This window comes from Juglans regia, chromosome 4 (genome assembly GCF_001411555.2).
Source record: "Juglans regia cultivar Chandler chromosome 4, Walnut 2.0, whole genome shotgun sequence".
In the NCBI taxonomy this organism is placed as follows: Eukaryota; Viridiplantae; Streptophyta; class Magnoliopsida; order Fagales; family Juglandaceae; genus Juglans; species Juglans regia.
In genome coordinates, this window is record NC_049904.1 from 22,595,054 (window position 1) to 22,667,142 (window position 72,089).

Consider the following 72,089-nt stretch of genomic DNA (forward strand, 5'->3'; position numbering starts at 1 on the left):
TTTTTAATTTTATATAATTACCTTTCATTTTAATTAGAATTATAAAATGGTTGCAGACAATAGTAGGTGGCTTATCATTTTCCAATACGAATACGTACAAACAAACGCATTTACTTGGTGGTGGGTGGGCCTTTGCGGAGCTTCAGCTCCGCTACAAGATAAGGCGGCCAGCTTATGGACCCAAGCAATAAGCTGAGTGTCGACGACCATGATACGACAACCTCTCCAATTATTTTATGTGGTAACGACAAAATTCCCTGAATTCCCATCCCATGTTGTTTCCTAACCTATTTGAGGTTTGAGTTAAAACAACCAAAACGTTTTTTCATTTCAATGTTTGTTGTGGGAATTTTCATGGGGTTTAACAAAACTCTAATTTCATTAGAAAGTTAGGTATACAAAGAAAATTATAAAAAGTTATCTTATAGTGTGGTTCTAAAATAATTTTTGTAATTTTCTTTATAGATCAAACGTTTCTCTTTAGGGACCCATTATATTCTTAAAAAAAATCCAAGTATCATACATTTTTAAATAAACTGATGTGGTATATCACACAGGCTAGCGATGTCTTTGGTGTGTCAATGAAGAGGTTTATGTATGAATAGATTTACTCCTAAAAATTATTTAATATGTTCTATCCTGTGTTTATGTGAACCATCTGTCTTGACCAAGACCATGAAGAACAACCTCTCCCCTTACATAGACCTTATGTTTCCATTAGGTAAATGATAAAATATAACAAGCCCATGGTATTTTCTAGGTCAGCCCAATGGGAGGCCTCATCATGAGGGAAGAATGAGAAGAGAGAGTAGGGGTAGGCAGCGGAGCCCCACACTCCTCTGCCCCGACCCCATTCGCTGCCCACCCCGCACATGCGGGGGCGGGGCGCGGCATTGCCCCAGCAGGGCCTTACCCCATCCCACGCCTTGACCCAAATTTTTTTTTATATAAATGTATATTTATAAATATTTATTATTTTTACTATATATAAATATATAAATATATATTAAGTAGAACTTTTACTTAATACTTTATGTAAGTTGTAATGTAGTATGATGACCTTTTAATAGATTGCCTTGACAATATAAGTCTTGCACTTAAACAATACGGGACTCTTGTATTACACTACAACTTACACAAAATATGCGCTAACAAATTTAAAAACTACATAATTTTTAAATTATAATCATATTTACAAAATTAAATTTACAATTTGAGTCCAAAAATGTATTTTTGATCACTTTTGGACCCAGAAATAATTTTTAGGTCTAGTGGATTGTAATCCATTATTAAAGTGGGTAGGGGGTGGGGAGGGGGCTACCCCACACTGTATGGTGTATGTAGCACCCCTAAGAGAGAGAGAAATGGCAAAAAGCTAAGGGAGTGCAGAGTGTCAAGAGGAAGATGGGGGAAGTGATATAAAGTAAATGGGAAGTGACATAAAAAATGGGTGAAGGGACGTAAACCAAGGGAGTAGAGGATAAAAGAGGGAACCAAACGACATGGGGGGACTTTGGGGCAGGGCTTCTTGGGAACTTCACCTTCTTCAATCTCATCGCAGAGACTCTAACAAGATGATGAAAGCCGGAGGATAGAACTCAGATCTCTATTATATAGTGAGGATGAGAAATAATGAAAGATTGTAAACAAGCATAGTATAGTGGATTCTCCCCTCCTCGAACCCTGCGGACGTAAGCTCAGTGTCGAACGACATAAATTTGTGTGTATCTCTCTATTTATTTCCTCTGCATTTATTTTCTGTTCACCAACGTGGATGTACATACGGACACTGTATAGCTGCACCAGACAACTGTTGGGGGCTCCACACAACACCAATCGAGGCCCAGAACAACCTCAGTGGGGCCGAAAATGAATAGTTTTCCCCTTCGTGACTGTTGCGTTATTTTTAGGCGTTAACAGTTAGCGCTATCTGTGGGATCCGAGTTACTTTTTACATCGGAAGTGAGAGAAGGACAATTTGTTGATGCGTTAAATAATCTTGAATGAGCATATGAAAGTTTTCCATATAAGTATTCTCAATCCTCCAACTTTTATTTTTATGAGTATTTAACAAAAAATGGTGAGCAAACCTTTCTTGCCCGAGCAAAAAGCCAAATTCCTCAGTCACTTGAGTTGCAAAATACTCAATTTTGAGTGCACTTTACTAAAAGAGCAAAGGCGGGATACACCCATGGTACATGAAGAACACAATAGATTATGGAAGTGCACTGTATGCATTGTGCATTTATGGAAGTGCAAAATGCATGTGAAGCTTGTTGATGTGTGCACATGCACAATAGTGTGGGGGTGCAAGTTAAGTGTACCCTGGGACACTCGACAGCAGCTGGCCTCTTGTCGACCTTCACAAGCGGCCCAGTTGTCGTGCACCGCACTAGTGGATGGCCAAGTAGGACCGGCGGGACAACTCTGCCGCACAAGGCCCACAAGCTGGCAGGATCCATCTTGCTAGCCACCAGGGGGATCAAAGATAGCCACCAACACCCACCACTGGGGTTGCCGGTGGCTTCTGTCTTTGGTCAAGCCTCCCGCTTCCCAAAGCAATGACGGGGGCCAGAGCTCACGTCTAGGATGCACACTACATGGAGACCCACGAGCTGGCGGGATCATCTCACCAGCCACCAAGGGCACTTGAGACAACCATCGATGGCCACCACTGGGGTCGCCAGCAGTTTCTGTCTCAGAAGGAGCCTCACCCCTCCCAAAGCTGCGACGTTCACTGTGGTATACACATTAGGGATATGCAACCGTCGACGAGACCTTTACCACCAGCCATGAACTTCCCAGCCACGTGAGGTGGTGTGTTGCTCGGCCAAGGTACCTCCCGACTCAGCACCACTGCAAGTCCTAGCTCGACACTAGTAGATCTCGACTAGGACACCAGTGGCGGGGAGCTCGCATCTTGACTCGCTCAGCCACTGTGGAGTCGTCTGGCCAGTCACAGAGTCGCACAACTGGTCACGGACTTGCCTAGCTAGTCACGGAGTCACTCGGCGATGCAGGGCCATGCACAAGTAACAAACGTTCTGTCCAGGCACCTCAGACAAACTCTCTCCGGCCATGCAAGCACCTCAGACAGATGCTTCTCGAGTACCTCCAGACTCAGCACCATAGCAGGTCTTGGCTCGACACCACTACATCCCGACTTGGATACCAGTGGCAGGGAATTCCTATCTCAACTCGCCCAGAAGGCTAAAGGACTCGCCTAGACGCCGTGGAGTCGCCCAACCAATCACGAAGTCGCCCGGCCGTGTAGGGCCATGCACAAGCAATGGATGTCCCGTCAGGCACCTCAGACAGACTCTCTCCGGCCATGCAAGCACCTCAGATAGATGCTTCTCAACCACCTGCTCCTCAACCACGGACTCACAGTCCAAACCAGTGGGCATCAACCCCTCACTCACGCGGCTGAGTCACAAGAGGAGCTCGACCACATGCATGCCGAGCAGGAGTAGCTTGGCCACATCCATGGAGGGCACGTTGCCTGCCACCTCACTCAATGGACAACATCTCAATGAATTAACAGCCAGTGTTTATGTGTGTGTTGCGCATCATGCATGAGCCATGTACGGTACACGTGATGGAGAACAAGAAACAACCCAGTGTTCCACTCGCCCACAGTACACGACCCGAGGAGAAGATGAACAAGAAATTTTCTAAGACATGGTTAAGTCCACATCGCTTCGAAGATACTTAAGGATGAACAAATTCCCCAGCAGTAAATTAACTCAGTTGAAAAAAGGAAATAAAAACAAAGAGAGAAGAATAAGAAGAGCACGAAAGAGAAGAAATAGCAACTAGTAGTGGGCAATTTTGGTCAAGCAAAAATGGGTCACAGTGGCTAAACACCCCGGTTTGTCTCCCTTAAAACTTATGTGGATTTTGTTTTTACTAACATAATTTATTCCTGTAGCGCGGAATACCAGATGTACAGCCCCACTCAAATATCGTTCGAACATCTCGATATTTCTCCAATGAATAAACTCCTTGGCATTCACATACACGCAGACAAGCGTCTCTCCTACTTACCTCTCCGTGGGATCCAAAAGGGTGGGTTAAGCCTTAAGGCTGTTTTATCCTTCCCTAGGTGGAGAGCGGGATTAGCACCAGTCTGACCCGACATTTACCTTCCAGGTGGCATCAACAGGCGGGAGCAGGTCTAGTCTCAATTTGCCCAGTAACTTACCTCCCCATGAGGGTTAATGGGCAGATCCAATCCCTCTCCCCCCGGCGGTCCGACCTCCCTAATGGAAGAGAGCGGGTCCAGCCTCTCGGCTACCCAGCAATTTACCCCAGCGAAGAGTGAGATCAGCACTAGCATGACCAAACACTTACCTTCCCTGTGATATCAACTGGTGGGAGCAGGTCCAATTACAAACTACTAGACAACTTACCTCCCTGAGAGGATCAACAGGAGGGTCCAGCCCTCCCGGCGACTCGACCTCCCTCGCGAATGAGAGCGGACCCAACCTCTCGGCCGCTCGATAACTTACCCTAATCCCATCACGGCAAAGAGCGGACCAGCTCCTTAGTTGTCTAACAACTTACCTCACCTCGAGGCCCAAAGGGATGGGTTACGCTTAGGAGCTACTTTATCCCTCTCACGGTGGAGAGTAGGCCTAACCTTCGGCTGCCCAATACTTACCTTCCCCATGAGCGTTAACATACGAGAGCGGGTCCAGTCTCAAACTAACCTGGAACTTACCTCCTTGTGGGACACAAATGGATGAGTCATGCCTTAAGGCTGCTCTATCCCTCCCACGATGGAGAACGGGTCTAGCCTCTCGACTATCCAAAAACTTACCCCAACCTCCACCACTGCGAAGAGTGGGATCAGCGCCTGCCTACTCGACACTTACCTCCCATATGATGTCAACAGGCGGAAGCGAGTCCAGTCCCAAACTGCTCGACACTTACCTCCTAATGAGAGTCATGGGTCTAGCCCCCCTGGTGGCCCGAACTCTTTCACAGAGGAGAGCGGGTCCAGCCTCTCGGCTGCCCGACAACTTACTTTGACCCCTAATACGGTGAAGAGCGGACCAGCTCCTCAGCTGTCCAGCAACTTACGTGCCTAAGGGGACCAAATAGGCGGGCTTAGCCTGAGGCATCTCGACCTCTCCTCCGATGGAGAGCGGGTTTAGTCTTTCGACTGCCCGAACCCTGCAATGGAATGCCAATTAGATAACGCCTCAAACCCTTACCACACTCCATCTCCATCAAACAAGACGCCAAATGAGTAACGCTTCAAACCTTCATCGCACCCCAGCAAGACAGCTCAGGTTTGCAAATTTTGCACTCGCGATTAGAGATTATTTACACTAACCAGTTTGAATTTTGCAGCATGATCAAACATTTCCTACTTACTTTCCCATTGAGGGTTAACAGGTGGGTCCAGCCTTATGGTGGCCCTGACTGCCTCACAACCAAGTGGGGGTTCAGTCTTTCGATTGCCCGACGTTACTCCAGGGATCACATCTCCTCTAGCAAACACCGAGCCTCTGATCTTTGCAGCACTCCAGGATAATGATTCAAGTTTGCGAATTTCGCACTTGTGATTGGAGAATATTTACATTGACCGGTTTGACTTTTGCGGCATAGTCAAATATCTCTTACTTACCTTCCCATTGAGGGTCAATAGGTCGGTCCAGCCTTAAGGCGGCTCGACCTGCCTCATGGCGAAGTGCCAGTCTAATTTTTCGGGTGCTCGACATTACTCCTAAGACAACATGTCCTCCAACAAACGCAGAGTGTTTACACTCGAGCCATGACCTCCTTTCTTGGGTTATTTTCTACAATGAGTCAACAAACGAGAAGGGCCAGGGGCCGCTTGGACCCTCCGGTGCCCAACATGCGGGCAGGTCATTTGACTGCCAGACCTTCACACCTTATGCGGTCGAGCACATCTCTAGTCATAGCTGAGCTACGCACTCGTAACTTATGCGATGGAGTACATCTCCCACTATAGCTAAGCTACGCATTCGCAACTTACGCGTTGGAGTACATCTCTCGCCATAGTCGAGCCACGCACTCGCATCTTACGTGGTCGAGTCCATCTCCTGCTCACCTCATCAAGATGAGCCCCTAGCTCGCTCTCTATGTGGTCGAGTCTATCTCTTCCTTACCTCGTCAAGATGAGCCCCGAGCTCGAGCTCTATACAGTTGAGCCTATCTCCCGCTCACCTCGTCAAGCCGAGCCCTACGCTAGTGCTTTATACGATCGAGCCTATCTCTCGCTTATCTCATTTAGCTGAGCCTCACGCTCCTACTTCACACGATCAAGCCCATCTCCCACCTAATCTCGCACTCGGAAATCTTTATCGTTTAACGAAGTATAACGGATAACCAGAGACCAGCTCCCAAAATTTATTTCTCTACAGACTTGGGCGGATCAGTTCGATTGCATATTTTATATTTAAAGATTTCCAAGGTCTTCTTTTTGGAGCAAATTGCACTTAAAAATCGCGGGCAACTGTAAAGAATAAAATATAACAGGCCTATGGTATTTCCTAGGCCCAGCCCATTGGGGGGACTCATCAAGAGGGAAGAATGAGAAGAGAGAGAAATGACAGAAGGTTGAGGGAGTGCAGAGTGTTAAGAGGAAGATGGGGAATTGACATAAAGTAAATGAGAAGTGACATAAAGAATGGGTGAAAGGACGTAAAGCAAGGAAGCAGAGGATAAAAGAGGAGGGAACCAGACGACTTTGGGGGACTTTGGGGCCGGGCTTCTTAGGGATTTCACCTTCTTCAACGTCACCACAAAGACTCCAGTGAGAGGATGAAGACTGGAGGATAGAACTCAGATCTCCATTGTACAGTGAGGACAAGAGACCATGAGAGATTGTAAACAAGCATATTATAGTGGATTCACCCTTCTCCAAACCCTTGTGGACGTAGGCCCAGTGCTGAATCACATAAATCTGTGTCTCCCTATATTTATTCTCTTTACATTTATTTAATGTTCATCACCATGGATGTACACATGGATACCGTACAATCGTACCAAAAATTGATATTTCTCTCATTTCAGACTGTTGCGCTATTTTTAGGCGTTGACACATTAATAAATTGGTATTCCCATGCACGTCCATTGCTCCAAAATAATCGTGCATTTACTTGCATTTCAACCCTAGAAGAACAAGAACAACTTTTGGAGAGGTTTGTAGTAATTACCAACGTGCTAATAAATAATAGGCGAGATAAAGGAGTATGAAAATGCTCTTAATTAATTAGGGTAATTTTGAACATCTCCAACGTGGCTCTTATTAAAACTAAATCCATTTTCATATAATTGATAAATTGCTAAAATTTAAATTATCTTTATTTTTATTTATAAAAGCTCTTAAAAAATAAAATCTATTTATTTTTATAAACAATGTACAAAAAAACAAGTGGTCTAGTGTATAATAGTATCAGACAATCTACCAGCTTATTTCAACCTCTTAAAAATCTAAAATATATTTTGGTCCTATTAAATTATTTTGTTCTTATCGTTGAACATGTTTTTGTCCCCCTATTAAATTATTAAAAAGGTACGTAGGACATTATCCCCCTATTGTTTTTGTCTTTAAACTCGAGATTATGTGGTGATGTAATAATATACTTCCCAACTTCATTTGATTTTCATAACAACCACCCTGGTCCGGGGGTTAGTTAATATTATTCATAATTTTATATATATATATATATATAAATCATAGAAACCTAGTGATTGCTACTGTGATTATCATAATCATTTCAAGAAAAATTAGTATTTGTGACGATAATGAATACTATTTACGATGAAAATAAATACATTTTAACAGAAAATAATCAATTTTATAAGAAATATCTGACTGTAAATAATCATTTTTCTTGCAGTGAATTTTTTACTTGGTTTTGGTGGCGTGAGTCATGATAGGGACCCAGACCCAGAGAAACAAGACCATACATGTCCTTTGGGTTTCTAAACTTTAAAATACAAGACAAATCGGGCTATAATACTCCGGAAGTCATTCTAGATTAATTGGGTTAAATTTGATGATATTTTATTTATTAAATGAGTTGTCTGTGAATATAAAACTCCGCTCAGTGCGTATAAGTTCGTATAAAATCCAATAACTTCATATTTATTATTTTTTTATAGTATTATTTCTATATTTTTAATAGAAATATTTTTAATATTTTAAAAAAACAATTAGAGGATATCATGTTCATGATATTTAATATGTTACTTTATAAATATAATTATTAATATATGTATATATAAACTTTTATAAAGATATTAGCAAAATTCAAAATTTATAAATAAAGTTACAAAATATAATATAAATAATCTGTCTTATCAAAATGAGCATCTTATGGACAAGTTCGAACTTGTTTTGTTGTGTAAGTACCATGGTTACAGCCAAATTAGATAATTATATTACCGATTTTAGAAGTATTTCAAGATAATTTGTGGTGTTCTTCAAGTTAAAACTTTATTAATTAGTCAAAAGAAAATAGCTTCAAGCTTGAGAATCCGGTTCATCAGAACTTCAGAAAATCCCAATATTCGGATATACACTTTATCTTGAAGCACATGCATCAAACTTCATTTATTTATTCACAGGGACATGGGTCCCTCTCAAATATTCATTTTCTGGTACTGGGGGTTCCACTTAAAGTCTATCTATACCAACTTTTTTATCTGCAGATCCAGACCATTAGATTATTATATTAGGAGGCTTTCTCACCCATTTTCGAAAAAGAAGGAGAGGAAAGAAAAAGAAATGAAGTTTCCACGTCGATGGAAACCCCACAAAATAGGTAGACAAGTACGATCATCACTACCTATATATACAGGCCTTCTTGGGAGCCACTTGTGCACAAAGGTACAAAGGTGTATAGAGGAGAGAGAGTTAGTTTTCTGGACTGAAGTGATCAGTGGAGTTGAATATCATTCGAAGATGTTACCAAGTGGGCTGTCTTCTGTCTCTTCAGTTTGCAGTGATGCTGCTGGTATTGCTGGTATCCTTCTTCCTTCTTTCACTCTTTTCTGCTGCTTATACTTTTTTCTATTATATTCTTGAAAAGTATTATAACTAATTTCTAAGGTGTAGATGAAGCAAACCCATACTCTTGATTGGGTTTGTGGAAAAGTCCATCACCTTATGGCCTGAGATTTTGACATATATATATATTTATATATATATGTAAGACTTCCCCATCATCATGTTTGTAGTCTTGCTGTTTTTTTCCTTGTTCTTTCAGCTCTTTTTTCATTGCTGTCCAAAGTTTTATATGTGTGTGTGTGTATATATATATATATACACATATATCTTAGAAATTGCCAATAGGAGACTTGTAGTAATCAATATGGTATGTGACATGAGCTCGAGTAATTTGTTATATATGGTATGTTATGTTGGAATGTTTTCAATGTTTGGGCTTCCACAAACTTGTTAATTTAAGTTTCTAAACTGGATAAGAGATTTGATCCTTTGCTTTATTAGGCTGCTGAGAACCTAGTGTCAATAGGAAAAAACTGGCTCTGAATGGTTTAGATTTGAGAAGAATAAAGGAGGATACGGAAGGATAATTGCAGAAATCTGAAGATATCTTCATTTCTTAAGCGACTATAGCCCTTTTCTCCTTTGTTTCCCTGCTTCTTTCCAAGATCTAGAAGGAGCTTCATATGTAATTTAACATGCATAAATTATAACAATAGTAGGAATTGCTTGACTGCTTGATATGGATTAGTTTTTGTTGAATCTGGAGTTATACCAAGAGCCAAGGGCAGAAATTTTCATTTTAGCCATTTACATTCTCTGGATTAACTTTATTGCAACCAAGATTTCAATCCAGATGTTAAAATCAATTTAGATAAATCGACATATGAAAGAAAAAAGGTGAGCACCTCAACTTCAGCGTTCTATCCATAAAGAAAACTGTTATTTAGGGTCAGCAGTTTGGGATTGCTGTAGAAGGAAACAGTCCTGTACCTATGACACCTAACAACATTGTTGATTGTGAGAAACTTATAACCTGGTAATACTTGTCACGGTGGATCCTAAAATATTTGTGTCTTCACTGTACACTCGGATTTGTTTCTTTTTATTGCTTGGTTAGAACAACTCTGTTTGATAGATGTTCTAACTTCTAATACCCATTTGTTGTTACAGGAAACCTCTTTGCTATTGGGCTGTTTGTGTCACCCATGTAAGTTGTTAAAGATATTCTTCAGAGAAAAAGAAAATGAAAGAAATTTATGCAGTTCTAAACTCAGTAATGAAATTGACCTTTATGTTCTCCAGACCCACATTTAAGAGAATCATCAGAAACAAGTCGACAGAACAATTCTCAGGATTGCCTTATATATATGCTCTCTTGAACTGCTTGATATGTCTTTGGTATGGAATGCCCCTAGTGTCACCTAATATTATACTAGTAGCTACAGTCAATTCAATTGGGGCATTTTTCCAGTTAATCTACCTGAGCATCTATATTGCATTTGCCGGGAAAGCTATAAAGGTAAGCATCACCCTGCATCTGTTTTTACCAGGAAAATTGCAAGCCTTTTTCCCATAATCCAGCACGATTATCTTACCGTCCCTTTAATTTTTCTTGCAGCTGAAGATGTTAGGTTTGTTAATAGCAGTTGCTGCCATTTTTGGGACCACGGTATATGTAAGCATGAGATTTTTTGACTCTCATGATAGACAAACTTTTGTTGGATATTTGAGTGTTGCTTCACTCATTACCATGTTTGCTTCACCTTTGTTTATCATTGTAAGTTCTTGTGAAACAATTTCACCAAATTTTGATTTTATTTTGGACACCTTCTCCCCCCTCATATGGTTTCATATGTGATGCCAGAATTTGGTGATTAAGACAAGAAGCACTGAATTCATGCCGTTTTGTCTTTCCCTTTCAACCTTCTTGATGAGTCTATCTTTCTTTGCATATGGAGTGCTCAAGTATGATCCTTTCATTTATGTAAGTATTATTCTTCTTGCAGATCCAGCTAACTTCGTATACAAATTTTTCGTTACAATCTTCATATGCATATCAGTCAGGGGAAAGAGAAGGAAAATAAGGAACCTACAGTAATTGATAGTCAATATGTTTCTTATTCTCAGCAGTTACACACATGATTCTTTTACCAAATCAATGAAAGATAAGTCCAAAGACTGCCCAGGATTTTGTTGTTTATGCTAACTGTTATGTATGTTTTCTCTTTTCTAAATTTTTGGGTTTAGGTCCCAAATGGAATTGGAACAATTCTGGGGCTTGTTCAGTTGGCCTTGTACTCCTATTATAGCGGTGCATTTGGAGAAGACTCAAGGGAACCTCTAGTAAATCCATATGCTTGAATGAATCCATTGGGGTCAAGCTTCATGCCAAATTGTTTTCTTCTGTCTGTCTTTATGGAGAAGTCTACAACCAGATTTTGTAACATACGACAGAAATTGGTAAGATCAATGATGCAACGGTGAGGTTAACAAGATAATTGAAGACATGTAAGGCATGGCCCACTAGATTTGATGAACTTGGTCTTGGAAGTTGGAAGTTTTTTATTGGGCAGCTGAGAAAATGTTCAGTTCCTTGTGCTATAGAAAGCGAAAGTTACTATTTCTCATCTTTTTTACCACCATCCTCTCAACATTTCTTGATGTGGTATCAAATGGACGGTAGATAAGTGAATAGACAAATGACAATATTTTTCAAATTATTCATCATTTTAATCATCATCCTCTTAGTAAGTACGGTATTCACATGTAGACTTGCATAACACCTCAAATATATATATATATATGTATATATATATATATATATATATATATGGGACGCAATATTGACTTGAGCAGGTTTGGAGCATTGGATGAGATATAAAATTTTTATCTAATCTCATTTTTTCTAATCTCATCTTATTTCCAAACATAATTCAAATATAAAATTTTCAAACTAATCATTATAATTTTTTCAAAATTTTAAATAAAAAATAAAAAACAATTCTATTTTTTTCAAATTCTAAACAAAAATAATATTATAAAATTATATTTTTATAATATTTTAACTTTATAATATTTTTTATTCAACTTTTTCTGTCTCATTTTCTAAAATTCAAAAAATACTTAACTCAAATTATCTTATTAATATTCACAAACTATCTTAATACTTATAAAATTTACATATTATAAGTATGTAAAAAGGCGAAGCAACTCAAAACCGTTGGGAACTTGGGAGCCTAAAAGGCTAAAATATTGTTACCTTTTCAACAGATTTCATCTACCCACAACCAATACCATCAACTAAACCCCACTAAAATAAATGGAATTTTCATGTGAGACGTTACCAACAAAACCCCAAAAGGGTTGCTTTTGCTTTTTGGTCAAGGTATTTTTCCTATATATCACTGTTCATGGGAATCTAATGGGTGGTGGGAGCTGTAGTATTATTTAATATATATTTTGTTTAAATAATTATTTTTATAGATTTTTTAATATTTTAAAAAAATAAAATAAATTTAAAATATTATTAAGAAAATATTTTCTTAATTAAAAAGTAAAAAATATATATTAAAAAATACTTTCTTAATCACGAAGTAAAATAAAAAATTATAAAAATATTTTTTTATAATTTTTTATTTTATTTCGTGATTAAGAAAGTATATTTTCATAATAATATTATTATTTTTTTAAAATATTTAAAATGGTCATACTACAGCCCCGTTGGGGGCTCCCGTTGGGCTTAACATGTACTTTTCTATGTGTAATTTTTTAATTTATTTTTTATATAGATTTTTTTACACTTTTAAATATTTTTAAAAAATAAAATAAATTTAAAATATCATTAAAAAACACTTCCTTAATCAGAAAGTAAAAAAAAATCATTAAATATTAATTTTTATTCTACTTCGTAATTAAAAAAGTATTTTAAAATAATATTATAATTTTTATTTTATTTTTTTAAAATATTTAAAATTATTAAAAATATCTATATAAAAATAATAATAAAAACACATAAAAAAATGCTATAGCCCCGAGCGGGAGCCCCAGCGGGGCATGTAGCATTTTCCGAATCTAATTCTGCATTTTCATAAGATTTTGCTGATTTTTACATTCATATACAAACAATGATCAAACTAGACAAGACATGGGTTTCTTCCAATAAAGTTTGCCTTGTGATTTCCACATGACCCTTCCAATTTACCAAACCTCAAATTGATGTGTACATAAAAAGAATTTTGGAATCAATCCATATGGAAAAACAGGAGACTCAAAAGGTATTTATGCTCGTCTTCCTCCTTGTCAATACACTAGCAAAGCGTCAAATTCAATTATTTCTCTCATTTTGCTTATTCTGACAAATCATGAAGTTTCATCAGTTAAACTGCCGTCTTTCAATAAAATCATCTTGCGGCATCCACCTAGGTACTTCTTTTGATGATGAGTACTATTATACGCCACACTCTCATCTTATTTTGATCATATTAAATGGTATGTGGCACATTCATCACTATTAAATGATAAAGACGTATGTAATAAATGATCATTTAATGATGATAAATGTGCCACATCATACATAGTGGGATGAAAGTAGAATAGTAGTATGGTGTATAAAATTTTCCTTTCATGATATTATTACAAGTATTGCTAAATATAATTTTAAGTGTGCGACCCTAATATAATCTCTTTGAAAAAAAAATGGACCCATATTGAAAAAATATAGAATTTTTTCATGTGACACTTAAGTATGCCCCATTTTTATTTTCAAATGGATTGTGTGATGTAAAAATTGTTTTTCTATTATTATTATCATTATTATTAATGTAATGCCCTGGCATACAAAAATAAATAAAAAGAGTTGTCTCTTCCATAAGATGGCTTAAAAACAAAATAAATATGAAATATGGGAAAAAAAAAAAAAAACTACGATTTGTTTGTAATTGTGGTAGGAAATAGAATTTTTTTATAGTAGTGCCTTTAATATAGAGTTTTACTAAAACTCTTTTATATTAAAAAGTTGTTTACTATTTGATAAACATACACCTAAAGTGCTTTTAAAACAAAATAAATATGAAATATGAAAAAAAAAATACGGCCTGTTTGGGATTGCGGTAGGAAATATAATTTTTTTGGAAAATGATTTGGACACAACACTTTACACAACTATGTTTTAAACGAGAGATATTTTTATAAAATATCTTATAAAAGTAATATCATTTTATAAAAATATCCTCATCTTTTAATATTATTGTGAAATGTATTGTGTATATATTATTACTCAATTTTTTTTATAATAGTGCCTTCAATGTAGAGTTTTACTAAAAATTTGTCCCATTAAAAAATTATTTACTATTTGATAAACATAGGCCTAAAGTGCTTTTAAAGTTCGTTATGGTGGTTTTTCTGATAATCTAACATCATTTGCATTAGCTTTTCAACAAAAACTTCAATTTGGTGTTTTTTTAAAAAATGTATCTTCAATTTTTTTTTAGGCACTTAGAACATTTTTTTATAAAAGAGTAATGATTTGTACGAGGCCCAAATGTAAGTCCCGCATAATTCTTTTATAAAACAATAAACCTTGCCATAAAAAAAGTAGAAAAAAAATTATAATTTTTTAGTTGGAGCCACTTTTCACAGAGGGTCTTCACAAGACATCGATAACTTAGATTTGTATTTAGCATTACTCTTTTATAAATTTACTACATACTATTTTTTTAAAGGAAAATGTTAGTTTGCCCATTCACTTTGACCATTTGTGTATTTAATGTTTTTACTTAATGATTAAAAAAGTGATTTTTAGTGTACTGGTATATTTTTTATTTTTTTAAAATATTTAAATATATTAAAAATATGAAAAAAAAAATAAAAAAATAAAAACACACATTTAGCCTAGCGGTCAAATTAAGCAGGCTACGGCAAAGTAGTTCGACTCATTTTTAAAAGAGTTTTTAGATTGTTAAAACTTAAAAGTGCTATAATTTTTTGTAGGAAATGGGCATTAGTCATATCATTCTAGATGGTGATTCTCAATAGATGGTTCAAGATATAACAAAGGAAGAGGAATCTTAGACCAATGTAGGAATGATTATTTGTGACATGAAGAATAAGCTTCAAAACTATGTAGAGTGATTTATCCATCGAGTGAGAAGAGCCACTAATAATGTAGCACGTGCTTTATCACAAAATGCTCTACATGTAATTATGGATATGAAGGATTATCCTTCATGTATTCTGTCCTCAATTTAAAGAATGATGAATAAAATAGTTTTCATTTAACAAAAAAAAAAAGAAAAAAAACTTTTTTAGACTTCCAAACTTAAATCCAAACAGGCATTACATGCAATTCAGATAAAATGAGACGAGACGTTTTCTTAAAAGTTAAATAAAATATTATTTTAATATTGTTTTTATTTAAAATTTAAAAATATTAAATTATTTATTATATTTTATATGATAATTTAAAAAAATTATAATAATTATATAAAATGATATAAGATGAAATAATTTTATTTTATGTAACCAAATCAGCAATAAAAGTTGAAAAATTCGAAAATACAACACTACTCGGAGAAATGCTAAAATCTAGCTCAATAGACTTTTGATACTCATTTTATTAGGCTGACATGGCATTATCAATCATCCATTATTATACTTTTAAAATAAACTCTATTTCAAAGTATCACTCATAAACTAAATACAAAAATATTAAATTTTTTTAAAAAAATCCCATTATGTCGGTTCGGGAACAGGCCCGGTGGCCGGTTCATTACGGGACAAATTCGGGTTGACCTAAAAAGTCTCGACCTTTATTACATTGGCTTGTCTGTCACTCCTAAACGCTCTACTCCCTACTACATGCAGTGCAGTACGTTCGCCTCAGAGGTCTTCGAGCATCTGCGACGATCGATCAGAGGTAAGCTCTTCGAGTCCTCACGCTAATTTTCTTTCTTCTTTTGGTTGTTTTGCTGGTTCGATTTGCGTTTTTTCTGTTTTTTTGTTCTTGTTCATCATCATCTTCTTCTTCCTCTGGGAACGCTTCGCTTCCATTCTCCATCCGTCTCGTCTCGCTATCTCGAATTTCATCTGCTCCATCCTAGCTGACCCATCTCACAGTACCTTGGCTTTTCAATTATCGTTAAGGGTTAAGATTTGTATTAGGGTTAAGCTTAGTGCTTCAATTAGGATTAGGATTAGGATTCGAATTAGGATTAGCGTTAGGGTTTGAATTTGAGTTTTGGCTAAGGTTGAATTATGATGAGGGGTTGGGAAAAAAATTCATCATGCAATATAAACCTTTGGCGTGTTCAGGGTTTAAGGGAAAAATGTGGCTCGGTGATGCACAATCACAATCAGTTTTCCAGGATCCAGTATATACTAGATTCCCAATTCTTGTGATGCTCTGCATCAGTAAGGCGAAGATGTCACGTAAGCAGAGAAGCTGGGTCTCAACTACTTTAGTTATCAGACTTCACCTAAACGGTAAAGAAGCTATGTGAATGCCTATAAAAGCATCTCTTTGATCCAGTCTTGATGAAGAACTAACTGATTTTATTTCTTTCAATTATTCTTTTTCACTTTCCTCACTTATTAATATAAAAAATGTAGTGGGTTAAAAGGTTTATTCATCCTAGAATTAGGATCAATTTCTTGTAGCAAATAATCCCTTGTAGCGTACCATAGCTCATTGAATTACAATAAATTTCCCATTGTGGACATTTCTACCCGGAAGAATGGACAAATTTCTTTTACGTATAAAAAAAAGAATGGAAGAATTTGTTGGAATCTCACGATCTTTTGTTTCTCAATAAATTTAGGAAAAGAAGCCCCCTCCCCGGCACCCAAAAAAACTAATGTTAGATATACTCATGTATTATGCAAGCGCCATGTACTCATAAAAAAAAACAAAAAAAAAGTGGGGTTCCATATTTACTCACTTTTTTCCAAAATGAGTACACGACGCTTGCGCACTCTAACTGCAAATATCATTTCTCAAATAAAAGAAAAAAACTGTTGATTTCGGGGCAGTCCATTATTGCTTAAGAAAAAATTTTGGGGAACAAGAGACGAGAGATAATGTTTGACATTTCCCTCATTATTATTTTTCTCTGTAGTTTTTGTTTTGGTATTGGGAGAAATGCGTGTATGTTAGAAAAATTGAGTAAACTATGTTTGGTTCTTGAGGAAGCTGAGGAAAATAAACATAAGCAAATTAGCAACCATGTTTGGTTCCTGAGAAAGCTGAGAAAAGGAAACCTCAGCTCATTAACTATTTTCTCTATTCTTTTGTTCTATCTTTTTCCCGTAAAAAATATTCAATAGCTCACTAATATCACTAGAAATTTCTTACTGGTTCTTATCTGCTGGAAAATATTTTGCAGGGTCTGTTTCCATGCCAGGCTTGAGTTTTGCTCAGTGTAAGCTTATTGAAGAGGTCAACTCCTGAACTGACCTTGGCAAATTCTTGCAGTTTCTCAATATGACTGCAACTGAAGCCATGGTAGCCAACAAGAAGTTCAACATTAAATTCTCCATGAAAAGAATAGAAGCCACTCTTGCATGTGGGCTGGAGCAGCTGGAATCATTTGTTGATGAATGCAATCACAGTAGTTCACGGAATAAAAGTAATGGAGCTGAGATGAAAAAGACTCGCAGTATTCGTCCTTCTGATGGGGGAAAGAAATTGGATCCTGCACATTTGAAGGCAAAGCCCTCTATGCCAGGCTCTAGAAAGCGTGGACCTCCACAATTGGAAGTGTGCCAAAAGGATAAGAGGCTAAGGATGGATCGTAGTCTGACTTATCAGTGTTCCACCATTTTGAAAAAGCTGATGACTCATCCAACCGGTTGGGTTTTCAACCAACCAGTGGATCCTGTGGCATTGAACATTCCAGATTACTTATTGATTATAACCAACCCCATGGATCTGGGAACAATAAAGTCTAAACTGGAGAAAAATATGTATTTTGGCTCCGAAGAGTTTGCAGCTGATATCAGATTGACCTTTTCCAATGCCATGCTTTATAATCCTCCTGATAATAGCGTCCACAAAATGGCACAGGAATTAAACAATGTTTTTGAGACAAGATGGAAATCTCTTATGGAAAAGTGGAATTGTGAAAGCTCAAAGGTTGGGCAAGTGAAACTTTCAAGTGGACGAATGAAGGAGGCTGCTGATACGAGACAGGATGCTCATAAAGCTCCTCCTCTGCATAATAATTTATTGCATAAGAAGTCATTGCCATCCGTTGAAAAGATCAGGAGTTCTGATGGAGGAGATGTAGAAGTAAGTAATTTGTTAATTTTGATTATTTTGATAAGTAATATGTTTTTCTGTTCATGATCATATAGTGGTTTTTTTTTTTTTTAACCTGTATTAATATTAAATGAGCTATAAGTGAGCTTTTACTTGTTTAGCCAATTTGAGTTTCTTGGGCTTTATATGTAACCTTTTTGGAGGATAGGTTGTAGACATGAGATTGCAAGTTCTTCTTATTAATTTTTTATATGATGTATATTTATTTCATTGTTTTCCTGTCAGTATAGATGTTTTCTGCTCTTTCTGAGTCGTGTATTTTCTTTTCAACTTTACAGCTCACCAAAACAGTATGGGACCACCCAGCGAAGTTGTCAGGAAAAGATTTTTACAAAGGTATGTACAGACATGATGTACTTTCTAATTTCCAGATCTTTATGAGAGCTCATTGGTTATTTGTTTTGTAGGAATTGCCAATGGCAGCAGACATGGTTGTGGCTCTGTCAATGCTGAACCTCCATTGAGCTCAATTGCACGCACATGTGTTAGATGTGGTGTGAGTGCATGCCAGTGCAGCCTACCTTGTAATGCAACCAATGCATCCACAAGTGGTTAGTTGATATTTTCTTTGGCTGCTGCTTTTGGTTTTCTACCCCTACTTACTTGGCTTATAGATGTTCTATTTTGGTTCAGATTTATCTTCGGAAAGATCATTGGACAGAGATCATCGCATATGTGGTTTTGATGCTTCCAGACAGGTATGCTTACATCATGAATATGTCTGGGAGTTAAGACTTTCTTGCCATGAGATGAGTTAAAACTTCCATTCCAATTACAATTGTCAGGCAAAAAGCTTGCCGGTATCGTGCATAAACAAGTCAGATTCAGATTCTGATGGTGGGTGAAAGTTTTTCATTTGACTGTAAATACATGATATTTTCTAGTTATTTCTCAATGATCTGAGGTTTGGAATGCTGATGGTGATGATGTGAAGGTGCTATATGTGTGTTAGATTATGAAATTGCATGCCTTAGTTCTCACTCCACACCTCCTACAACAGATGCGGCTCCTGAAGGAGGTTGGTAATGCCTTAATTAAGTTCTACTTGTTGCTGTTTGACATGGCACACTGGCTGCCTGTAAGTATTTCTTGTTTCTTTGTTACAGGATATCCATATTTTGATGTACAGCTGTCACCAAAGAAGGCTATACGGGTGGCAATGCTGAAGAGCCGATTTGCTGAAACTATTCTGAAAGCACAACATAAGACACTGCTGGACCACGTAAGATGCGATCTACGTCTCTGTCTCTCTCTATGATCAATGCCAAAGCACTGAAAGCAGTGCATTCTCATACTGTAACATCTGGATATCCTGCAGTGCTATGTTTTTATAGTTGCTCATACTTGCTATTTTATTGTTTATTATTAGGGTGATAAAGCCGATACTTTAAAGATGCAGCAGGAAAAGGAAAAATTGAAAAGGAGACAGTGCGAAGGTGAATTAAGCAAACAACATTATATTTGTGTGAATCAAATGCATTATTGTGAATCCTTTGTAAGCCAGAAGCTTAACCTTTTTGTTCTGAGGGCATTACCACATCCGTATGATGCACCATCTAATTGTGCTGTATGTAGAGGAAACCATTGTTCTGAAATTGATATTTGTATGTATTACTTGATTTTTATATTACAGTCATTGCATTATTGGTGTTTTTGGTACTCCCATGGTATTGACTTATGGCCTGTTTGGTGGGGAGAATAGGAGTTGGTGGAGTTGGGGTGTTGAGCTGATGAATTTTGTTAGAAAAAAGGAGAAATAAACAGATTTCACCTTCATGCTATAGTCTTTTCCTCATCATGTTCTCCGTCCCTTTTGTATTTCCGTTAGGATTATAATTAGACAAGGGGATGATAATTATTCTTGTGGAACCAATATGCTTTCATTATTTTAGTATTATATGAATGTTGTTTATTCACTTTCCTGTTACTTTGTTGGCTTCTTGGGGGTGATTCTTGTGCCTATTTTCTGAAAATAAAATATGGAACTACTATTTTCCTATTCAGATGTTATTATTTTATGTACATGGAGCAGTTTTATGTAATGACCGGTGAACAGGGAATGAATAGGGTTTTGGTTTATTTTAGGGCTAGAAATGGGGTAGGAATTCTTAAATCTCTGTGTGTCGTGGAGCATGTCATTTCCAGATTCCTGTCAGCATTTTAGTTGACGGATATGAATTTTTACTTGCAGAGAGGGCTAGGATTGAAGCCCAAATGAGAGTGGCAAAAGCGGCCTTACAAATAAAGGAAGAGGCTGATCTGAAGCATCAGCGGGAAAGGGAAAGGGAAGCTGCTCGAGCTGCACTTAACAAGGTTTAAGCTTTGCTTAATAGTTTTTCACATCTTTAACATATGCAATTCAATTTTCTTTCATATTTTGGACTTGAATACGATCTCATCCACGGCAGATTAAAAAAGCTGTTCATCTTGAGGAGAATGTGTGGATTCAGAAGGAGCTGGATATGTTACTTGGTTCTTCTTTGTCTTGCTCGCGATCCCTATTGGAGCAGCTTGGTTTGTTTATCAAAGATGAAGCCATGGAATATGATGAGATGGATCTGTATGTAGATGGGGAGGAAGGGGAGATTTATTAATGAAGTTGACCTCTATTATTTCCAGCAGTGGTTGTTTACATCATTATACTAGAGGGAAAAGAGACGTTGTTTCGAAAATGACTATTCTTCAACCAGGTGATGGAAACTGTGACAGATCGGAGGTGTTTACTAATTAATATAATATGGTGTAAAGCCCTTTATATAAAATTGTTCTATAATATGCAGTTTCAGTTGAAGAGCTTTCTATTTGTATCAATGTATGTGTCTCAATGTTCCCGTGGGCTGGGCTGGGATGGGCTACTCTCTTCAACTACCACCATTCGAAACTGTTTTAAATGATTTTTCTGCTATAGCTCAAGATCGTCAGATAGATCTATTAAAATCTTGAACAAATGGGGAACGCTGTAAAGGGATCGAATCGGGCACAAATAACAGTTCCATTCAGTTTTTATCTCAAGATTTTGTTCGTTATTCTCCTACACATTCAAGCTTTGTCCTTTAGTTTTTCTCTAGGAGGTCAAATAAAATTAATGATAAAAGTTTTTTTTTTTTTTCCAGTAATTAATGATGTAAGTTTGATGCACTAAACTCATATTTCTACATTTTTTTAGTCCATATCAGCTACTAATTAATTATTTAATAACAATAGTTTAACTCACCTATAGAGTTTAGCTCATGTGGCAAAAGCCTTGGTGGTCTTGATGGTAAGTTAGTTTAAGGTTTCAAATTTTTTTTTTTAAAGTGTAAACAATTTCTAAAAACTATCGAACTGAAAGAATTTTTGCTTTCCACTTGAATTAATCTAAAATGCACTTGCGAAAACTCTTTATGATCTCTGCACCCTGAGATTAGTTGAAACTTTGTTCTCAAACACTACACTTGGTGCCCATAAAAAAATTTGAAGATAAAAAAATCCATTCGGATAATTTTTTTCTGAATAACGACATCTATTGTATACACTTGTGTGTACTGCTGCAAGTTACTGTAAAATTTTTAACCTTTGATATAAGAGAACGGTGCACATCCATAACCGAATATAAAATACGATTCAGACAGCAAAACGAGGAATTTTGTTTTTCCTTTCGGAGAAACCAAGGCTACGCAATGTACATTTTAAGGAATCTCATTCTGCTTATGATTGTAAGTTTTCTTTAGCAAAACAAAGTCAAAAAGTCAAAGACTAGAATCCTAAGTACGGTAACTAGGATGAGGCTGAATCCGGAAAACAAGCTTTGCATCCTACTTACACTTACACTACTACAAGAGAAGAGAAGAAGAACGCTAGACAGATCATGCTTTGTAGCGATCCTTGGCACCTCTGTCAAGTTTCTTTGCATCCTCCTGAAAGATCAGACGATAAATTTTACCTCAGTAACCCGTAACCTAGGGGATAAAACCAGAGCACCATTCAATGAAGGAAAAATAAATTTAAGCACGTGCTCCAAAAAATAACATCCTTACATGGATTATAAATCCGATTGTTTCGTTGTAATCAAGAAGCTCCTTCCACTGTTTCCCAATGCTCAACTGCAACAAACAAGTTTGACATAAGATGCTTGTCTATATTTTACAATCAAAGTCAAATTTCAAAATGACCCAATCATAGTATATTATCAACCAGGCTTCAACCCATTAAATATAAAATTTCTTAAATTGACCTAATGAATGATGTATCAAGTCTTAATAATATCACAACTGATACTTCTGGCTGAATTACATATATATCAAGGTCTCAAATGATGAGAAGATTGCAAGTTTGAGTACATTACAACAGCTACTTATTCTTCCATCTCAAATCTTATAGAATCAAAGGATCAGATTATATAGAATCCACAAGTGAAAAAAAGAACAAGGAGAAAGGATGAATGTGTCCAACAGAGAAATCAAGTTGATGATATGGGCTCACCCCATTGCTCATTCGCCATCAAACTTGCAGTGTATTTAGACCCTAGAGTTTAATGACAACCATTCCAACTTGCACTTAAAATTTTTCTTTTCTTAAATTAACTTCTTGCAATCTGAGTGGAGCATTAAAAAGTTGAAACAAAAGACTAGTCAAACTGATAAAAGCTAAGGATCCATGTTGCACTGCTACAAGGTGAGAAGGTTAAAGAGTTATATATGGAGTGAAAGAGCAAAACCTTGGATTGAGTATAGGAATGTTGTGAATGGGCTCCCACATTGCTTGTGAGAGAGAAGTTATTGCCCTTTATAGTAATTCCAATGGGCTCTAATGATAACATTAACCGGTCATTTTAGAGTATAGGCCTAGATGTGGCTTGGGTCTTCCTTGCATTGTCACAAAAAGAGTCCACATGTGTGTCCAGAAACATAAATGGGGACTAATAATGTAATACAGGCACTAAAATGAAAGTGGGTGGATTTATTAAATTTCTTTGAAGTTATTTCAAGCATCTAACTTCTAATAGGTGTTTACTCTTGTATACTTCTTGGGTACTTAGACTACGCCTACTTCATTGATTAAATAAAATATTACTTCTACTGATCAAGAAAATAAAAAGTTACCTGTGCAGCTTCATTTGAAGCATTCTTGGTCCACAAAGCTATTTTGTCCTGCCTAGCTCTGACATTAACAACTGCTCCACAAATTTCATCTCCATTATCAAATTGTTCTCCAATCAGTGCTAGCAACTGGTATCGGTCCATTCAGAAAATTAGACAGCAGAAAATATTTGGTTCACCGTTAAGTTACAAAGACAGGCTGAAAACATACCGTATACAACCAAGAGGTGTCGGATTTCCCTTTTTGGAAGATTGTTGTCCACTTCCCTCCATTGGCACAAATGGGGTCTTCCCATTTGGGCTCTATTTTATATTTAAAACAATGGAAATCTGCTCCCACAGTTAATTTGCTCGGATGATGAATATTATTGTAAATGCTGTACACAAAATAAAATTTTCATGCTGACAGAAGCTTATTGATAAATTGAGAAGATGAAACAGCAATAAAATATCAAGGCAACAATAAAGACAAGCACATCCCTCGATAGTAAGTATACTGAATCACTGATTTCTCCAGTCAACAGTACGTATTGGTTCACACGTATTTGTCCATAGATCAATATCAGTTCCAAGTACTCGAGATTTTGAGAAAGAGAGTTAGCCTAGTTTTTACTCAAAAATATTATGGAAAATTTTATTGAAAATGAAAATGCATAGCTCAAGTATATATAGGGCGTATACGAGAGGTACACCTAATTAGAACCAGAAAATGTTACAAAAAAATCATGAAAGATGAACCCATTAAAACCCATTAAAAAACTATAGTGGTGGCCCAAAGGAACAGGGTATTCAAAAAGAAAATTTTAAGCCCTCCTATTGTACTCTCGTGATCCTCAAAATTTCTATCATTCCTTTTGCTCCAATATACCATACTAGACGGATAGGGACCATCTTCCATACTCATACAATTTGTGAACTACCTTTCTTTTTTTTAATAAGTGAAAATTTATTGATCCTCATAATTAGGCAAAGCCCAAGTACACAAGTAGTATACAAGAGAGAAATACCTAATTACAACCTACGAGCAAGAAAAATTGTGAACTACCTTATAATTGACAAAGATATCTACTATCTTTCTAGGCATAACCCAAGCCAATCCAACTTTACCGAAAAAGTCATTCAAGAAGGCTTTGGCAATCTCACAATAGAGTAAAATGCAGTCTACAGATTCCCTGCTCTATCTACAACTACAACATCAATCTGTCACAATGATATAGTGTTTCCTTAGTCTAGTTACTAACTCTCCAAAAATAGAATTTTTACTTCCCTTTGCTTCCTCAGTAGAAATTACTTAATGACGTCAATATGCAACATAGAATTTCTGAGAGATGCATCAAATGGGAAGCCAAGCAATGGTTTATTCCCTTCACCTATTAAAATGAAGGTTTTCATGTTAAGTACAACCATCACCACGAGTACTACTGCATAATGCAGCTGGTATTGCTAAAATAAATAATACTCCGATGTTCACCTGGTTGACAAATTACCACAGCATACCAAGAATTCATGGACGCCCCTAGTGAAGATCATCCAAATGATAGTCTAAACTATGATCAAATTTTATTCACTGACTGATCTTAACTATAAATCTGAACATAGTCCCCAAAACTTGGATCGGGATTAAATTTAATCCCAACATATAAGAAATTGCATTTTGGGTCTATAAAAAATTTAAAAGAAATCACTACTAGCTTCCCCATCGATCAATCGTTAATCAAATTACACAGCATGAAGAGAAGGCTAACATGAAATAGTTTAAATTTGACATGCAAGTACCAATTTCCTCCTGCTTCGTGAGCCGCACTGGGCCGGGCCTGTAACTCCTAGATTGTCTACTCCTATTTTCCAGATTTCCCATACTATTCTATTAGCCGGCCTGTATACCAACAAGAGCAACCGTGGTACTCAAACTCTATTTGCAAGAGCTCCTTTGGCTCGGCTACTTTTTTTTATTTTTTTGAAAGGTTAGGTGGGACCTTATTCTCAATAAAAATGCCTATCTATAAAGCACTGAGTTGAAGAGGTCCCACAGAGAGATGATAAGTGGGAGAAAGAGTGAAACAGCTGATGTCTGGAGGAACAATATTACTACCTTCTATTTTTTCACAGGAAAAACTAGAACTAGTTAAATATCTGGGATGAAGGGCCAAATCTCAGACACCATTAAGAATTTGAGCCAACTATAAAGGTCGAAACTAGTGAGGGGTGGACTGGAGAAGCTCGAACGAGATTTCTTGTGGAGTGGATCGGTGAGGAGTTTAAGTTTCATTTTGTTGGTTAGGACAAGGTGTGCTTTCTAGTGAGAAGTGGTGGGTTGGGGGTTTGTAATTTGAGGGTCTTCAACAAGGCTCTCTTAGGGAAATGGATGTGGAGATATAATTACGAGAAGGAAGCATTATGGAAGGTGGGGATCAAAAGATATAAAACTAAGAACGGAAGTACTAGGGGCGTTGGTGTTCTAACGAAGTTAGGGGGGCATATGGAGTGGGCTTATGGAAAAATATCCTGGAAGGTTGGATGTCCTTCTCTTGACACAATATACAAGCGGTGGGGGATGGTAATGGGATTAGTTTTTGGCATGATGTTTGGGCTGGAGATGCAGCTCTAAAGGATGCTTATCCTCTATTTTCAGAATTGCACGGAAACTAGATGCTTTGGTGGCTTATTTAAGGGAAATTACTAATGGCTCCCAGCAGTGGGATGTCAGCTTCATTAGGGAGGTGCATGATTGGGAGGTTGGTGTCTTTACTAATTTTTTTAACTCGCTAAAGTACTTTAGAGCTGGTGATGCAGTGGTGGATAAGATTGTTTGGACTTCTAGTAAAGGAAAATTCTATGTACCCTCTTTCTAGGAGGTCCTTACTACTTAGGCTAGTAACCACTTTTCTTGGAAGATCATTTGGAGGAGTAAAGCGCCTCTTAAGGACACTTTTTCTGCTTAGACTGCATCCTTAGGGAAAATCCTGACCATTGACAACCTAAGGAAATGTGAGTTTATCCTTATTGATTGGTGTTGTATGTGCAAAAATAGTGGCGAAACAGTGAATCATCTACTTTTACATTGTGACTCTGCCAGGGCCTCATGGAATGCTTTTTTCAGCAAATTGGGTTTAGCATGGGTTATCCTTGAGAGGGTGGTTGATCTACTAGCTAGTTGGAGAGGGATTAAGGGGAAACCCAAAATTGCAACTGTGTGGAAGATGACTCCCATTTGTCTACTTTGGTGCATTTGGAGGGAAAGGAATGATCAAGATTTTGAGTATAGGGGACCGCTCTCTAGAAGAATTTAAGGGTTTTTTCCTGAAGGCTCTATCCGTTTCTAGGTCCTAACTAGGTGTATTCTATTTTATACTTCCTGCATACTTGGGACTAATTTGGGTGATGCCGAGAAGGGTGATTGATCTCCTAGCTTCTTGGAGAGGCCTTGTGTATCATGTGGTATATTTGGACGAAAAGGAATATGCGTTGCTTCGAAGACAAGGAATGAACAATGATGGAGCTGAAGAATTATTTTCTGCACACTTTATTGCTTTGGTTTTCAGCTATTGTATTAAATGGGGATGATATTCATGAATTCCTATCTTTAGTTTTACGCTCTTAGAATGTATCTAGGTGTTCAACTGTATACTTCCTGTGTACTAGGTATATGCCTATTTCATTCACATCAATAAAGTTTATATCTTATAAAAAAAAAAGCTTCTTGGAGAGGCCTTCACGGTAACTTCCACATTGAAGCAATATGAAAAATGGTTTCAATATGCCTATGGTGGTGCATTTGGAGGGAGAGGAACAAAAGAAGCTTCGAAGACCGAGGGCGATCAATGGATGAGCTTAGAAAAACTTTTCAATACTTTCCTCAATTGGTCAGTTGTAATTGACTTTAATGGAATGATCGCTGAACTAGCATGCTCAGGGGATGCTCTTGTATATGTCCCGTATACCTGGGCCTTAGCATATTTTTATAATCAATAAAATTTGTTTACCAATAAAAAAACATCCAATGTACTTGGGCTATGCCTATTTCAATATCAATAAAATATCTTCTTATCAAAAAATAAATAAATATTGATACCAATCAACAAGATGACCTGAACGCAATACCATACAACAATCTAGCAAAATGTATGAAACCAAAATTATAACAAGAAATATCCCAAATGATAATCTACTAGTTGTCAACATCATCCCAGAATCCATGACCGCCTGCTGTGAAGATTATTCAAATGATAATCTAAACTATGACAGAACTATTCAAAACTAGCCCTGATATCCATTCATTGACTAATCTAAACTATAATACCAAGATATAATTTGGTGTCCAAGATTTTTTGAATTATATTCCAAAATTTAAGAAAGTAACATCTTGTGTCTATAAACGATTAAAAAGAAAGCAACGCCACCTCCTTAATTGAATTACACATACTGTAAAGAGAAGGCTAATATGGCCATGGTTTAAATTTGACATGCAAGCATGGCCGAGTCTGGAGGGACAATATGTTTTTTCACGGAAAAATCTAGAACCTGTTAAATTTCATGGATGAAGGGCCAAAATCTGAGGGACCATAAATAATGTCCATTAGAGCAGAAACCGTGACAACCCAACCTAAATCAAAGCGAGGCAAGAAGTGTTGCGAACGTTTCTTTCTATTTTACTTATTTCTTCTTCAACTTCCCCAGCCAAAAATCAATATTTCACTTCTCAGCACCCAAGCAAAGATCAGCCAGAAAGAAAACCCCATACATTTAATATATTTATATGAAAGATAGTAACGAAGATATTTCATTTTACCTCCAGAACTCTTCGACTGTAGAGAAGGTGTAGATCGGCCTAATGGAGCTACCCCACGCTGCCTGCTTGGACTTGGCGGAGGGGTTGTCGAACCAGAAGGTCCATGAGTGCTCAAGCGGGTGGGGCTGGTGCACCACAGCCGCCGTCGATTGCCTCGAGTCCTCGTCTCCCCCTAAGATCTCTCCCTCCTCGGGCTCATCCTCTTCATCTGCAGCTCCACCTGACCTAGGGTTAGGGTTTGTGTTTGTGATCGCGTTTGTCTCTTCTTCAGTTGTTGCTGAGTTGAGCACCTCCTCCACCGCCATTTTGCACTCTCAATTCTGGTTTCTTGGGGGGAATTCCCTTAGGTTTTTCTGGCTTTCTCGCTCCTGCTCGGCGTTTCTTTTCCTCTTTCCTCGGGAAAGTGGGGAGAGAGAATGTAATCATGCATGGTGTAGGGTAACTAAACAGGCTGGGCTGGGCTTCTGTTAGTCGTTGGGCCCCAATCATAGGCCCATATGATTGACCCAAAACAATTGTTTATATATAAAAATTAAGAACTACTATAAACACGAAGAGATTATACAAAAATAAACTCACAAACTGACGTGATTTTATAGGATTAGTTAGATCTATTTTATAATAAAAATAATTTTACAATCTAACATATCACAATAAATTACATCAATTTGTGAGTTTATTTTTATGTAATCTTTTTGTAGTTAAAATATTTTCCATAAAACTTTGGTAGCTCATTCTAATTTTATCTTATTGTATTAACACGGTTTTGTACATTTAATTATTAACCAGTTCTTTTTTTAAAAAAAAAATATAAATATATTTTATAATTTTTCATTATCCGAATTTCATAAATCATATATGTATATATGTGTGAAAAGGAAAATCATTTATACTACACCATTATTTCATAAGAGGTGGTTTTGTCCATCAATTTTTAAATTATTTTAAAAAAAATTAAGAGATAATTTAAAAACTATAAAAGTGTGACACATTTACAAAGTGAGATATGAGTGCAATATATAGTGTTAGTAATGAAAAATGAATTTTTATATTATGTTCTCTTAAAATTGCATAGAAATCGAGATTTATTTTACGAAGATAATAAGGTCAAAGATCCAAAAAAAAAAATATATTTCGTCTTGGCTTTCTAAGGTGCTTGGAGTTGGAGATGATTGTTTCGATTATCTATTTAATTATATAAGATGCGATTGTCTAGATCTAGATATAGAGCAACAAGACAAAATTAATTTCCTTTTTTTATTTTTTAGAAATTTTTTTACAACTTTTCGAGCTATTACCACTTACATGATTCCTAGTGGGCAGAGTTTGTGTGCAAGATAAAGGGCCTTCTACTCAGGTTATCGGTTTTTTTTTTTTCGTGGAATGAGAAATCCTAAATTCTTCTTTAGGAACCGTTTAAGCTATATTGATAGAGATTACTTTTTTTTTTTTAAAGAGGACGGTATTCCAATTTTATTGATAACTCTCACTTCTGACAGACGAAAACTACGGTTACAACCAGATACCTCACTTTGATAGAGATCACTTATTTATTTTCAGATGCGGTGATATTTCCTCTCTGTATTTTTATTTTTGAGTAATGCTAGATACAAATTTTAAGGTACAGATCCTTTGTAAAAAGATAGACTACATCAAAAAAAAGTGATTTTTTTACTCTTTTTCATAGTGAGATTCAGTTTTTCATAAACATCTGTGCGAGAGACTTGTATCCTTGATATTTGTACAACTCATTACTCTTTACTTTTAATTTTAGTAGGCTATCCCATTCTAAAGTATATTCGAAACTTTCAATATCTTTTATCATGACATGGTATAAAATAAATGAAATGAGAAATTCTACTCCTTATTCCTATTCAACAATGTATAAATAGTTACTCGACATTCTTTTCTCTTTTCTTTTTAAGAAAGAAAAAAAAAAATCCTAGTTCCAGTTACTGGCATGGAAGATCATTCCTTATTCCTATTCAACAAGGTATAAATTATGATCATTAACATCACTGAAATTCACTGCAACATCCAGAGCTAAATTCTTGCACAATCTATCACCTTTGTGGCTACTCAACTCCTGCTTTATTTAGCTAATGCATATTCAGCGAATCAGCATCTGTTGCCTTCCCCATTATCTATTCTCATGAAATCAAGGTATGACTTACCGTTTAGTTTTCGATCAAAAAAGTCCTTAAAATACTTCTCCACTGGAACCCGTCGAAAATTTGCTGGGTTATGAGGGCCAACAAGGCTAGGTGCAGGTCCCAACTCTGAATCTAGCTTGGAACTATAAAATGTAGCAATGGAGAGCCTTTCTTTTGAGGAGTTTACTGTTGCCCTATGCTCGATGCTCCGATAAATGCCATTACTCACAATCTGCAGGGCAAACAACAAATTTTAGTATCAAATGTCAACTTCACATAGAAAAGAGATTATATATGAAGTTCCAACTTAGTTTCTGACAAGATTTTAGGTAATTGATGAAGTCATGAATGTCTTTTTAACTTAAAATTTTAGGTCTTGCAGAGCAAGAGTCTTATGCTGTTTCTGCATATAACAGATTCCAGACCCTGGAAGAGGCAACCAATATGCAAGAATGAAATGATCTAAATGATTCAGATTACCCTCATAGACATTCTCCTAGCTACTGTAGTTTGATTCAAGGGATTACATTTTACACACTAGTAGCTTGGTTGAAACATAGAAGGGGAAGCTAACAATTGTTTTCCTGCACAGTTCTGTTGATCAGGTTTTATCTATACTGTATTTAGATCAGAGTAAACTAGCACCTCCATGATATCTCCAATATTGACTACAAAAGCATTTTGAAGAGGTTTTACTGGAACCCATCTTCCATCCTTTCGGATTTGGAGACCTTCGGTTTCAGTGAGCTGAGAGAGAATTGTTAGAGCATCTGCATCCGAATGTGGAGTAAACCCAATGGCTTTATCTGGTTCAGGGCATGGAGGATAGTAGTTCATCCTCATAGACTGAACTCCATCACTAAACAGCTCCCTCATTTCCTCAGCATCCATCTTCAAAGATTTGGCCATGTGACCTAAGATTTCCATGGCCAGATTTTTCACTTCTATAGAGTAAGCTTGCAAGGTGTTTCTGCAACACAAATATGAAGTTGAATTCAAATCATGTATGTGCATTATAACTCTAATTAGTGCATTTAAAACCACACTGAAGGTACAAAGAAACCTGAGCTTTGGGGGAAGCTTTTCAAATAGGTCACTCTTTCTCAGATTGAGTGGAAGAGTAGTTATATAGAACATGTCAGACCAGTCCAGCTTCTGATCCTCTGAAACTACAAAGAGCTGCCCAAAGCCCTCATGATTGTCTGCCTGTTGCCAAAGCTTCTTTTTCTCTTCATAGGGAAGTTTGAAAAAGTTCTCAATTTCTGTTCTGAATTCTTCCAGCAAGGAACTACTGACTCCATGGTTTACAACCTGCTTTTAACAATATAAGAACAATAGTGCTAATAAGTCAAAGTAGTGATGCTACACTTGAATACGAGAGAGAGAGAGAGAGAGAGAGAGAGAGAGTGAGAGGTGAAGGGCAGGGCAAGTGTTGGCCAATTTATAGCAGCGCTCATAATCTATGGCAGGGTTCATGTGTTTTTGGCCTGGGAGGCATGTTATTCAGATCAAGTTGTCTACGGTTGGTAAGATTAGTGCACCGCCTTTATTCATGTCTTCATGAGTAGCTACACTAACAAGGAATAAATATACTTTCCCCCAAAAATCACAGGGGATTCTGCACCTTGCATCCCAAACTACAAAAAGAAAAAAAAAAAAAAAATTGGCATATTGGTCTTTCCCACTTCCAAGAACTTGCCATCAATGCCATGTGTTGCCACAATACTGATAATTGGATCTTAACAGAGGATTCATGTTGGTTGGAGGATGCAATGTTCATGTTTGGTAGTTTGAGATATAAGAAGCATATTCCTGGGCAGTCTAAGGTTGCTAAGTGTAATTTTTTTGGGCCAGAGTATTTTGGAGATAATAAAGTATTTAGCAAATGTGGCTCGAGTTTCTTCTGCTTGGGGTGAATATATCTTCATCTGAAACTGACATGGATTAGAATCAGATACTCGAAATCCTGAAAACATAAGTTTTCTAGGAAAAGCAAAGTAGATGAACCTATTTTGGCTCTTGTTTGGCCTGGAAGAATACAGAGCATACCTGGAAGAATCCCCAGTCCTTACAAGCAGAGTGCAGCCTCTCCAATTCAGAACTGGAGGAATCTTCAACAACCAACCTCTCAAGATCGATGACCGGCACCGATGGAAGTGATGACTCAGAGGAGAGGAACGAAAGGTCCTGATCATCTCGGACATAGATAGGTGGGATGTTGGAGATGGGTTCCTTGGCCAGCTCCTGAACACTAGGTACTATGATGGATTTTCCGAAGTTAACTTGTACTTCTGTTTCTGTCTCCATGGAGGCCTTCCTGAGGAAGAGCAAAACCGGGCCCTTCGTTATTTCTAGCTTCCCAAATACTGACAATTTTGAGTTGACGACGCAAGTTTGAGCAGGCCGAGGGTCTCGTGGGAGTCATCTAGAAAGAATATATTTTATCCCAAAGGTTTTTTATTCATAAATAAACACGATGTGAGAATATGATATGTACGTACGAAGATATTCATTTTTTATATTCATTTTTATAAATTTAACGAATCTTAATATTTTGTGTTAAAAAATTTTTATTTATAAGATTGTATAAATAACCCATCTAATAAATTTATAAATAGTATAATTCATTTTAAAAATATATAAATTATTCCTATTTACAAATAGATTTATGAATATTTTATTAATTATAAATTTATTAATTAATGGGTGGCTCTAGAGCTACTGCTCCCGGAGGATTATTTTTTTATATATATTTTTAAATATATTTTTTTAAAAATTTATAATATTATTTAAAAATACTTTCTTAATTATTAAATAAAAAAATAAAATATCACAGCTTCTAGCGATAAGAGGAGAATATTTTCTTATACCCACGCTTTCTTCCACGCTCCTTTCCTAATAATATGTTTTATTGATATGTTTATTCGAATATGAGTTTCATCGAACCAATCTCGCAATCACATACAGCTCTTATACCCACGCTTTCTTCCACGCTCTTCCATCCTAATGGAACCATAAAAAATAATAATAATAATAATAATAATTTATTACCATTACAGCCAAGTTGTCATATGTATTTAATTGTATTTATAAATAATAGCAAGTAATTGCAATTGTAAAAATACATTTGTATGTAATTGCATATTGTGAGTAGAAATATTTTGATATTTCCTTTTTTATTTTTGTTTTCTTAAATTTAGCTTTTAAAAAAAATGATAAACGAGTAAAGGGTCCTCGAGCTCTCGATTGAGTACTTAACTTGATTTTTAAATTACGTTTTAATAGTGAGGTATTCTGTAAATAGTAGTAAAAAAATAATAAAAAATATTAATAAAATAATAAATAATAATAAGATATTTTGAAAAAGATATTCTCATATACCCAAACTAAGGGTACGTTTGGAATTAAAATTCCTCTCAACTCATTTCAATTCATCATTACAACTTTTTCAAATCTCAATACAAAATATAATAAATAATTCAACTTTTTCAAATCTCAAAATAATAATAATAATAATAAATAATATTCTAACAATATTTTATTATCTCAACTCAACTCATTTCAACATCCAAACACAATCTAAACCTTAGTCTTGTGTCAAGTCGATTTTAAACATCGTAAAAAAAGTTCAATTCGAGTTCAAATAATATTTTTTAACAATCAGCCGAGTTTGACTGTACACTATTCAATGAATCCTATTTGAGTCAAACTCTAATAGTATTCATTCAAACTCAACTCGATTACAGTCCTTTAGTAGGGAAGAGATTAGAAAATATTATTGATATAATCTTTGGAGTTGCTGTTACGTGCTAACTGACAATCTCATCGGATACATTACCTAGAAAATTGGATAATTGTGTAAAATGTTAGACCTGATTTTGTTTTACAAACTTTTGATACCATCTCATCTTATTTTACAAATATTTTCAATTTCAAAGTTTTAATTTTTTAATATTTTTATATAATCATTACAATTTTTTTAAACTTTCAAACAAAACATTAAACGTAATTTAATTTTTTCAAATCTCAAAATAAAAATAATGTTAAATAATTCTATTTTAACTTTATAACTTTTTATTCAACTTTTTCTCGCTTATTTTCTTATAGATTTTTAAGAAGTAAATTGGTGAGAAATCTTGACCTTTTCCATTGATTATAAAGCAAAGACTGCCGCCATACACTCCTATTTTCCAGGGGCCGATAAGGGATCTTTGATAAATAGAAAATACTATTTGAATCGAGAATTTGTATAGATAAGATCGACCCATCTTTTATTTATTTAATAGTTAAATGAGTGATTATTAATAAATTGATATTTTAAAAAAATATATTTAAAGATGTAGAAAAAATGGTTGAAAAAAAAAAGAAAAGAAAATATAAAAAGTACATTTGTGCTTATTGATATAATGTTGGGTACCATTCTTGATCCCCATAGCATTGTCCTTGATCAATAGCATGGCATCATTTGCTCATATCTTCCTCACAAAACCACTAAAATTGAAATTTTAATGATTAATTGAGGGAACAATGGCATTGGAATAGCCATTTGTTGTAATTCGATAAGGAAAAGCTAGAAGAAACTGTATCTATATTGAAAGGTATTTGGCATATATATATTGAAACGACGACGACCACAGACGGAATATTGGGATCAGATGAAGACGAAGACGATAACGGTGACTACAACAACTCTTTGGTTTTGTTTTCACGAAGATGAAGACGAAGACGAAGTCGCCTTCCACGAAATTTCCCTTCATTTTATGTTTTATATCCCCAAATGAACACTTGCAAGATGCTCATCTTCTCTTTTAGCACTCTGTTCAACCACGACATCCACTACAATGTTCAATTGGTGTTGGTAAGGAAACGGCGGAGGGGCAAATCCGAATGGAAGATTTGGGGGAGAAGGTCGAAAACGTGGAAATAGTCTTCAAAACGAATCGTTTTGAAAAAAAAAAAAAAAACCAGCTCAGCTAATGTGTGGTGTTGGAGACTTAAGTGGGGCTAAGAGTAGAATTACTTATTTTTAAATCATGTATAGATCAAGATTTACAAATTATGTGATTTATGATAATACGTCAGATTGTAAAGTAAATCTAACGTATCATATAACGCTATGTTAGTTTATAAATTTATTTATATAAAATATTCTCTTTGTGTTTGTAACACTTTTAATTGTTATATAATAATTTACCATATAATATATAACCACATGGCCGTGAGATTTACTTTTGTGATATCTTTAGCAGTTGTCCGTAAAGAATCAGACCACGACCATCTACGATCGGGAAGAAAAAAAACACATCAAAAGGAGGATGATCAGCTTATTAATCGACCCTCTCCCACAAACACGGAATAATTAATGGGCGATCAGTTTTGAAATGGTCCCAATTAGAAATTAAATATATCATGAGTGCATGCATGCTTATCAAACCTTTGACTTGTCGCAGCCTTAATTAACTAGCTTATCCTAGTCTTGATTATTTTAGTTCTAATATCTTAATGCATGGGTTCCTCCGTTACAACGCAATATAATTTTATGCATGTATAATATATGAGTAATGCTATATACAATCACAAAGTATACAAGCGCTGCATAATGGTTTTGAAAAAGAGTAAGGTTCACTATTAAAAAATTAGTGTTTTTTTTTTATGTAGGTCCCGTATTTACTAACTTTTTTCAAAAAAATTATGCAATATTTACATACTCTACGACTATAAATATCATTTCTCAAAATATATATGAATCGAGAAAAGAGGTAGCTCACATAGCTAGGATGTTGAAATTCAGAACTAACTAATTTTATATATACATATATATATATATATATTTATATAAAGAGATATAAAAAGTACAAAATATATCCTGCACATGCATGCATCATGCTAAATTTAGTTGAACTGCCATTCCAATAAGCTCGATCGATCCTTTGCATGCGTTGTCTTATTGTAACTAGGCTTGTGCAAAAAGGGCCTTGGCCCGATCCATCCGAAAGACCCGCATTTTTCAACCCGAACAAACACAGATTCATCGGGTCAAAAGTTAATTATGGGTTTTATTCCAGCAACCCGTCAAATCCGTCGAAATCAAAAGCAAAACCTAATCGAAGGAAGACTTGAAGACGAAACATTCGACTCGAAAATGAAGACTCGTGTTTGCCATCACCATCTTCTATCATTGCAAAGGTGCTCTCTCTCTCTCTCTCTCGGTAAGATTTAGGTTTTCTGCTGGGAATGTGTTTTGGACTTTGGGTCTGTTGCGGGATGAAGGGAGAGAACGTGGTGGGTGTATCATTGTCGTTGTTTCCCGACTTCAAGCGAAGATGGGTGAGATCCTTCACATCCAAGGTGGGCAATGCGCTGTTCTCATGGATTTGGAGCTTGGTACCATGGATCTGGTATGGGTACCCTTTTGATCTCAAAGATCATAGAGGAATACCCAAACCGAATGATGCTCACCTTCTTCATCTTCCCATCCTTGAAGGTCTCCGACACTGTTGTTGAGCCTTACAACACAACCATGTATGGGAAACTATGAGGATGACGAGATATAGCTCTGAGAATTTTTCAGGTTCCCGTATTTATCCTCTCTCTATGTATTGGTTTCCTGAGAAATTTTTTTTTTCTCTTTTATTTTTCTCCTGTTGGTAGTGTGAGAAGAGAAAAATTGTCTATTACCATTGTTAAGATCAACTCTGGGAAGTTTTCGGGTTCCCGAATTAATCCTCTCTCTCTCTCTCTCTTGTTTGTTTCCTGAGAAATTTTTTTTTCTCTTTTATTTTTCTCCTGTCGGTAGTGTGAGAAGAGAAAAATTGTCTATTGTCTATTTGTATATTTGTCCTCAAATCTGAGATAAATTAAATTGACGTGCAGTTGGATTTTTTTTTTTTGGTAAATGTCGGGTCATACAGGTTCGACCCGATTCTATTTTATTTGGGCTGGGTCAATTCAGTTTGGCGCCTTAAATGGGAAAGTTTGGGTCGGGTCGGGTCGGGTACAAACCCGGCTATTATGGGTCGGGTTGCTGCCCTAATTGTAACTACCATCGTGACAATGCATGGTATCTTTTTACCTGCATTTTGTAGAGGAGATCATATACTTTACCTACAAATGAATTTTATAAAACTGAATGAATAAACTTATGTAATTTAACGTGATATGTCAAATTATAAAATTTATTTTATTATAAAATACATCCTTATCATATCAATTACGTCAAGTTATGATATATTTTTATAAATCTGACACTTCTCTTTATAAATAGAGTGGAGCTACTCTGCCGCCCCACTCTTACATTTGGGCGTACCGCCCAGCATTTTCTTTTTCTTTTCACATTTTTTAATACATTTTAATATTTTTAAAAAATAAAAAAATATACCAATACATTTAAAATCACTTCCTTAATCATTAAGTTAAAAAAAAAAAATTTGACTAGCGGTCAAATAGAGTTGTCAAAGTGGGGAGACAAAGTAACTTTTTCCTTATAAATATAGCACTTCTCTTTCTAATGATTCCTCCATTTTTATGTAAAGGTGATGTAATTTATAGGTACAAACCAAGTCAATGTACCCGTCTGTGCGGTGCCAAACAATATTATATATATATATATATATATCTATACTATATATAATAAGTGTCGATAGCTATGAACAATATTTTTGTCGTCCTCTGTGTTGCTATCCATTTTTTGTGTGTTTCCTCTTTTTTATCCTTCTGTTTTAGAGTTGTGTATCCATTTAATTATGGGTATTTTGGTCTTTGAGATATTTTAGCCTTTTACTTTTTCCCTTCCCGAGATATGTATTTTGGTTTTAACTCGCTTTATTATTTTGTTTTAACTCTCTCTCTCTCTCTACCTTTTTTCCCTTCCCGGAATGCTCTATCTTTTCTTTTCTCACAAGGTGACGCTCTCTCTTCTCTTTCTCTTTGCATCTGCGTCGTCTTCACGCGACTTCTCTTTTTGGTTTTTGTCTTCAAAAGCGACGGTCCCTCTTTGGCTTCTCTCTCTGGTTTGTTTTTTGTCATTTTTTTTTTTTTTTTACTTTTTGGTGCTATTGGTTTGGGATTTTACAATGGTTTGTTGGATTTTTTTTTTTTGTGCTGTTCGTTTGGGGATTTTACATGGGTTTGCATGTTGGGGTACTATTCGTTTGCGAAGAAATAAACTTTTCTCTCCACATCTGCATGTTGTGGGTTTGGATGTTGTGGGTTTTTCGTTAACTTTTTTCTTCAGATTTGCATGTTGTGGGTTTTTGTGAAAAAATAATTTTTTCGTGGGTTTGTTAGGTTTTTTTTTTATGTTGTTTGCTGTTTATTTTTTTGTGCTTTCCGTTTCATTGATTGTTTTTTTTTTTTCTCATTTCGTTATTTACTGATTTTTTAAGAGATGCAGTTTTTTTGGTTGTTTGATTTTTTTTTCCTTTGGATTTGCATGCCGTGAGTTGTCTATTTTATATTCTTTGCTTTTGTTTATATCCTTTTCTTATGTTGGATGGGGATTTTTTATGTGTTGGTTTGCATGTTGTTTAAACTCGGTTTTTTTACTTCTTGTTTCGTTTTTTTAAAAGATATAATTTTTTTGGTTGTTTGGTGGGTTTTTTTTTTTTTTTTTGCACGTTGTGAGTTCTCTGTTTTGGGTTTTCTCTCTTGGGGTTTGTTATTTGCAGCATTAGATTTGTCTTCATTGATTTTTTTTCCTGTAGATTTGCATGTTGCAAGTTATTTTTTTGTTTTTCAACATGGATTGTTCTTGAAATTTTTTTAATCTAATATAGGTTTTTATTAATTCTCTGTTTTTTATGTTTAGTGGGTTTTTTTCGATGTAGATTTGCATGTTGTGCGTCGGAGGTTTTTTTGGGTTGTGTGGTTAGATGGAAGTCAGTTTGTGTTTGGTTATTTGCTTTCCTTTTGTATGCTAGTTTTTTTGGGTGCTGTTAGTTTGGTGATTTTACATAATTTTTTTTTTTTGGGTTTTTTGGGTGCTGTTAGTTTGGTGATTTTACATGGATTTGTTAGATTTTTTTTTTGGGTGTCGTTGTTTTGGTGTTTTTACATGGGTTTGTGCATGCTGTGAGTTTTTGGTATTTTTTGCGAAACAATAAACTTTACCCTTCGGATTTGCATGTTGTGGGTTTATATGTTGTGGTTTTTTTGTATTTTTTTGTCCAAACTGGTTTTAATATTATGTTTATTTTTTTTTCTTTTTTTCTTTCTTTGTGGTTGAGGCTTGCATTTTTTTTTTTTTTTTTGTCCTCATCCCATGTTGGATGATGCTCACAAATGGTATTTGTTTGTTTGCGGAAGAAATACATGAGTTTTTTTCTTTTGCTATGTTGTGAAATATACGGTTTTGTTTCAAGCTTTAAAGCTGATTTTCTTTTTTTAGGTGGTGATGTGGTGATGTATGATCAGAGATGTAATTTCTTCTTTTCCCTGGGTTTAAGTGGGTGTGTTGGTGCTACATATCTGTTTTTTTTTTTAAAGACTGGTTTAAATGACTGCTTTGATGCAGCTCACTTGTTGTAGTCAGCTCTGATGAAAGGGTTGCGTCTGAGACACGAGAATTTGTTTTTGTATTTTATTGCTCATTATTATTATATTGGTTACATGATATGATTTTTTTTTTTAAGTTTCTATATTTTTTTATATGTTTCAAGATTTGATATGTAATAATTATGATGGCTATCTGGTTTTCGTTTATTTTTTGTAGAGCGTTTCTAACAATAGGATTTACATTGGAGTTTTACTTTAAGGTTTGCCTTTCTCAACTATTTCGTTATGATATGTGATTATTTTTTTGCATTCTGTGATTTTTTTGGGTGTATTTTTCTGTATTTTGTTAGTATAGATCAGATTTTTTTAAATTTGTTTTGTAGAGTTTGAGTTGTATGAAGTTAATTTTTTCAGGTACAATGCAGTATTGTGTTTTTCCGTTTATATAGGAATAGTTTGGTCTTTTTAGAGGGGCTATAGGTTTTGCTTTAATGGGACCCTATCGATATGGCGGGGTAATCCTCACTTGGATCGCCATATTGTAGTTTGTGGTACTTTCCGTAGAAGGCAATCAGGGTTCGGGTGGGGTTTTGCAGCCATTCGATGTAAATGGTTCCTTGCAACTATGAAATGCTTTATTTTTCGTGTCTGAAAAATTGATTAGATTTGATTTTTGTGGTAGTTTTTTTTTTTGGATGGCATTTTTTATGTTGCTTTAAGACATGCATTTTTTTTTAATTTTTTTTTCCCGTTGTCGATGATGTACTTCGTTTTTGTGAAAATAGGTAAGTGGATTTTTGTCTGGCCATCCCATGTTTGTGGACTTATTTCTTTTGGAGAAGCTTTGATGAAAGATATGATTTTCTTGTTCTTACTTTTAAAGGCTGTGATGTTTTAGCATTTAATGGATAATATTTGTTTGTTTGTGGAAAAAATATGTAGATTCTGAAAAAATATATAGATTCTTTTTGTTTGCTATACCGTGAAAGATAACTTCACTTGGTTTTGTTTCAAGCTTTGAAGATGATTTTTTTTTTAGGCGATGATGTGGTGATGCATGATCAGATATATATATATATATATTTTTTTTAATAAGTTCAAGTGGGTGTTTTGATCCTGCAGATCGTTCTTCTTTTTTAAGGCCGGTTTAAGTGAGTGTTTTGATGCACTTCACTTATTGCAGTCAACTCTAATGACAGCGTCATGTCTGAGACACGGAAATTTTTTTTGCATTTCATTGCTCATTATTATTATATTGGTTACATGATGTCATTTTTTTCCCCTGTTTGTATTTTTTTTCATTTGTATATTTTTTGTTTCAATGTTGGTTTTTTTTTTTTTAATTCTATGATTTTTTGTTGTCTTCCTTGTAAAAGTTTAAAGTTTGTTGTGTTATTTGTAGTTGTTCTATTTTTCCCTCTCTTATGTTGCAATTTTTTGAGGTATATTTAGCAATTTAAAATTTTTATGTTTTGACCTGTATTATGTATAGATTTGTTGAATTTTAGATTTAATGATATTGTTTTATTCTCTTATGGCACAACCTTTAAAGAAAGAAATCAAATTCCAAACAATCACACAATTCCTCTACATGCTCTAATCACAAAATTAGAGCAATTATTTGTGACAAAGTATTTAGCAGCGCATGATGGTTAGAGTGACAAAATATTTGTTAGAACAAATATTTGTTTTGTAATGTATGTAGCTTAAGAATAAAATCATGAGAGCCATGAGGTGTATAGTGTTGTTTTGTTTGAGAAAGCTCAAAGGTGTGAAAATGAGATGTCAGGAATATGGTTCTCGTGTCATATCCGTTCCTTTAATTTATGTTAATAGATTCTGCAAGTTTGGTATATAAACCCATCAGTTTATTAGTAGAGTAATCAGATGTTCGCTTGTATAAGAACAAATGAAATGATCTTCTTTAAAAAACCTGGACTACATTTTTTTAAATTAGAGCATATAAGTCAAAAGATCTTTTATAAATTATGATGGAAACAAATCATAATTATTTTATTCAAGAGTTTTTGATTGATTTCTTTTTTTTAAAACAAGGGAGGAATGTTCTCAGTGTTTTGAACTTTGGTTATTGTTTAGGACTTAAATCAAACTACATTTTGTAAACTTATATCAAACTTCTTATGCATGTATATTACTATGATTATAGCATGAGTTTTGGTTATTGTTTAGGACTTAAAATCAAACTACATTTTGAAGCTTATATCAAGCTTCTTTTGCATATATTATTTGTTTTCTTTCATATTTGATTTTTTTTTCTAATTCAGTTATAACTTTTAATTGTTATATGATTTATGAATTTGTAAGAAAATATTTTTTTTTCATAATGCAATTATGTTATTTTTATTTCTATCTATATATATTTCATATATATATATATATAATGACCATATATATTTTGTCTCCAGTGGGCAAACGTCCCTTGGACGTTTCATCACTACTAGTATGTATGTATATATTATATATACATACACACACATACATGCAAGGTCAAGATATCTCAATTCATGTTGTGAATGCAGAAAGGATATATTCATGGAAGCGTAATATACTATTAATAAGATGTACTATATATCAATCATTATTTACTCTCACACTCTATATTTATAATTTTTTCATAGGATGCATGTGTGGTGTTTTTTATAGAGTATAAAAGTATTTTTTATAAAATGTAAAATGTGAAGTATTGATAAATAATGACGGACGAGAATTCTTCTTGTTAATATATAGCTAGCCCAGCCCGGCCCCCAATAAGAGCAAAATCTATTCTGACATTTTCTTTCTTAAAAAATGACACTTTCTGTAATTAATGGAAGATAAATTGTATTTCCCCAGTTGTTATCTGCTAGTGGAAAACTATAAATTCGAGCACCTAGTGTGTGTATATATATATATATATATATATATATATATATATATATATATCAAGCAAAGGCACAGATCACCCAATTTGGAATTTCGTTAATTAAGAACAATTGCGTGGGCACGCAGCTACTGATCATAAGTAGATTAAATTTCAAACCAACTTAATAATAATAACAATAATAATAATAGAGAAAATCTTAAAACCGGTTGGTCTATTATATCCCAAATAACAACGTCCAATATATGATTGACACATAGACATTCCAAATTAATTCTCGTGCACGTAGCCGCACATCACATTTGCATTCCCAAACCAATGCACGTCCACTTCGCACACCGTAGGTCCTTTTTTATTTTTATTTTTATTTTATTATTATCTCATTCTCTCTTTAAAGGGTTGAGACAATGATTTTCATTTTTGGTCATACTTCTAATTGGACAGTGGCATGGGATGTGGGGAGGGAGAAGAGGTGGAGTGCCTGATCAGCATGGGAAGTTGTATGAGGAGATCAAGGAATGGAATGGTGGGGAAGATTTTTTTAAAAAAAAAATGGAAAATTTTATTTTTAATTGATTGTGTGTTGTGTTGTACATGACCCAAAAAATTACAGATCCGGCCTTTGAATTTTAGTCCTTATTCTCATCACTGTTTGGCCTACACATTATTTATCACTCTTCATGACCAAAGCCAGAAGGAAAACAAAATAGATTGATACCACAACAAGTGCAGGAAAAGTGAAAATTTTGTACAAGTTTCTTGCCTTTCTTTTTTCTTTTTTCGTGTGTTTACAACCGAGCAAATAATCAAAGGTTTTCGAGAAAGAGTCTAGGGCGTTTTGGTCGTGAGGAGTTGGAGGATAGCTTGCTGTGGTACAGCTTGTTGCAGCGAGTACGTGTGGCAAGAATGTATTATGGTGGCTCTGGTGCATGGGATTCCATGGAGGCTGCGGCTTGTTGAAGGAGGCGAGGATTAGAGGAGAATATGTGTTTTATTATGTAGTGTAATGAAGTCTATTGTAATTTCTATGAAATTGTTGATGTGGCAGAGTGTTATTGGAGGCTGTTAATGCCTCAATATTGGATGGACTGCTGCAAAACATTTTTCATAATAATAATATGTTTTGATGTTTGATTTATGAAAGTGATACGATAGGACTTGATGTTTTCATCTTTTTCTCGAGTTATTTCTATATTTTTCTTTCTGTTATCAGAAGTTATTTCGAACTATATTATATTTTATGTTTATGAAAAGTTCTTTCAAATTTTTTTGAGATAATTTAAGCCTTTTCAACCTCTACTTAATTTTGATAAAATAAACTATGTATATTATATTTTGTACTTTTTTCTAAAACCTAAAAATAATAATATAAAACGTGAGAAATATGAAATTATTCAAGTTTATACAAGTCGTGCATTTTGAGTTTTATATGAACTGTGTAACATTTATATAATAATAATATTCATTCTTAATTTTGTGGATACAAATGGCTCATCGAGCCGAACTTTGAATATTCTTTAAACAACTTGTCGATTGGTTTTATTTACATGTAGCCCTAACCTTGACCACTTCATGATGATATGATCCATTTGGTCGACAACAAGTAGTACAGCATGATATATAGTGTCGTACGTTTTGGACACTTGGTATTTAAGCACGTTTTTATTTGCTTGGAAGAATACATCATGATCACATGGAGGAGAAAGTAGTAGTACTACATGTGGTGGATGAAAACATTAAAACATCACGCCACAAGGACAACTCATGCAATGGGATATTCTTCAGAAATTTTGGACACTTGTTCTTACTTTTGGCCTTAATTTGGGATAGGCATTAGGCAAAAATATTAATTTAGATATAAGTCTTGGTCCGTGACTTGACTAAAGTACATGTTTATCAATTCATTATTTCCCCACGTGATGAAATAGCTCCAACTGCAATTCCAAATTAAGGGAGTTTGACACATACAAAATAATGAGATATATATATATATATTTAAAATGTTAAAATTATAATATAAATAATTAAATCTATATTTTTTCATAAGTTTAAGTTTTTTAGATAAGTGGTAATTATTTCAGATAGTATAGAACATGTGTCCTGAGTTCAAATCTTTATTTTATACTCTATCAATTTAATTAAATATTCTACATGTTAAATCTATTCATTGAAGAGGAGTCTGACCCCACACACAAGGGATAGGAAGAGTTAAGATTATGATATAAATAATTAAATCTACCTCTTCATATAATTTCGGACTTTTATATTTAAACTTTTGAAATAAATGATAATTTTACAAAATAATTATTACGCACTCAACACGTATTGACGTCGGTCCGTCTTATAAAGATGAAAAAATATTAATATTTTAACTTTTTATAATTATATAGGTCTCATAATAAATACATTGTATATATTGACATATGATATATGCTTGCAAATAGCAAAACTGGTGTATCATTAACTGAATAATATATTAGTTTTACGTTGAAACTAATTTGTCTTAAAACCGAAGGAGAGAAAAATTTGTAACCCTAGCACCCTAGCAGCTAATTATTTCTACCTGGTCATTGAATTAAGGAACTAGTCTTATCGCCTATATATGGATGAAATTCGTACTACATCCATCAATATCTGTCTATACTTAAAAGCCGCTATATATGTACTGTTCATTACTATTGATGTTACTGTTCATAAAAAATAATGAACAGTCTAGAGGTTTCTTTTTTTTTTTTTTTTTTTTTTTGCACGTGTTTTTTTCCGCAAGTGTTTATATTACCTTCATTACTGTTTATCACCAATAATGAACAGTATAGAGTTTTTTTTTTTTTTTCGCAAGTGTTTATATTACCTCCTTCTCTTTAAATAGATTTTTTTTTTGTATTCATCTAAAGAGTAAAATAAATTATTACTTCTGTCAAATGCTTGCTTTAAAGTTGGATTGTTATGTAATTTTTATTTATAATTCTTGAATTTTTAGTGATTGTATTAGAATTTGTAAAAGCAAGTATATATAATTGAATTTATTGGATCAAATTTGTGTGATAAGTATTTTTTAGATTTTTATTTAAGTTATTTAGATTTTTATAGAGTAATACTAAAAGTGATATATCATCTTTAATCTTTAGATTTAATCTAACGGTAGAAGTTTAAATATTGATTTAAACTAACATAAAATAGATAATTAAAATATAAATATTCTATCATACACTTAAAATTAACTTCAATTTATATATATATATATATATATCTATTTGCCTATATCTTAAAAGATGTTATCCTATTACTGTTCATCAACAGTAATGAACAGTAATGAGGTTGTGTGATTTTTTTTTCGCATATCCCTATACTGCTCATTACTGTTCATCAACAGTAATGAACAATAAAGAGGTTTGTTTTTTTTTTTTTTCACGTTTGTTTTGTTTTTCTGTTTCTTTTAGGGTTCATCTGTGTGAATGTCAATGTGCAACGTAATACCACAATCGTGTGTGGGGAATGAGAGAGAGGGAGAAATGAAAGGTGGGGAAAAATATTGGTTTATAGGTTTTAAATTACAACTCTTCATCTTTAATTTTTAGATTTAATCTAACAATAGAAGTTTAAATATTGATTTAAACTAACATAAAATAGATAATTAAAATACTAATTTTTTATCGTTAAATAAATAATAAGATTTTACTGTACATTTTTAAGAAAAAAAAATTATCTAATTAATTTGAATTTTTAATATAATTAAAATTTCATAATAAATGATGAACATAAATAAATAATAATTTTATTTTTATACATTAGATTATTTTAATATTCAAAATTACATTTTATTTTTTTCTTCAATTTGACAGATGTGGCAAACGTGCTTTGCATGTTTACCACCACTAGTATGTGTGTATATATATATATATATATATATATATATATATATATATATATATCTGCATATACTTAAAAGCCGCTATACATGTACTGTTCATTACTGTTGATGTTACTGTTCATTAATAGTAATGAACAGTCTAGAGGTTTTTTTTTTTTTTTTCTCAAGTGTTTATATTATCTCTTTCTCTTTAAATAGACTTTTTTTTTTTTTTGTATTCATCTAAAGAATAAAATAAATTATTACTTCTGTCAAATACTTGCATTATAGTCGGATCGTTATGTAATTCTTATTTATAATTCTTGAATTTTTAGTGATTGTATTAGAATTTGTAAAAGCAAGTATATATAATTGAATTTATTGGATCAAATTTGTGTGATAAGTATTTTTTAGATTTTTATTTAAGTTATTTTGACTTTTATAGAGTAATACTAAAAGTGATATATCATCTTTAATCTTCAGATTTAATCTAACGGTAGAAGTTTAAATATTAATTTAAACTAACATAAAATAGATAATTAAAATATAAATATTCTATCATACACTTAAAATTAACTACAATTATATATATATATATATATCTGCCTATATCTTAAAAAAGGCTATCCTCTTACTGTTCATCAACAGTAATGAATAGTAAAGAGGTTGTGTGGTTTTTTTTCGTATATCCATATACTGTTCATTACTGTTCATCAACAGTAATAAACAATAAAGAGGTTTGTTTGTTTTTTTTTTTCACGTTTGTTTTGTTTTTCTGTTTCTTTTTGGATTCATCTGTGTGATTGTCAATGTGCGACGTAATACCACAATCGTATGTGGGGAATGAGAGAGAGGGAGAAATGAAAGGTGGGGAAACGTGCGAATACATTTGAACTTCTAGAAGTTATAATATTAGAATTAGTCAGTATATTAAAAAATTATAATGATATTCTTACACATTATTTATTATTATTTAACCATCTAGTACTTGTTTTTTTTCTTTTTGATATTTAAATCTAGATTAAAAATTCTAGAACATGACCTTCTTGCATAATCTAAAAGAAAATAAATTCAATCAATCAACCAACTAATGAATTTATTTTTAATTGAATTACATGATTATGCCAGTTAATTAAATTTATTTTCTTTTAGATTATACAAGAATGCCATGTTCTTATATTTTTAATCTAAATTTAAAGAACCAAAAAAAAAAAAAAACTAGTAAATTAGCAATAATAAAGAAAATATACGACTATACGAATATCATTATCCATTAAAATTTCAATACTAAAAATTAAATCTTATCATTTAATTATTTAAATAATATATATGTATAGATTCCTTAGTGCTGGTTAGTTTTCAAAGATAAAACTCAAAATATTGAAAACTTTAAAACTTCATAACACATTATTATAATTTTTTTAAATTTTTATATAAAATAAAATAAATAATTTAATTTTTTCAAATTTTAAAATAAAAATAATTTTAAAAATTATATTTTAATAATATTTTATTTAATTTTTTAATTTTAATCTCAATTCATTTTACCTCTAAAAATAAACGAGACCAAAATTCTTGTATCGGAGCTTATGACCAATATTAATGTTTGGGAAAAAGTTAGGGATTTTGCCAGTGACTCCCGCCCATTTATTTATTAACTTAATAATTAAGAAAATATTTTTTAATAATATTATTATTTAAAAAAATTAAAAATGATGTGAAAAAAAAAAAAAACTTTGAATTGGCCTAGCGGGAGCCAGCGGTGAGTGACCCACCCGTTCGTACCCGCGTGCAGTTGTGGGAGTGTCGAACATTCACGATAGTGGCGTGCTGACATGTGGACCATGTGATCTTAAACGCATGGCTAGTTCGTGCCTGATGCCTGATGGTTGAGTATATATCACTCGTGAATATACCATATTGTACATGATTGAGTACGCACATGGATTTTTCACAGACCCACGAGACTTGGATATCTCAAATTCTTGAGATATTTATTTGTTGAGTGGCTCTGCAGCCACGAGTCGGGATTCAAATTTTTTTATATTTTTTTAAAGTGAGGTCTAATTTTTTATAAAGGTCTGTGCATGATTTATCTATTTAAAATTTGTATAAATTATTTCTCTTATGAAATAACTTGTACTTATGTGTATATAATATGGTTACTTTTGGTTCTTCAGATAATATAATATAAAAACTTTTCTGTACCTTATTTAGAAAAAATAAAAAATTACAATTAGTTTTCCATCAAATTAAGTTAATTTCGTTCTTGGGCACCATGCTTAATTGTTCTAATTAGGTTCTAGCTAGGTTCAAAATTTCAAATATTCTAAACTATAAATATTAACCACCTAATGACGATTTAAATTTCTTAATTATAGAATTCATGCATGGGTTTAGGTTGTGACGATTTAAAGCCCTAGGTTTTCGTGCTATATCAGGACCAACCATCCCCCCTCCCCCAAGGCAATTAAACCGATCACCTACTTGTGCAACTAGGTTAAGCAATGGCAACACTGGATGAAGTTGACTTTTTGAGCACAAATTCAGTTCTCAGCATTATGGAGCTCACCAAAAAGCCACTTACAACAATCCCTCAGGACTATATTTGTCCAGATCAAGAGCCAGTACTACTTGGTCTCTCTCATGAATGCAATACTACCAGCTTTCCTACGCTTCCAACAATTGACATGGAAAAATTGATCATCGGGGAGACCACAGACTTAGATCAACTAGACAAGTTGCATTCTGCTTGCAAAGCTTGGGGCTTTTTTCAGGTTTTTTCTCAAATTTTCTTCAACAATTAGAGTTTATTCATTAACACGATTCCCCTTCACGAATCTCAATGTCTATTTAGTTTTATGTACATAACTAGGAAGGTATATATATATATATATATATATATATATATATATATATATAGTTTATGTTGCGGCCTTCATTTCCCTTCGATTCATGAGTACTCATCGATCGATCCCTCTTGCATGAATTGGACCAAAGCAGTGTCTATTTTTTTTTTTCCTCTTCTCGACAATTGAAACAATAATATTATAATCCTTAAGAATTAAGTCGTTGTTGTTTGATTGTTTTACAGTTGGTGAATCATGGAGTAAGTTCTTCACTACTAAACAAGCTGAACAAGGAGATTGAAGAATTCTTCAAGCTTCCCTTGGAAGAGAAAATGAAATACAAGGTAAGGCCAGGTGATGTTGAAGGCTATGGAACAGTCATCCGACCCAAAGCTCGAAACCTTGATTGGGGTTATAGGTTCTACATGACAATCAACCCTATTCACAGGAGAAAACCATATTTATTCCCAGAGCTACCTCCATCCTTGAGGTTCTCTCTCTCTCTCTCTCTCTGATCTCATGTAAACATTTTGTCATATTTTTTCTGCTTTCTGCAGGAACACCTTAGAGTCATACTTCTCAGAGCTGAAGAAACTTGGCATGACACTTATGGAGTTGATGGGAAAAGCTCTGAAGATAGACAAGAGAGAGATGGAGGAGTTATTTGAAGATGGGATGAGATCAGTGAGGATGACATGCTATCCGCCATGCCCACAACCAGAGCTTGTTGTTGGCTTTCCTCCTCACTCTGACGCTACTGGTATCACCATCCTTCATCAAGTCAATGGAGTTGAGGGTCTCCAGATTAAGAAAGATGGGGTTTGGATTCCTGTGAACTTCCTTCTACATGCCTTTGTTGTCAACGTAGGAGACATCATGGAGGTTTGTCATATCGTATTTTTCTAGATCATCTGCTTCTGATTCCTCCGTCTCTTTTGGAAAGAACGTCTTTTAAAATAAAAGCACGAGGTGTATTGAACGCATGCACACATGTACTCTATCATGTGTGTGCGCATATATTTAATTACACACTCTAGCTAGTAGCGCGCGCACACAGATACACACACACACACACACAAACTCTTGCATGCGCACGATGGAGTTGCACGACAAAGAGAGGATCCTTTTCATTCCGACTGCCTTGCCCCTTTTCTTTGTTGGTGCAAGAGGTGGCGCCAGTCCCAACAGGGCTGCATATAGTAGTAAGGCGAAGGGAAGGGTACTCCCTTTCATCCTCATTTTTTTGAGTTTTTATAGATGATTAATGCTTAATTAATGTAAAAAAATTATATTAATTTTTCTTTAAATTAACGTGAGTTTCTATAATATGTTATATCTATTTTATAATTTTTTTTTTTTTATAAATATAAGGATCGATCATATTAAATGAAATTTCTTTGTATAAAACTTTTACATAGACCAAACACTTAAAAATATTTTTTAAATTTTACTATTATTATTTTTATTATCCAAGTACTTAATTTTTATTATTATTGGGATTATAAACGACAGATATTGGACAAAGATATATACCGTCTTTTGTACTCATGTCAAAGTACAAGATCAACTCCATTACTAATTATTAAAACAACTTCGGACTGAAATTACTTTTGGTTCGCGACCAAGCTTGCCCAAGTGGGAACATTGTGGGTATCTAAAATCATTATATATCAAACAGACATGACTTACTTATTTGACAAACATTATCAAACCAGAACTTACTTATTGTGAACTCTTTTTATTAATTATATTCACTACAAGAAAAAGGAACTTTTGTGACCATTTAATTGTGACGAAAAGGCTATTTGTGATCAAAATAGACTCATTTTAAGTGTAAATAGTTATTTCGTTGGAATTAAATAGTCACAAATAAATAATTTTCTTGTAGTGATTCATCAGCTAGCTAGGATATATTAATATTTAATTGACACTAAAGTACAGACACATCACAACTACATGTTGTCACCTATTAATTGGCAGTTATAAATAAATATATTGGTAAGAAGCTGAAATCAGACATGAGCTAAGGCATGTACATGAGTTGCGCGTAGTATATACATATATATGTTGTCATGTACTGCATGTGCCATTTTGCAGATCTTGAGCAATGGAGCCTATACCAGCGCTGAGCACAGGGTAGCAGTCAATTTAGAGAGAGAAAGGATATCGATCGCTGTGTTCTTCAACCCCAAATCCAAGGCAGAGATTGAGCCTTTGAAAAGTCTGTTGAACAATACAAAAAGCCCACCTTTATTTAGAAGGGTTTCCATCGAAGATTTTCACAAAGATTTCTTCTCCCGTGATTTCAAAGGAAAGACAAATTTGGAGTATTTAAGGATTAAAACTGGGGAAGGTAATACTCATGATTAAATCAGAACTATAACTGCATGCGCGTGTCATGTAGCTATATATATATATATATATGTATATATGTATATAAATGCACCCATGAATAATTACCATATTTTCAATGCCCAAAATTGATAGTTTACACAGTACCCTAAACTATTGAATTGTTAGCAATTTGCATCCCAGTTAATTAAGAATCCGTGAAAAACAAGGCTCGTACGTGACATTAATCTTAATGCATGGTCATAATCTAACTACTGAGGGTGCAAATTGCTAAAACTTGATAGTCAAGGTATTCATAAATTACCAATTTTGATATATAGTTTATAGTATAAATTATAATAAAAAAGAAATATGGCAATTCATGGGTAGTCATGTGGTGTGTCAAATAATTAGAAGTAGTAGTACTACTACTACTCTTATGTCTATGATCATGTTGTGGTCAAAGGGGAAGACACCGTAATATTATTATTCTTGTCGTCTTTGCCACAGTTGTACATTATATATGGGCCCGATCCAGCTTGGTTAAGTATATATGAATGAACTGTGTTCTGTACAAAGCTTTTATATATAAAGTGGAAAATTAATTAGCAGGGTTATTAATTATTGTGATTTCTTCTGAGATTTATGCATTAATCATCACAAGTGTAATTAAAGAGAGGCTTGACTTTTAACACTTCACAATACACAACATTCATGATATGAAAAATGATTATTAATTGTGATAAAAATAATTATTTATGATAGGAACAAATTCATTTTAATAGGAAATAGTTATTTTTATCACATATAATTGTTCGCATATAAGTGTTTTTCTTGTAGTAATTATTTTACCACTTTTAAGAAAAACTAGAGGAATTGTATGCCAAAGTTGTTATTTTGAAGATGAGAAATGCTACAAGGAAGCCTTACCTCACATACGGCCTCCACCTAACGGCCAACATGTGATTTTTTATTTTTATCCCCTTTTATTTAAACACACAAATAGAGTTATTACGCTCAGCAACTCTACAACACACATCTGTTGAAGGAAAAAAATTAAAAAATATCAACATAAAAGTGGCGCTTGAATTTCTTCGAACTTGCAGCGATTTATAAATTGCCAAAAATGATTAAATGCAGCGATTATTATTAGTATTTGCGACGATTTTGAGCGCTAAAAAATATCTGATTTCTTGTAGTGGCTTATCGTTCCCAATAAAGCATCAATGCCCTTTTCCATGCATATATATTAATCCAGCCCTACAATTAATCAATAATACGATCCAATTCCGATAGTAATATATTATTGAATCAACTAGGGAAGTCTGAGTGGCCTTCTCCTAAAATTGTCCGTCCACATGGTTTGCAAAACTCAAAAGTTAAAGCGAGCTGCCTGCTGATTGAAGTGCCCTAATAATGGGTTAGTTAAAGTGCCATTACAATGAAAAATCTTAAGGTGCTTTTAATAAGATGAAAGTACTGCTATACTATAATATCCTGCATACTCATGTAAGACTATTTAATAATTAATTTAACATAATAACCCTCATGCATGTTCGTTATGTTCATAAACATTAAACATTACTATATATGTAGATATATTATCTTTGATTCTGAGCAACATGATTTTATATCTACTCGTTAATTAAATAGCAATTGATTAAATATCTGGGCCGACAGTAGTGTTAACTATAACAGAATGTGTCTTTTGTGACAGAGAAAACTGTGACAAAAAAATGGCAAACAGTCACTAAAGATATTTGGTGAACCGTCACCACGACCATCACCTAAAGTGCGTCACAGAAAACATTTGGTGATGGTTTACTGTTCAACCGTCACAAAAAATATTTTTAGTGACGGTTGGGAGTGTTCAGTTCAGTACAACGTTTGAACATTCATTTTTTTGTGACGGTTGGGAACTATAACAGAAAGTCACGTTCCGACATAAAATTAAACGTTCGGATGTTAACCCGACCGATTGGCGTTCGAATGAGAGAATTTGACATTCGTTGATTATCGTTCGAATGTATCATATTTACGTTTGAATGTTAATGCGTCCGAACGTTAATTACAATAAACGTTTGACTTTTTGTTCGAACGTAAACGTAAATGTTCAAACATAATGCGTTTAAAGTTTGGACGTTATTCCGAATGTAAACGAATGAGCGTTCAAATGCAAGTACTTTGTTCGAACGTTAATCGCTTTATCGTTCGAACGGTTTGTTCGTTTTAGTGTAAGGACGTTCGAACGTTGGTTCGAATGTGAACCAACGTTTGAACGATTTTAATTTACATTCGAACGTACAAGAAATACTAATTTCATAAAATTTAAAAACATAATACCAATTGTATCATATTACATACCATCAATTAACAAGTAACAATGTCTTATAAAAACACAAAATTAGATATTAAAACTAGCCACAAATACTGATAAAATTTATTTATTCTTTTTCCCTTGCCCACCTCGATTCCGTTGCAACGACATAACACGCTCCATTTGCACTATCATCTCCCGTTGCACTTGCTCTTGCACTTCACTGCGTATTCTTTCCTCCTGGTCTCTCTGTTGGTCCTGCAAACACTTCTCTAAATGAGACTGTCGTTCTAAGAGAGACTCTAACTCTTACTGTCTCGACCTCATATACTCATTCTCACATCGTGCAACTTCTAAATCTGCAGTAAGATTATTAATTTATGAAGCTGATGAGGTTGAGGAGGATGAACATCTATGCTTGATAGATCGTCCCAAACCTCTTGCCATACTAGAATGCGGCCCGAGCACTTGCTTGAATATGTCTATGTCACTAGGAGAGTATTCTTCAGAAGCCGACTGTATCTCCATCATTTTTCCCTGCAATTTAAAATGTAATGATCGTAAATAATTAGTAACGTATTAAAAGAAATAGAAATAAAAAATAAATTATTCAAATGTTATATAAATAATTTATTTAACAAAATTAACATTGCTTACATAATTATCTGCAGCGACATGATCCATCCACTCATTATGCTCATTAGTGTGAGCAGCAGCATTGACATGAATGAGGGAAAAGTTTTCAGGATCATCACGTTTCTAACAAAGCGACATTAGCAAAAAGATAATGTTAGTACTTGAATAAAAGAATATCAGGAAAATAAATGAATTCTATAATCTTTTAATTATCATTTTTTTCAGCAAGACGGTGGAACGACCTTGAACCGACACAATGGTGGACAGTCAGAGAGGATCTATCCTGTGAATTTGTAGAACTCAAGTGCTACAAAATATATTAAGAATGTTAATTGTCATATGTATACATATAATATATAGAACGAATATGAATGTAAATAATTAAAAGATATAAATGTAAAATACCTGGTAATCTGGAGATGCGAAAAGATCACAACACTTTCTCCAATCATCTAACTTCATCTACTGAAAAGGAGACTGCGCAGCCTCTTCCAACGTCTCAAACTTCTTGAAGTGGTCATGACATCGTCCTTTGTGACGTCGGAATAGTATAGCCATCATCAACTCATTCACGGTTCTCAAATCCTCGCTACGGTCAAAATCGAGGTCAAATTCATCCTAACAAGGGAATTAGGTCAAAAATATAATATACTAATCTAGGTAAAAAAAATGTACTAAAAAGCAAACTCACAAGCGCACGACTTCGAATGTGTTCCTTAATCTCATTCGGAACATATCACCATGAACGCACATAAAATGGAGCATAAGCTCGAACTACTGTGCCAATATAGGAGGAAAGTGCTACTGCACTATCATCCACTTCTCCAGTGGAATTATCAGGAATTGTGATCTTCAATTTTCCGTGCCTTTTATTTTTTCAAGAGAGATTCCACGTGTATAGCCATGACTGCGATGTGCAGATGCATCAATTACATGATAATAGATAATATAATTATAATTATATAGTTACTGAGACAAAAGTATTAACTATATGATTAATTATCAACGACAATATTTCCTTACTGGTAGCTGTCGACTGGCTGTTGTTCTCTTCTGTGTTAGCTTGATCTTCAGGAACGGATTTTTCGAGTGGGGAGTCCTCAATGGATTCAGGACTTGGACTTGGCGGATGTACATTTCTTTGTTGTCGTTTTGGCGGCATTCTTAAAAATAATTAATTATATCAAAGAAAATTAATTAGAAGAAATTATGAAAATTCAAGATATTTTATAGTCACCTATATGAATAAAATATTTAGTACTTTTATTCTTCATCTTCAGATGAATTTTCCATGCTTGTTTCAGAATCTCCATCAATAACATCTTCATCATCATCATGCACCTTTTCTTCATCGTCCTTATTCACCTCCTGCCCGGATTCTGATTCGTCTTCATCTTCTGACTCTTCTTCTTCTTCTTTCTCCTCACTCACTTGAATTGAATGATTATTTAATACAGACGGGTCGATATGGACAGATGGGACATCATATCTACACAAGGGGAGTAACTCGAGTGCACTGAGGTCAACAAACAAATTAATATCCTCTTCCTCTTCCTGGTATGCCTCTACAATCGGAGTGTCATCTTTATCTTCACTATTCTCGTAATCTGCACTCGTTCCTGCTTCATATATATTTCGAGGGACAAATTTTTGTAAGACTTGCAAAGTTATCTCTCTACTATCTTCATCAGTACTTTTCATTGGATCAATCAAGTAATAGACTTGGGTAGCTTGAAAAGCCAATACGAATGGATCATCTTCGTACCATTTAGATGCAGTATTGACACTCGTAAAGTGATTATCCTTATGTATCGAAATCCGACCAGCGCCTAGATCCCACAAATCACATTTAAAGACATATGTTACAGACTCATCCAGATATTTCAATCCGATAGTATCACGTATGATACCATAATAGTTAATATCATTTGTTTCATGACTCCCATCGACCAACACATCACAGTTTTGAGTCTTTCTATTACGTTCACGGTCCAAAGTATGGAATCTATAACCTCGAAACGTGCATGCAGTGTATCGAAGTGCTCTATTTGAGGGACCACGAGTCAATGCATACAATTCAGAAGAAATTGATTCGGGATCACGACCACGTTGTTTAAAATCTAACAATTGAAATAGTATATATTTATTATTTCATTATCCAGAGTTAAAAATTTCAAAATATAACATATATATAATTTTAGTTCGTACACGTTCTTCAAACCATTCGGAAAATTCTTCCTCGTGTCTAGCCTCTATATTTTCTACGTCTTTCGTCCTAAGTTTGTCCATGTGCTCACTGTTATAACATGTTGCAAAAGAAGTATATTTTGAGCACAAAAATTATAGTTAATTTTAAGAAAAACTATAATTATTCAAAGCATGGAACGACATACCTGAGATAATAATCAATCTCTCGGCAATTATTTAGCACATACCACCGAACTTTACTCAACTCTCCATCAATTAAATCGTAATCTGTTTGTGCACCCAAGGGCCGTACATTCCCGAAAAACACTGATAGCTCACGAGGAGGCAGAGCAGCAAGATCAGCATTTCGCTCTTGACGATTAAATCGCATCTCAACACCACGAAGATATAGAGAGCAAAATATTAACCATTCATCGTGTATATAGGCATCTGCTATTGAACCCTCAGCTTTGGTTTTATTCCCAACAATTCGCTTCAGTCGACCCAAATATCTTTCAACTGGATACATCCAACGAAACTGCACCAGTCCACCAAAAAGTACCTCTCACAGTAAATGTATTGCTAAAAGGACCACGACATTAAAAAATGATGTGGAAAGATCTGCTCGAATTTACATAGTATAGTAGCAAAGTCTTCTTCCAATTTTGACAACACATCTCGATTTACTACCCGAGCGCACAAATCCTTAAAAAACATACAGAGTTCAGATATGGCAACATGTACATTAGATGTCAGCTTCCCACGAATTCCCACAAGTAATAACTTCTGCAAAAATACGTGACAGTCATGACTTTTCAATCCACTGATTTTCTAGTCATCAGGACTCATGCATCTACCAATATTTGAAGCATAACCATCTTGCAACTTCACACCTTGCAACCATTTGCAGAAATCCATCATTTCCTCCCTCATCATCGTAAAACATGCATGTGGCATGACCACTCTATTGCCTTCCCCCTGCAAATGCATATTATGTTTAATTCCCATTTTCTCAAGATCTTTCCTCGTCTTGATCGTATCTTTTGTCTTTTCGTTAATACTCATCAATGTACCCAGTATATTATCACAAATATTCTTCTCTATGTGCATTACATCCAAACTATGTCGCAACATGCATGACGACAATACCACAAGTAAAAAAAAATACTACGCCTAGTCCAATTCAATTCTGATGCGCCTTGTTTTCTCTTGTTCTTTCCCCGACCTTTGCCAAAATTGTTCGCTCTAACATGTTGCAGTTGTTCCACTTTCTCTTCTCCAGACAACTCTTTTGGTGCAATTCTATGCTCTACTCTCCCATCAAACTTGGCACATTCTCTTCTCCATGCATGATTTGCTAGTAAATAATGTCGATGACCCATAAAACACAACTTCTGAGAATATTTTTGCCATTCACTATCAGTTTCTTTATTACACGTCGGACACGCTAACTTCCCTTTCGTACTCCAGCCGGAAAGATTCCCATATGCCGGGAAATCATTTATTGTCCACATTACCACAGCATGCATCTGAAAAGATGTCGACGTGGATGCATCATAAGTTCTAACGCCTGTTTCCCATAACTCTTTCAGCTCTTCAATCAACGGCTGCATGAATATGTCAATATCATTCCTAGGTGATCTGGGGCCAGGGATGAGTAAATTTAACAAAACGTTTGGCGCCTTTATGCACCTCCATGGTGGAAGATTGTACGGAATCAATACTACGGGCCAAGTGTTATAACTTGTACTCATATTCCCAAAAGGGTTGAATCCATCGGTTGTGAGTCCCAGACGCACGTTACGAGCTTCTATCCCGAACTCTGGATATTGATTATCGAAAGACTGCCACGCAAGTGAATCAGTTGAATGCCTCATATATGAGTCATTCTTAACTCTTTTCTCCTCGTGCCACCTCATATCATGAGCTGTTTTCTTACACATATATAGTCTTTGCAACCTAGGTTTCAAGGGAAAATACCAAAACACCTTAACTGGCACGTTTTTCTTACCCTTCCACCTGGACTCTCCGCATATAGGACATGCTTGTTTCTCCTCATTCTCTTTCCAGAACAATACACAATCATTCTTGCATGCATGTATGGACTTGTACTCAAATCCTAATCACTTTCTCAACTGTTTCGCTTCATAAAAGTTCTTGGGTAATGCAGACCCTTTAGGAAGCACCTTGTTAAATAAGTCCACACAATGACTTAATGTGAAGCAACCGCATAATAGACGACATTTTGGAATGTTTTGTACAACCTGGATAAACCTTGCGCTTTGCATCTTCCCACAGTGAAGCAAAATTTTCACAATCAGTCCCTCCACCACTTGAGGCATTCTCGTTAACCTCATCCATAAACATCTCAGCTTCAATGTCACCCAACATCTCCTCCATCTCATCCTGCTCATAATCATCATCCATGTGCCGCAAATAATTATGATGATTGACCAATACATCTGCTGACTGTTCATACGGCTCACCATGCAGTACCCATCAGGTATACCCCAGATCCATACCATTCACAAATATATGACTTTATACTTTATCAAATCCTATCGCACACAAATTTTTATACCCTCGACATGGAAACTTAATGTAACCACGACTATCAGCAAAGGCCCGTGCAAAATCAATGAAGGTTCTTACTCCACGTGCATAGGGTACGTAATCCTTTCCAAGTCTATCGCCCAAACGTATCCAATTTTTGTCCATTTCTAAAAACATCTATATATTAATAACACGTACATTAAAAATTCACATGCATGTCATGCTCCAATTCTCATTGTTTTTTTGATAAAGTAGTTGATCCTATCTCATTCAAGATTATATTCTCCATATTGCACAAATCTCGTCACTCTACTACTTTCCACGTTAGTAGAAATTTCGACAGCACCTCCTTATAGTTCTCCAAGTATACATGTTCAAATATTGAGATTGTGACCCTACGAACAGTATACCCGAAGAATACTAGAGGACGACACCGAAACTTCATATTAAACGTGGAAAGTAGTAAGTAACAAAAATGTGCAATAAAGATAATATAATCTCAAACTGTCCACACTGGACAATTTAGGAATTAGTGGACACATAAATGTACATTAATTCCCAAACGGGTCTAAGGTTATTTATGCAATGACACACCATATCTATAAAAAAACACTACAAAAAATATCCTCATGTTCTGTGTCTAGATTGTCAAACAAATAGTATTGCATGTTATATTGTTAAACTATCGAGAGATAGAAGAATATCTTCACAAGTTTCCTATTACTACTTTTCACAAGGGAGAATGATCTTGAAGAAATATCTAAATGTTAGTCCAATTGCTTAACTGTTATAAACTCTCCAGTCCTGATAGCTCTCAATTAGTGTATGTCAAGACCGGAAGAGATTAGTCAAGGTCGGATAGATTATAACAGTCAAGCAATTAGACTAAATATCAAAAGATTTTATATAATTTTAATTATTATCATTCCACAATTATAATCTTAATTGTTATACTCAATTGAGTGAGTTATTTATTTATATAGAAAATAAGTATATAATTTTTATATAAGCATTTATTTGATCATTTTTTACTTACTCTTTAGTTTATAATAAATAAGTATATTTACATATTCCAGCTCTACTTATTTAGTAGGTTCAAGACTTTTTTATTGAAGAATATTTTAAAGGTTATATTATACTTTTAATTATTATCATTCTTAAAGTATAATTTTAATTGTTATACTTAATTTCAAAGGTTATAATATAATTTTAATTATTATAATTCTTAAAGAGTTATTTTAATTGTTATACTTAATTTCAAATGTTATTATAACATTTTAATTATTATAAGTTATATACTTTTTTTATCTTCTTTTTTAAATCAAGTTTTATACTATAGTTATAATTAAAATAATAATAACTAAATTAGTATGAATATATTGTTTATACTTATTAAATGTTAGATATTAAGTCTCATATTAAATGTAAATTAAATGTTTTTAATCTTTACTTAAATTAAAATCCTAAATTTATAATTTTCTTGTTAAAGAACAAATTATAACATCCTCAAACGTCATTCACAAATAATAATCACAATATTTCAAATTATCACAACATATTTGTTAAAGAACAAATTCACATAAAACACAAAATAACATGACACATGTAAACATATTCAAACATCATTCACAAATAATAATCACAATATTTCAAATCCATATCACAACATATTCATACTAACTCACAAACTATTTACAAACTATACAAACAATAATCACAATATTTCAAGAGTAAGCATAAAATCACAACAACATATTGATAAAGTTTAGAAATATACCTAGCACTCACAATATCCTCTTACAAATCAAAATCTTCCAACTTGCCAAAACAACCAATTCTTCAAAAAAATACAACACTAATCTATTATAAATATTATATAATAAAAAACAATACAAATATCATAAAATCCAAAAAAAGACAAGAAAATACTTTTTTCTTACCAAAACTCAACTCTCTCTCACTCTAAATCTCGTATTATCTAACTCACATCACTCTCTCACTCAACTCTCTCTCACTCTAACCCTCTCTCTCTCTCTCTCTCCTGCAGAAGACTATCGCCTAGACGATTCTCTCTCAACTCTCTCTCTCTCTCTGTTGAGCGCATGGGAGAAGCAAAAATGAGCCGCTTCCTCCCGTGCGCGTATTCATTAAGTTCTAAAATTATTAGTTCAAACATTCGAACGATATATTTTTAGATGACATTTGAACGTAATGAAAAACAAAAATTATTCCCGCCCAGAACGTTTGGAAATTTTCAATAAATGTTCAAACGTACCCTTCTTATGATAAAGCATGAAATCTAGTAAAAAATTGCCCGCACTTTTATTTTTATGTTCGAGCGTATCACAATTTTCCGTTCGAACGTTCGTAGATTTACAGATTAACATTCGAACATCTAACTTAAACGTCCGAATGTTCATATCATCAAAGAGTTACCATATTTGAGCGGAAAATTTCCCTCACTAATTTCCTAACGTTCGGACGTTAAGAAATTTGGCGTTATAATTTTCTAGTGATTTTCATCAACTAACGTTCGAACGTTCAGATCATCACACAGATACCTTAATCGAGCAGGAAATTTCCCGCCCTCTTAGTTTAACGTTCGAACATTAACTTGAAACGTTTGAACGTACCATTCCTAATATACTATATTATAATATAATATATATATATACTACATTATATATATATATATAAATATATAGTATGATAGCATAATACTTTAGATGAGAACATAATAATATAGTATATAAACTATACCATATATATAAATCAATAATATATAATTCTTTGTTACTTATTAAATTATGCATTATATACTATATTATAGTATAATATATATATTACATTTTATATATATATAAATGTATAGTATGATAGCATAATACTTTAGATAAGAACATAATAATATAGTATATAAACTATACCATATATATAAATCAATAATATATAATTCTTTGTTACTTATTAAACTCTGCATTATATACTATATTATAGTATAGTATATATACTACATTTTATATATATATATATATATAAATGTATAGTATGATAGCATAATACTTTAGATGATAACATAATAATATAGTATATAAACTATACCATATATATATATATATAAATCAATAATACATAATTCTTTATTACTTATTAAATTCTGCTTTATATACTATATTATATATATATATATATATAAATGTATAGTATGATAACATAATACTTTAGATGAGAACATAACAATATAGTATATAAACTATACCATATATATAAATCAATAATATATAATTCTTTGTTACTTATTAAATTCTGCATTATATACTATATCATAGTATAATATATATACTACATTTTATATATATATAGACAATAAGTATATAATTTGGACACCTATCTTGATGTCTGAATATACGTAACAAATATATATATATATATATATATATATATATAAAATGAAGGTACGCAACTACAACATGATCACTAAGCTAGCTAGCTAGTCGGTCCTCTATATATTTATTAATTGTAATGTGCACAATCATGGAGGATGTTTGAACGTTACTTTGAAAACAAAAAGGATCAATTCTCCCAAAAACAAAATGCACCTTGCTATTTACTGATCCAATGGCTAGCCCCGTCTTTGATCTCCTTCTATATGAAAATAGTATTATACTTTATATATAGTTAAGTTATATACTTTTTATTTTTTTAAGACAGAATTTATGCTATACTTATAATTTGAATAATAATCATATTCTAACTAAATTAATATGAATATATTATATATACTTACTCCATGTTATATATTAAACTTCATATTATCTGTATATTAAATGTTTTTAATCTGTACTTAAAATTAAGATCATAAACTTATAATTTTCTTGTTATACATATTCAATAAGAATTCAAAAACAATAATCACAATATTTTAAATCCATATCACAACATATTCACAATATTCTCACAACAATATTTATACACATATTAATTCATCAATGAACACTATAATTTCACAAACTATTCACAAAATTCACAAACAATAATCACAATTATTTCAAGAGTAAGCATAAAATCAAAATAACATGTATAAACATATTGCTAAACTTTAAAAATATAGCTAGCACTCACAAATTCAAAAAAACCAATTAATCTAATTGTCAATAATATAGGAAGAGTAATTTGATTCCAATCAATCTATTTAGGAATTTGTACACTAAAGTTTTGGGTACTAGATTGTAATAATAAAGTATATCGTTTTGGACTAATAATAAGAGCATGTGATTCTAATGTTGATTTCATTAATTTATAATAGATCATATAATATATAATATATTATATAATATTAGATATATATTGTACTATATATATAATACAGTATATATAATGTATTATATATTACATTATATATATAATACACAATATATATATACTATAGTATACTATATATATATTATAGTATAATATTATAATATGTATACTATATATATATTATAGTATAATATTATAATATGTATAATATATAATATTATATAATATAGTTTGGAGAAGAATTAATAGCTGGAAAACAAAAATGTTATTGGCAGCAGGAAATGAAATTCTTATAAAGAGTGTTTTGCAAACTATTCCGGCATACACCATGAGTGTGTTTAGCTTACCATATGTTTTGTTAAAAGAAATAGAAGCTATGATCTCTAGATTTTGGTGGAGTCACAAGAAAACAGGTAAAGGCATTCATTGGAGGAGTTGGGAAAGACTAGGGGAAGTAAAAAACAAAGGAGGCCTTGGTTTTAGGAATCTAACTAGTTTTAATAGGGCCCTATTAGCAAAACAAGTTTGGAGATTACTTCAAGCACCAAATTCCTTGGTGGCACAGATCTATAAAGGGAAATATTTCCAAAATTGTAATATTTTGGACTTTAAGCCAGGTTATTCTCCTTCCCACATATGGAGAAGCATTTGGTCTTCTATTAATTTGGTCAAAGAAAGGGTAGTGTGGCGGGTTGGGAATGGACATAGCATCCAAATATGGCATGACAGATGGCTTCCACAGCCTCTTACTTATCGAGTTCGAACTCCTATCAATAGGCTATCTACAGACTCAACAGTGGCTGAGCTGATTGATTCTGATTCTTTAACATGGAAGACTGACTTAGTAGAAGGAGTTTTTAACTCTAATGAGGCACAACTAATTTGTAGTATTCCACGCAGTCTGAGGAATGACAGTGACCAAATGATATGGGTGAGAAATGCAAAGGGTGTTTTCTCTGTGAAGAGTGCTTATTTCTTAGATTGCCTTATGACAAAACAGTCTATTGGTGAAGCTTCGAATGGAGTGGGTGTAGAAGAGCTATGGAGGAATCTATGGTAGTTACATGTCCCAGAGAAGATCAAACACTTTCTGTGGATGGCACTTTCTGACATTCTGCCAACAAAACAACTGTTATTGAAAAGACAAATTGTGCAAGATGGCTTGTGTCCTATCTGTCAAGGCAATGAGGAGAATGTTATTCATGTTCTATGGAATTGTTCTGCTGCTATGGATGTTTGGGGGGAGAGAGAGTCCTCTAAACAAATGGAGCTCTGTTTATAAGGATTTCAGATTGTTATGGTTGGACATGGTTAACAGGTTGGATGTTGTGCATCTAGATCGAGTGGCTGTTATTCTTTACAAGATCTGGGCTAGAATGAATTGTTTTGTCTTTAAAAACATTTTTAATAGTCCACTTGCTTTAGTTAAATCAGCTTTGAATGATGTAGAAGTTTTTCATGAATCTCAGGTGAGATTAACTTATGTTGCAGACAGACTACCTCCACAGATCAATGTAGTAGAATGGAGGCCACCAGCAGATCCTTTTTATAAGTTAAACTTTGATGCTGCCTTTAATTCTGAGAAAAGGTTGATGGGTATTGGCATAGTGGTGAGGAACAGCAGAGGAGGGTGCTATGCACTTTCTGCTCCAAAAAGTCATGTTTGTTCTGCATTTTCTGTAGAATGCTATGCACTTTTAAGAAGCATCAAGCTGTGCCAAGAGTTATGCTTATACCAGGTAGTGCTCGAGGGTGATGCAAAGGCAGTAGTGGATAGTGTCAATGGATATAACAACAACCATTCCTGGCCAGGGCTGTTGATTGAAGACATACAATTCTTTATGAAGGGACATACAATTCTTTATGAAGGGACATACAGATTGGAGCTTGATGTTTACTAAGAGACCTGGAAATAAAGCTGCTCATATTGCAGCAAAGCTAGGCATGTATCTATATAATGAATCAGTATGAATAGAGGAGGGCCCTCCGAATGTTTTGTCAGTCACTTTGCTTGAGAAGCCATGTATTGTTTTGATTTGAAGTAATGGAATTATATTTTCTGTTTCACAAAAAAAAAATATTATATATAGTATGCTATATATAACATTATAATATATAACATAAGCACTTATAATATAATATATTATAGTCAATATTTTGGAAAGTAAATTGACAAACGTTCGAACGTAATAATAATTACGTTGAAACATTTCGTGTATATAAGGCCAAAACCGAATGGCGAAACGTAATTTCCAACGTTATCATCATCATTCTGTTGCACGCCGCCACTCCTCCGTCGTCGCTGCCATCAAACTCCGCCACAACCGCCACTAAAAGGTAGATATTTATCTTTTATTCAAATAACATGTATTTTATTTGATATTTGGATTGAGTTTTGTTTAAAACGGGATAAGTGGTGGCCGGATTTTCAACTCCATTTTCCGGCTACCATGGCTTGCCATTGGCCAAATAGTCACCGTAAAAATATTTTTTGAAGTGTATACTTCATTTCTACGGTAACATTTCGGCATTTAGAACCTTGTAGAGTAATTTTTGAAATTTTAATAATGGCTGAGTCGACTCAACCATTCTCTGTCATAACGTTCGAACGTTTCACTAAGACGTTCGAACATACGACGTTTCAATTACATAGCCGTTATGGCTTCTACGTTCGAACGTTCATTGTCTTACATTTGGACTTCATTTTCATAAATTTTACGTCCAAAATTTTAATGAATACGTCCGGACGTACTACTTTTTAAACATTATTAAACGATATACGTTTGAACGTGAATATTTTACTTTTGCACATAAATCACATACGGTCGGACGTTTAATTATAACGTCCGAACGTACTGATTTTCTACTTTATTCATGCTTCGACATTCGGATGTTCATATTTACGTTCGCACGTAAAACAAATACGTTTGAACCTATAATATAAACGTCTAAATGTACGTCAGCCAATATTTATTTACTGCTTATGTTCGAACGTCTAAGTTTTACTTTCGAATATAGATGTTTTACTTGCGAACGTAAAGGATACACGTTCGATTGTAAATTTATTTACATTGTTTTACGTGTGAACGTATGAAATACACGTCTGAACGTTTTATCTTAACGTTCGAACGTTTATTTTGCTATGTTCGAACGTTAATGCAGAGCAGATTAAAATTAACACAAAAAAATACATGAATGTAAATAATTTTTTTTCATTTTCTATTTTCCGGATATGGCTCATCCTCTGCATACAAGAAAACGAGGGAAGGAAGGAGCCACTCAAGAAGCTGCTTGTATCGGGGCTCGTACTGTTATGGTAGAGCGAGAGGTCCTGATTAATGAGTTTGACGAACTCATATGGCAGCAGACGAACCTGAGAGATGTTTTCCTCAATAGAGGCTGGAGAAATATCTGCACATTAAGGGGGAAGGTATACCCCTCAATAGTTCAAGAGTTTTATATGGAGATGTGTGACATGCATTAGGACGCATCCTCTCACATCATGACTGTACGCGGTGTTTCCATTGAGATATCACCAGATGTCATCAGCGAGCACCTCGGGATTCGTCAAGGAGTTGAGGCATTTGCACACGCTACACCCTGTGAGGATGTAGGTGCTTCTACATAATCTACTGGCCGCCCATTTGAGCCAACATCAGCCAGAGATGCAGACCAGTCAGAGGCCGAGGATACTGGTGTCGAGGCTTGGGATGATGACCGAGACGAGAATTTCTACATCCTCACCGAAAGGGACCGCATGCAGATCGAGCGGAAGAACGCCTTCAACTAGAAGTATCTGTTACATTTCTTTTGCATATTGCATCTTATTGTTGCAGCAAATGTGGATCCTGTGGCACATAAAACCACATTTAGTCGGCTTCGGGCACAATTTTTGATACGAGTGGCAAGTGAAGATCCTATAGATTTGCCACTGCACATCTTTGAGAGGATCCATTATGAGGCGAACATCGTCTCCACGGATAATCTTCCATACGGTGTCCTAATCAGTCGACTATTACTTGCACGGGGAGTGCCGTCCCAGCCAGAGGAGCGGGTCAAAGATCAGATGAGCTCCCTTGACATGATCATGCATCGATGTAGCATTGGACAGGCGAGGGGACGTCAGCCACCCCCTATAGAGGATTTAGTTCCTCCGACGTAGCTTGGGCCAGGTCATGTGGGGAGTAGTAGTCAACATATGCCGAGTACATCTGCAGAAGATGCGCGGCCTGCTTGGGTTGATGCAGTCATCTCACAGCTGACTGCGCATATTGATCATAAGATTGATCGATCGCTCGAGGCTATATCGGCGTCTGTTGTCGAGCTCACCCATCGTGTAACTATCCTCAACGACAAGGTTGATACCTTGACTGAGGAGGTACATAGTTCGACTTTTGCGGACAACGTTATCATCTGACTGTTATTTACTACATTATATCATATTTTGTATTTTATTTTTAATATTTGTAAAGAAAAATATTATTGAATATTTCTATCATTTTTTAATTTCAATTCTTAATCTTCTTTAACGTTATATTTTCCAACTTTAATACTAAATCATTGCATTTCAAATATATATAAACATAAATATATATTTATATATTACAAATTGTGTATATATAAATATATACAAGTCAATTTTTTAGACTTGTTCACAAATTATGCACAATAAAAACCACATAATTTTTAAATTAGAGTCATATTTAATTTAAATTTACAATGAATGTTCGAACGTTATTAATTAACGTTCGAACGTTGGCACAAACATTTCACGTTCGAAATTTAATTAATAACGTTTGAACAGTTGCGCCAAAACATTTCATGTTTGCACGTAAACAACCACAACGTTCAAACGTATATGTGACATTCGAATGTAAATTTCTCATACGTTGGAACGTAAAAAAAAAAATCTCATCTATCTTTAGTAACAGTTTAGGGACTGTCACAATTTTCAAACCGTCACTAAAAAGTAATTGTGTTGTAATGGTTCTTGAAGTCTTAGGGTACGTTTGGGTAGTGAAAATACTTAAGAAGTGTTGAGGATGTTTGTTAATAGTTATGAGTAGAGATTGAAGTGAGTTTGTGGGTCCCATTGAGAGTATTTTGAGTTGTTTGGATGAGTGAAGTATATTGAGTTGTTGACTTTTGGAAATGTAGTTGAAAAATGTGTGAGTCTCATAAATATTACAGTGATTTTATTTTTAGTAATAAATATTGTAGTGATTTTATTTTATTTTTATATATAATAATGATAAATATTATAGTGATTTTATTTTTAATTTATAAATAATAGTGATAAATATTATAATGATTTTATTTTCATATATATAATAGTGATAAATATTATAGTAATGTTATTTTTTATTTATATATAATAGTGATTTTATTTTTTATTTATATATAATAGTGATAAATAGTGATTTTATATTTTGTATTTATATATTATAGTGATTTTATTTTTTATTTATATATTATAGTGATTTTATTTTTTAATTATATATTATATTGATTTTATTTTTTATTTATATATAATAGTGATTTTATTTTTTATTATTAGAGATTTTATTTTTTATTTATATATAATAGTGATAAATATTATAGTGATTTTATTTTTTATTTATATTTAATAGTGATAAATATTATAGTGATTTTATTTTTTATTTATATATTATAGTGATTTTATTTTTTTATTTATATATAATAGTGATTTTATTTTTTATTTATATATAATAGTGATTTTTTATTTTTTATTTATATATTATAGTGATTTTATTTTTATTTATATATAATAACAATAAATATTATGAAATGTTTGTAAATAGTTATGAGTAGATATTGAAGTGAGTTGTGGGTTCCATTGAGAGTATTTTAAGTTGTTTGGCATGTAGAGTATTTATAATAGTACGAGAATATTTAGAAAATATTGAGGTATTTTCCTTACCCAAACGCAGCCTTAATTTGTAAATCTATGAAGTGATAAAAACATAAAAGAAAATTGTAATATTGACATTAGTAAGCAGGATTTTACTTCCCCCCCACCCCCTTCCCCCGCGATGTCTCTCTCGCTCTCTCGTTACGCTACAGCTAGAGAAAACGCAAAAACCCTAAGCCCCTGCCTCCATCACCGTGACCCCATAACTGTCCACCACTCGTCCTCGCCGCATCTTCGTCGCTGCATCTCGATTGTTGCTTCCCTATCGCCGTCGGCCTTTCCCTCTAGGGCATTGTTCACTTGTTTGGGTACTCTCTCTCTCTCTCTCTCTCTCTCTCTCTCTCTCTCTCTCTCTCTCTCTCTCTCTCCCTGTAACTATGATTCTGTGCGTGAGGAATGGATGGGGTTATCACTTGGTTGATAATGGTTTGGGTTGTTTATCGATTCTGTATTTGTTGATAATCGGAGTTAATGGGTGTTGGTTTCCGTGGCTTGTGAGCTCTAAGCCTCTGCTTTTCCTTTTGGATTTGTATTGTTTTGTATATCTTTTATTTGTTGTTGAGTAGAGTACTGGACCTCCATTAGATTTCTGGGTTTGGTTTTAATTGTTAGGGGAATACCCAACTTGGTTTTATTTGTTAGGAATACAATTGTTGCTCTTGAAATTGCAATGGCCACTGAAATATAGTGTAATAATTTTACTAACCATTTGGATTTAAATCATTTTTATTTTAAATAATTTGATATTTCCAACTTATATCGTCATCAATCTATTACTCCTCATGTTTTTGGAAGCTTTTGTTATTTTTCTTAGAATTAGACTCAACATTTTGCTTCTTGTGAGGACCATCATGGTTTTTAGATTTAAGATGGAAATGGGAAAATCAAGGTTCCTTTTTTCTTTTCTTTTTTCTTTTTTTGGGCGAGGGGGTGAGGTAGCTATTTTCCTTAGATTTTATGTATAAATCTAAACTAATTTGGGTATATTTGTTTTTAGTGCCTTGCGTATGACTGGTGTGTAAGAATTTCCAATTTAACAGAGGCTCACTTGTAATTTGAAACAAGGAAATGTGGTGTCACTCAGAACCTCAAAGGAGACCAATGCAAACTGTCCTTAACAATAATCATATATTTTTCTTCCTGTTGCTTATTTTCTTGAATTATGGAAATTTAAATGAAAAGATGGTGAAGAAGTTTGGCTCTTAGATTTAAAGGAGTTGGAAAAAGTCAGTCATCTAGTGTTAAGAGTGATACAGAGGGAAGAGTGTGTAGCCCACAAAGTCTAGTGAAGTATGATGCAGAAAAACTTAGGGTGTCAACTGCTAAGTTTTTTATTAGTTGTGAATTACCTTTTAGGTTTGTGGAGAACGAAGAGTTTGTTGAATACGTGGCTGATTTAGAGTCTCGATTTACTTTACCATCCCGAACCACTTTAAAAATAGATTGTATTAAGCAATATAACGAAGAAAAGATACAGCTAAAAAAATTGTTGGATGGTCAAACAATCTCTCTAACCACCAATACCTGGACATCGATGTAAAATATTAACTATATGTGTATTACTGCACATTTTATTGATTGCAACTGAAAATTTCACAAAAAAAATAAAAAATAAAGTTTTGCCAAATTCCCAACCATAGGGGGTGAAACTATTGTGAGGGTGTTAGACTTGGAGTTGTATGATTGGGAGATTAATAAGATCTTGACTATCACAGTTGATAACGCCTCCTCTAATGATGTTGTTGTTGATTACATGAGGAGGAGAATAAAGGATAGTGATTGTACTATATTGGGTGGTGAGTTTCTTCGCATGCGATGTGCTGCTCATATATTGAATTTGATTGTTATGGATTGCTTGAAAGATGTTTATGAGTTTGTAACAAGAATTAGAGATTACTTTAGATATGTGAAGTATTCACCGTCGAGATTTGCCAAGTTCAAGGCTTATGCGGTAAAGGGAAAATATTAGTTTGAGGATCTGCTTGGATGATCCTACTAGATGAAACTCCACATATTTGATGTTGAGTACCGCTGAAAAACACAAACAATCTTTTGAACACTATTATATGTGTGTGGATAGTGAATTCGTGAACCCCACTGTTGATAATTTGAAAAAAGCACATATTTTTGTAGAGTTGTTGAAAGTATTTTATGATGTTACATTAAACATTTCTGGTTCTTTATATGTGATGGCTAATGTATATTTCAAAGAACTCTGTACAATTAAAGATACATTAAATGATATGTGCAATAGTTATGATATTATCACTAGCACCATGGGCATAAATATGAAAAGTAAGTATGAAAAATATTGGGGTAGCACAGATAGGTTCAACTTGATGATATATGTTGCTTTTGTGCTTGATCCACTATATAAAATGATAGCAATGAAGTTTTCGTTGAAATAGTGCAAAGGGGATGAGTTGGCGGATAGGAT

The 72,089-nt window shown here is 33.9% G+C and overlaps 5 protein-coding genes across 8 annotated transcripts; 3 read left to right on the plus strand and 2 right to left on the minus strand.

The window, feature by feature from the left end:
- The first annotated feature begins 8,748 nt into the window (after positions 1-8,748).
- LOC108987476 (bidirectional sugar transporter SWEET2a-like) lies at positions 8,749-11,713 on the plus strand. Of its 2 annotated transcripts, none has more exons than XM_018960402.2 (6): positions 8,749-9,005; positions 10,160-10,196; positions 10,292-10,508; positions 10,608-10,766; positions 10,854-10,973; positions 11,237-11,713. In XM_018960402.2, exons 1-6 carry the CDS (start codon positions 8,768-8,770, stop codon positions 11,348-11,350), a joined length of 885 nt encoding a protein of 294 aa, XP_018815947.2. In that variant the 5' UTR covers positions 8,749-8,767; the 3' UTR covers positions 11,351-11,713. The 2 variants fall into 2 exon arrangements, with proteins under 2 accessions (XP_018815947.2, XP_035545728.1); XM_035689835.1 differs by having other exon boundaries at positions 8,785-9,005; positions 10,608-10,664.
- Positions 11,714-15,811: 4,098 nt separating this feature from the next.
- LOC108987486 (transcription factor GTE12-like) lies at positions 15,812-21,098 on the plus strand. 2 transcript variants are annotated; one of them, XM_018960411.2, is made up of 11 exons: positions 15,812-15,902; positions 17,368-18,272; positions 18,581-18,638; positions 18,710-18,853; positions 18,936-19,000; positions 19,088-19,139; positions 19,237-19,320; positions 19,409-19,524; positions 19,672-19,738; positions 20,494-20,615; positions 20,711-21,098. In XM_018960411.2, exons 2-11 carry the CDS (start codon positions 17,466-17,468, stop codon positions 20,894-20,896), a joined length of 1,701 nt encoding a protein of 566 aa, XP_018815956.2. In that variant the 5' UTR covers positions 15,812-15,902; positions 17,368-17,465; the 3' UTR covers positions 20,897-21,098. The 2 variants fall into 2 exon arrangements, with proteins under 2 accessions (XP_018815956.2, XP_018815957.1); XM_018960412.2 differs by having other exon boundaries at positions 19,255-19,320.
- A 782-nt stretch (positions 21,099-21,880) lies between these two features.
- On the minus strand, positions 21,881-28,587 carry LOC108987487 (eukaryotic translation initiation factor 4E-1-like). Its single transcript, XM_018960414.2, has 5 exons — positions 28,170-28,587; positions 23,592-23,757; positions 23,384-23,509; positions 22,319-22,384; positions 21,881-22,198 (listed from the first exon to the last, which is right to left on the minus strand). Exons 1-5 carry the CDS (start codon positions 28,472-28,474, stop codon positions 22,148-22,150), a joined length of 714 nt encoding a protein of 237 aa, XP_018815959.1. The 5' UTR covers positions 28,475-28,587; the 3' UTR covers positions 21,881-22,147.
- A 1,448-nt stretch (positions 28,588-30,035) lies between these two features.
- Positions 30,036-32,715, minus strand: LOC108987477 (protein SRG1-like). 2 transcript variants are annotated; one of them, XM_018960403.2, is made up of 4 exons: positions 32,372-32,715; positions 31,386-31,633; positions 30,968-31,292; positions 30,036-30,554 (listed from the first exon to the last, which is right to left on the minus strand). In XM_018960403.2, the coding sequence occupies exons 1-4, from the start codon at positions 32,627-32,629 to the stop codon at positions 30,288-30,290; spliced, it is 1,098 nt and encodes a 365-aa protein (XP_018815948.2). In that variant the 5' UTR covers positions 32,630-32,715; the 3' UTR covers positions 30,036-30,287. The 2 variants fall into 2 exon arrangements, with proteins under 2 accessions (XP_018815948.2, XP_035545266.1); XM_035689373.1 differs by having other exon boundaries at positions 31,386-31,636.
- Positions 32,716-49,016: 16,301 nt separating this feature from the next.
- LOC108987484 (codeine O-demethylase-like) lies at positions 49,017-52,282 on the plus strand. The gene is made up of 4 exons (XM_018960409.2): positions 49,017-49,322; positions 49,640-49,884; positions 49,952-50,276; positions 51,492-52,282. Exons 1-4 carry the CDS (start codon positions 49,053-49,055, stop codon positions 51,762-51,764), a joined length of 1,113 nt encoding a protein of 370 aa, XP_018815954.1. The 5' UTR covers positions 49,017-49,052; the 3' UTR covers positions 51,765-52,282.
- Positions 52,283-72,089: the final 19,807 nt, after the last annotated feature.

Excerpts from the sequence above, each read along its gene's own strand:
- LOC108987486 (XM_018960411.2), top strand. The coding sequence starts at position 17,466 with ATGACTGCAACTGAAGCCATGGTAGCCAACAAGAAGTTCAACATTAAA. Across the intron at positions 19,525-19,671 it reads ATAAGACACTGCTGGACCAC|GGTGATAAAGCCGATACTTT; the intron begins GTAAGATGCGAT and ends GTTTATTATTAG. Across the intron at positions 20,616-20,710 it reads CTCGAGCTGCACTTAACAAG|ATTAAAAAAGCTGTTCATCT; the intron begins GTTTAAGCTTTG and ends CATCCACGGCAG.
- LOC108987484 (XM_018960409.2), top strand. The coding sequence starts at position 49,053 with ATGGCAACACTGGATGAAGTTGACTTTTTGAGCACAAATTCAGTTCTC. Across the intron at positions 49,323-49,639 it reads AAGCTTGGGGCTTTTTTCAG|TTGGTGAATCATGGAGTAAG; the intron begins GTTTTTTCTCAA and ends ATTGTTTTACAG. Across the intron at positions 49,885-49,951 it reads GAGCTACCTCCATCCTTGAG|GAACACCTTAGAGTCATACT; the intron begins GTTCTCTCTCTC and ends TGCTTTCTGCAG.
- LOC108987487 (XM_018960414.2), bottom strand. The coding sequence starts at position 28,474 with ATGGCGGTGGAGGAGGTGCTCAACTCAGCAACAACTGAAGAAGAGACA. Across the intron at positions 23,510-23,591 it reads ACACCTCTTGGTTGTATACG|TTGCTAGCACTGATTGGAGA; the intron begins GTATGTTTTCAG and ends GACCGATACCAG. Across the intron at positions 22,199-22,318 it reads CAATCGGATTTATAATCCAT|GAGGATGCAAAGAAACTTGA; the intron begins GTAAGGATGTTA and ends CTGATCTTTCAG.
- LOC108987477 (XM_035689373.1), bottom strand. The coding sequence starts at position 32,629 with ATGGAGACAGAAACAGAAGTACAAGTTAACTTCGGAAAATCCATCATA. Across the intron at positions 31,637-32,371 it reads AGGACTGGGGATTCTTCCAG|CAGGTTGTAAACCATGGAGT; the intron begins GTATGCTCTGTA and ends TATTGTTAAAAG. Across the intron at positions 30,555-30,967 it reads ATATTGGAGATATCATGGAG|ATTGTGAGTAATGGCATTTA; the intron begins GTGCTAGTTTAC and ends TTTGCCCTGCAG.
- LOC108987476 (XM_018960402.2), top strand. The coding sequence starts at position 8,768 with ATGAAGTTTCCACGTCGATGGAAACCCCACAAAATAGGTAGACAAGTA. Across the intron at positions 9,006-10,159 it reads TGATGCTGCTGGTATTGCTG|GAAACCTCTTTGCTATTGGG; the intron begins GTATCCTTCTTC and ends TTGTTGTTACAG. Across the intron at positions 10,509-10,607 it reads TTGCCGGGAAAGCTATAAAG|CTGAAGATGTTAGGTTTGTT; the intron begins GTAAGCATCACC and ends TTTTTCTTGCAG.